Source organism: Rhinatrema bivittatum, chromosome 3 (genome assembly GCF_901001135.1).
Source record: "Rhinatrema bivittatum chromosome 3, aRhiBiv1.1, whole genome shotgun sequence".
NCBI lineage: Eukaryota > Metazoa > Chordata > Amphibia > Gymnophiona > Rhinatrematidae > Rhinatrema > Rhinatrema bivittatum.
In genome coordinates this window covers 111465068-111526015 of record NC_042617.1, presented here as the reverse complement: position 1 = coordinate 111526015, position 60948 = coordinate 111465068, and the positions used below count along the sequence as shown (strand labels likewise).

General features: G+C 44.0%; 1 long non-coding RNA gene across 1 annotated transcript; it reads left to right on the top strand.

Moving 5' to 3' along the window:
• The first annotated feature begins 486 nt into the window (after window positions 1-486).
• On the top strand, window positions 487-41308 carry LOC115088653. The gene is made up of 3 exons (XR_003855813.1): window positions 487-596; window positions 37184-39164; window positions 40193-41308. It is a non-coding gene; the product is annotated as an uncharacterized LOC115088653 (long non-coding RNA).
• The last annotated feature ends 19640 nt before the right edge of the window (window positions 41309-60948 follow it).

The window sequence follows — 60948 nt, the reverse complement described above, 5'->3', positions numbered from 1 at the left end:
AAACCTCCTCCACTTCAGTCCATATGATTTTCTAGTGAAATCTTTCCTTGAAGCAAAAGGAACATGAGATACATCCTTAAACAGTGCAAGGGTTTGCAGAATCTACCACCCAACATCTAAGCAGTGAGCAACAGGGACTTGAGGGTGGGATAGTGTAAACTGCCTGTGACAGGGTCACTATGCTGGCCCGGGGAGGAAGGTTAAAACCCCAGGAACCAGAAAACTCCCCGGAACTAAAAACCCCAGGGAAGGGGGAAGAAATACCAAGGGACAGTCAGAGTCACGCTGGTTCCTTCCCCTGTAGCATCAGAGAAAATAGACACAGGTGAGAGAGGCAAAGCCTGGGGACTCAAGAACCAATCCCTGGCCACTAGGGGAAGGGAAGGAAAAGGGTGGAGCCCCAGGAACCAATCCCCAGCCACCAGGGGAGGAGTCTCCATCCTATAAAAAGGAGCCAAAGCCAGAGCACTCTCAGTTTCCCTCCAGGGACTGAGGAGGATGGATCAGGACCTTGCTACCTGTGGCTTTGGAGGACTTTGTTACTGGAAGCTGTCTCTGCTGGGGAGAGACGGACAGTAACCATGGTGCCAGGGAAGGTGAGTGTGTGGATTCAAAACCTTCCCTTCATTTTGGAATTTGTTTTGTTATCTTTTTGCTGAGAACTCATTGATAACACTGCCAAGAGGGTGGAGGTATCTCTGGGGAATGTGGCAGAGACCAGAGATACTGAGGGAGGTGGCAGAGAGGCCAGCAGAGCTGGATTCCTACTTGCTGGTCTGTTTTGGGACACTTTTGCTTTGCTGGGACTTGTGGCATGAAGAATAAGAGGACATGGAGGTAGACTCCTGGACGGAGGAATCCTCAGGTTCTGCCATGGAGACTGAGTAAGTGACCTGATTGGGGGGATGGGATAGTACCTGTAGTTTAAAGGAATGCTTTTTACCTTATGTGGGGGAAACCTGCTGTGCATAAGCTGTTTTGGTTTGGGAAAGCCATTAACCGCAGCACAACTGAGGGGAGTTGGGGAGAGTTATGCATTTCCCCAAAAGGAGCGGTAGTGGCTGGCTTGAGAGCCATGTGATTGTTGCTGTGCTGTAAGTATGAGACACAACTCTGAGAAAAGTAAAGAGCAATGTGAGATCCTTGAAAGGAAACTTTCCTCCCACACAGGAAACCCTGGAAAACAAAATCTAATGTTATGGCTACAGTGTCCATCTAAATAGAAATGTGAGATATGGCCTCTGGGACTATTATCTGGGTTCAAGCATCACAGGGTTTACAGAAGGAAGTGCAAAAGTGGCATTGTGAGACACAGATGAAGGGGAGGAATATGTAGAGGCTGATAAGGAAAAAGAAAACTGCTTAACAAATATTTCTGGTCAATGTTCACTGTAGAAGTTCCTGGAGCAGGACCACAAAACAAACACAAATAAGATTGGAATTGAGAACAGTGTTGAGAGGAGGTAACTAAACTTGAAGTACATAATGCAATGGGGTCAGATGGGATACATCCAAGGATATTGAGGGAAGTTAGGGAAGTCCTGGCAGCTCCACTGGCTGACCTTTTCAATGCTTCTTTAGAGCTGGGAGTAGTTCTGGAGGACTGGAGAGGGGCAGATGTGGCTCCCATTCATAAAAGTGAAAGTAAGGAGGAGGCTGGAAACTATAGGCTGGTTAGTCTGATCTGTGTGATGAACAAATTAATGTAATAATTAAAACAGAGGATAGTGCAGTTTCTTGAATCCAATGGATTGCATGATCTAAAGCAGCATGGTTTTACTAGAGCTAAATCTTGTCAGACTAATCTGATCAATGACTTTGAATGGGTGACCAGAGAGTTGGATCAAAGGAAAGCGCTAGATGTAGTGTACTCGGTTTTCACTAAGGCCTTTGATATGGTTCAGCACAGGAGATTTATAAATAAATTGAGCATCCTTGTAAGGAACCTAGAGTGACTGACTGGGTTAGAAACTGGCTGTGTGGGAGGTGATAAATGGAATTTATTCTGAGGAGGGGGCATTACTAGTGAATCAAGTGATGTGCCTTAGGATTCAGTCATAAGAACATGCCATACTTGGTCAGTCCAAGGGTCCATCAAGCCCAGCATCCTGTTTCCAACAGTGGCCAATCCAGGCCATAAGAACCTGGCAAGTACCCAAAAACTAAGTCTAGTTCATGTTACCATTGCTAATAATAGCAGTGGTTATTTTCTAAGTCAACTTAATTAATAGCAGGTAATGGACTTCTCCTCCAAGAACTTATCCAATCCTTTTTTAAACACAGCTCTACTAACTGCACTAACCATATCCTCTGGCAACAAATTCCAGAGCTTAATTGTGCGTTGAGTGAAGAAGAACTTTCTCCGATTAGTTTTAAATGTGCCACATGCTAACTTCATGGAGTGCTCCCTAGTCTTTCTATTATCTGAAAGACTAAATAACCAATTCATATCTACCCGTTCTAGACCTTTCATGATTTTAAACACCTCTATCATATCCCCCCTCAGCCATCTCTTCTCCAAGCTGAAAAGTCCTAACCTCTTTAGTCTTTCCTCATAGGGGAGCTGTTCCATTCCCCTTATCATTTTGGTAGCCCTTCTCTGTACCTTCTCCATCGCAATTATATTTTTTTTGTGATGCGGCGACCAGAATTCTATACAGTATTCAAGGTGCGGTTTCACCATGGAGCGATACAGAGGCATTATGTTATTTTCCGTTTTATTCACCATTCCCTTTCTAATAATTCCCAACATTCTGTTTGCTTTTTTGACTGCCGCAGCACACTGAACCAATGATTTCAATGTGTTATCCACTATGATGCCTAGATCTCTTTCTTGGGTTGTAGCACCTAATATGGAACCCAACATTGTGTAATTATAGCATGGGTTATTTTTCCCTATATGCATCACCTTGCACTTATCCACATTAAATTTCATCTGCCATTTGGATGCCCAATTTTCCAGTCTCACAAGGTCTTCCTGCAATCTATCACAATCTGCTTGTGACTTAACTACTCTGAACAATTTTGTGTCATCTGCAAATTTGATTATCTCACTCGTCGTATTTCTTTCCAGATCATTTATAAATATATTGAAAAGTAAGGGTCTCAATACAGATCCCAGAGGCACTCCACTGCCCACTCCCTTCCACTGAGAAAATTGTCCATTTAATCCTACTCTGTTTCCTGTCTTTTAGCCAGTTTGCAATCCACGAAAGGACATCGCCACCTATCCCATGACTTTTTACTTTTCCTAGAAGCCTCTCATAAGGAACTTTGTCAAACGCCTTCTGAAAATCCAAGTATACTACGTCTACCGGTTCACCTTTATCCACATGTTTATTAACTCCTTCAAAAAAGTGAAGATTTGTGAGGCCTTGGGACAGCCATGCTGATTTTGTTCCATTAAACCATGTCTTTCTATATGTTCTGTGATTTTGATGTTTAAAACACTTTCCACTACTTTTTCTTATCAATGTCTTACATTTTAACTTACCAACGCTTATGCATTATCCTATTTTCTTCTGTAGGATCCTTCTTTCAATTTTTGAATGAAGATCTTTTGGCTAAAATAGCTTCTTTCACCTCCCCTTTTAACCATGCCGGTAATCATTTTGCCTTCTTTCTAGAGATGTGAATCGGTTCGGTTCCGATTCAAATCTTATAATTTTTATCATCCGGCCCGATTGGTTTTTTGTTTATCGGCTGCGCCCGATCCGATAAACAAAAAACCCATCCTGACGCTTTAAAACTGATCCCTTAGCCTCCCCCACCCTCCCGAACCTCCCCCCCCCCCAAAATGTTTTAAAATTACCTGGTGCTCCAGTGGGGGCACGGGGAGCAATGTCCTGCTCTCGGGCCATCTACTGTGCTAATAAAAATGGCGCCGATGGCCCTTTGCCCTTACCATGTGACAGGGTATCTGTGCCATTGGCCGGCCCCTGTCACATGGTAGGAGCACTGGATGGCCGGCGCCATCTTTAAAAATGGCACGGGCATGGCCGTCACCATCTTTAAAGATGGCGCCGGCCATCCAGTGCTCCTACCATGTGACAGGGGCCGGCCAATGGCACAGATACCCTGTCACATGGTAAGGGCAAAGGGCCATCAGCGTCATTTTTATTAGTTGCAGCCAATGGCCCGAGAGCGGGTGATCGGTCCCGGGGCTTCCACTGGACCACCAGGTGATTTTAAAACATTTTGGGGGGGGGGGGGGTTGGGAGGGGGGGGGAAGGTAAGGGATTAGTTTTAAAGGGTTGGGGTGGGTTTAGGGGTTGTTTTGGTGTGCCGGTTTTCCCGCCCTCTCCCCAAATAACTCCCGTTAGTGGACACAAACCCGATTAATGGTTTTTCACGATAAATCGGAGGAATTTCTATTGTATCGCACTCTTTAATGATTTTTGACGATTTAAAAAATATCGGACGATATTTTAAATCGTCAAACGATTCACATCCCTACTTCTTTCCACCTTTCTTAATGTGTGGAATACATCTGGACTGTGCTTCTAGGATGGTATTTTTTAACAATGACCATACCTCTTGCACACTTTTTACCTTTGTAGCTGCTCCTTTCAGTTTTTTCTATTTTTCTCATTTTATCAAAGTTTCCCTTTTGAAAGTTTAGCACGAGAGCTGTAGCTTTGCTTATTGTCCCCCTTCCAGTCATTAATTCAAATTTGATCATATTATGATCACTATTGCCAAGCAGCCCTACCATTATTACCTTTCTCACCAAATCCTGTGTTCCACTGAGAATTAGATCTAAAATTGCTCCCTCTCTTGTCGGTTCCTGAACCAATTGCTCCATAAAAATGTCATTTATTCCATCCAGGAACTTTATATCTCTAGCATGTACCGATGATAAATTTACCCAGTCAATATTGGGGTAATTGAAGTCTCTCATTATTACCGCACTACCAATTTGGTTAGCTTCCCTAATTTCTCTTAGCATTTCATTATCAGTCTCACCATCTTGACCAGGTGGACGGTCGTATATGCCTATCACTATAGTCTTCCCCAACACACAAGGGATTTCTACCCATAAAGATTCAATTGTGCATTTAGTCTCATGCAGTTTTAATAGTCAGTAAGGCAGCAAATAAATAAAAGTTAGACTGTATTTTTAAATAGTCAGTCTGTAAGGCAGCTAGTAAGCAGAAGTTAGAGTGTTTGTATATTGGCTAGGAGCAGTGTATACCTAAGAAAAAAGGTTGAACAGTTCAATTCAGTTACTCACCTTGGAAAGGTGTTGAGGTAGTGTGATTTGGTTTGATTAGGTACCAACATTTGTTAATCAAGAGAGCAGTGAGTCACTCTGGCTGACTAACTGAAGTTAGACTGTATTTCCCAACCCTCCCACCCAGCTCATCCTTTAATTTAAAGACAGGTGCCACTTAAAAAAAAAACACCTTATTGAGTTTGATCATTCCCATGGAGGCCACATATAGTGAATTCACAAATACATTTAAAGGACATTAATTACACACATTCCTACTCCCATAGCAACCTAAAACTTAACTAGGAACTGAACAAATTTGAGATGAAGGCAGCAGTCCAGCAGCAAGAGGGGGGCTCTATGCCATCCCGGACATAAAGTGCCACACCGCCTCCCGGGTGCTCCTCTCTGTCATTGCGATATAATTTGTACCCTGGTATAGCACTGTCCCATTGGTTGTCCTCCTTCCACCATGTCTCTGATATGCCAATTAAGTCTATGTCATCATTCACTGCTATACATTCTAATTCTCCCATCTTACTTCTTAGACTTCTGGCATTAGCATACAAACATTTCAAAGTTTGTTTTTTGTTTGTATTTTCATTCTTCTTTTTAGAATTGTTTAGGTCAGCTGAGTTTTTAGTTACAGGCACTTGGACTACATTACTTATAATTGGAACCTCACTGTCGGGATGCCCTAATTCTATTGCATCATTAGTATCCTTTGAAGATACCTCTCTCCGAACCATGTGCTGCTGAGCGACTGTAGGCTTTCCCCTTTGTTCTAGTTTAAAAGCTGCTCTATCTCCTTTTTAAAAGTTAGCCCCAGCAGTTTGGTTCCACCCTGGTTAAGATGGAGCCCATCCCTTCCGAAGAGACTCCCCCTTCCCCAAAAGGTTCCCCAGTTCCTAACAAAACTGAATCCCTCTTCTTTGCACCATCGTCTCATCCATGCATTGAGACTCCGGAGCTCTGCCTGCCTCTGGTGAACTGCGCATGGACCAGAGAGCATTTCAGAAAATACTACCCTGGAGGTTCTGGATTTAAGCTTTCTACCTAAGAGCCTATGTCATTGGTGCCCACATGTACCACAACATCTGGCTCCTCCCCAGCACTGTCTAAAATCCTATCTAGGTGATGCGTGAGGTCCATCACCTTCGCACCAGGTAGGCATGTTACCAGGAGATCCTCACGCCCACCAGTCACCCAACTGTTTACATTCCTAATAATCGAATCACCAACTATGACGGCCGACCTAACCCTTCCCTCTTGGGCAGTAAGCCTTGGGGAGATATCCTTTGTGCGAAAGGACAATACATCACCTGGAGAGCAGGTCCTTGCTACAGGATCCTTTCCTGCTACATCAGGTTGATGCTCTCCAATCATGAGACCTTCTTCCTCCAAGGCAGCACAAGGGCTGCTAGTCTGATGTTGGGAGTTGGCTACTATGAGGATGAAAGGGGATAGACTCAGAAGTAATCTTAGGAAATATTTCTTTACAGAGAGGGTGGTGGATGCATGGAATGGAATCCCAGTGGAGGTGATAGAAACAAAAATGATATCTAAATTCAAGATAGCATGGGATAAATACAAACACACTAAATAATATTACCAAATAGTTAACTTTGCCCCAATATTTTTAAAAAAGACAATGTCCCAAGCAAAAACTTACTGATTCCTTTCAGCCACCAGCAAGGTGATCCTCTCCTCTCAGTGCTCCAACTGAATTGGGACCAGTTCTTTTCAACATTTTTGTGAACAGCATAGAGAGAATTGTTGGGAAAGTTTTGTCTTTTTGCCGATGATACCAAAATCTGCAACAGTGTAGACAGCTAGGAAGATGAGGAAAGCATGAGGAGGGATCTTGAGAAGCTCATGGAATGGTCTAGAAATTGGGATCTAAGATTTAATGCTAAAAAATGCAGAGTAAAGCATTTAGGATGTAAAAACCCAAGGGAGAGGTACAGTATTGGAGGTGAAATTCTTCTAAGCACAATAGAAGAGTGGAATCTAGGGATGACTGCATCTGATCTTAAGGTGAGCAAACAGGCAGATAAAGCAACAGCAAAACCCAAAAAGATGCTTGACTGCATAGGGAGAGGATTGGTTAGAAGAAAAAAAGAGGTGTATAGGTCCCTTGTGAGACAATACTATGTACAATTCTGGAGAGCGCACCTTCAAAAGGATAGAAACCGATTGGAGTAGGTCCAGAGGATGGTTACTAAAATGATCAGTGATTTTCGTTTTAAAGCATTTGGAAATAAACTAAAAGATGTAAACATGTATACCCTGGAGGAAAGGCGAGATAGCGAGATATGATAGAGACATTTAAATATCTCAAAGATTCCCATGCACAGGAGGCTAGCCTCTTTTAATGGAAAGGAGGCTTTAGAACAAGGGGTCATGGAATGAGGATGAAAGGGGATAGACTCAGAAGTAATCTTAAGAAATATTTCTTTACAGAGAGGGTGGTGGATGCATGGAATGGAATCCCAGTGGAGGTGATAGAGACAAAAATGATATCTAAATTCAAGATAGCAGGGGATAAATACAAGGGATCTCTGAGGAAGTGATTGGAATTGTAAGGCTAGATAAATTTGCATGGATGGGCAGACTGTATGGGCCATATGATGATCTTTTTCTGCTGTCATGTTTGGATATTTCTAGTTTTTATTCTGTTGTAAAGTTTGCAACTATCTACCTCTGTATAAAAGGATATTGTGTGTGAACATCAAGCATCTGTGTGGAGTTTAATTAGAGAGAAAAAAGGGCCTTGGAGACTTCTTTACTATTCCTCCCACCCTCAAAGACAGGAACCCCTGTGTCCATCTCATGTTTAAGCAGCCAGAACTATATTAATATGATCACAGGTCTAATCAGATAGCAGATAAAACACCTTAACTGTTTGATATAGGACCCTTGACAATACCAGTTTAATTTCAGCTCTGTACATTTTTAACACAAGGCAAATTTTTTATTTTATTTTTTTAATCTCTGGACAACATAGAATCAGTTTGAATAGCTACCTTTGAACAATCTTAAGGAATGACATGAACCATAAGTTCAACCATCCATTTAGTTGTCACTGTTGGGGAGTGGATTAAGAAGACCGGGCATGAGGAACAAGGAGCTGAAATGGGAGAAAAGGTTCAGTAACAAAGTCAAGTCTCTATTTCTTAAATAACTTGTAATTTATCGAGATGCTGCAAATGCCATGTGCTCCACAGAAAACCCAACTCTATTACACTATCTTCATTGTCTTGTTTTACTTAATTGCACATGGTGACACATTCCAATGTTGATTATAACGCCAGAAGGAAAATGAACAGTGAAGATACAGTATATGAATCCAGTTGCTCAATATAAGGGGGATCAACAGCGGTAAGGCATATGAAAAGCCATTCTTATAAGATGCTATAAAAATTAAAGAGTTATTTCAACACTGCCTTAGCAGGAGAGATAAAGTAGCTGTAGCTGTGCAACTCAAACAGTATGCAACTATTAGAGAGAAAAGAAAGGAGACATAGAAATACAACCAAAAGACAAAATCGAGCTAGAGCTATCATGAACAATCCAGCTAGTATTTCTGCTTTAAGTCTAAAAGGATTCCAGACTGAGAATTGTAGATCCATTCCCTGATAGGAGAAGGAAGGGATAGATATAGGGGACATTGAGAGGAGCGGGCAATGGGGTACGGAAAAAGAAGAGGCACAAGGGAGGGAGAAAAAAGAGGGCAGCAGGGAGGAAAGGGAGAGTAAACCAGGAGGGCATAGGGAGAAATATGAGGGCATGGGGAGGGAAGAGGCTAGAAACAGGAAGCACAGAAGAGAGAGGCATAAAGAAGGAAGAGGAGACAGAATGAAGGGACATATTGTGAGAAAACTGACAGGCTGGAAAAGAGTAAAGATAAGAGGGAGAAAAAGGAAAGATGACTGGGTTGGAGAGAGCGGAAAAGGAGGGCTGGGATGAGGTGATGGAAGAATAAGATAAATAAAGGAATGAAAGTAAAACAGATTAGATCATACAATAGAATGAGAAGAGTGACATGACAGATGGAAGAAAAGAGAGATGGAGAGAAGTAGCATGAAAGAGAAACCATGTCGGTTGTATGGGGGAGAGCTGGAGAACAAGTCATAGAAAAGAAAAGTAAAATGAAAAGAACAGGGGAAAGGAGTCAAGAAAAGCCAGAAGATGAAAGCAGAGTTGAGAACAATATGATATGGGAAAAAAGGTAAAGGTAAAAGTGTGTGATTTCAAATGATCTAAATATGTGACTTTGGAAAGGTGTTTTTTTTTTTTAATTTTTTTTATTTAAATTCTAACTGTAATAACAAATATCCGACACTGGTGGTGGTTTACTCCTTTTTTCTTTTTTTTTTTTAGCTTTATGTCTTTTCATTTGGATGAGGGGTGTTACGCACACTAATTTTTGCATCTCTCTTTTATTTCTTCCCCCAAACTTAGCCCTGCCTTCCCAAAGTCTATAATGTTGTCTATGGAGGGAAAATTTATGAGGATGAGAGAGGGAGAGAGAGAGACATGCTAGATGACTAGGTGTGGATGAGAAACAAGTCTGTGTTTTGTGGATAAGTGTGCATAGTAGAGGAAGTTGTATATTTGGGACTGTGTAAAGAGGTGGGTGGATGGATGTATTAGAGAGGTTTTAGTTATGATAGAAAGCAAAGCTGCACAAGAGAGGCTGTGTCTGATGTTGGTGAGGATGGATGAAATTTTATAAAATGATGGGATGGGTGGTGCTTGAGCCCATGTGATGACTGTGGTTCTACAACTGACAGTAGCCCTCTCTCCTCACCCTTGCCTCAAGTTTGGCAGGATGTCCTGTTATAGTCAATGGAAAGGTTGGCCATCCTAAGTAGGAGGATTATTGAGTCTGGTTTTTCATCCATATTCTCGCATTGGTGCCTTCACTACCCTGAGGTTGTAGGATAGGGCTGGATAAATGTTTTGGCTCAGGCCACATTACAAGTTCTTGCCTGCAGCAGGGGGGAAAGAGGAGCTCCAAGTTAGAGTTCCTAGAGCAAGAAGAAACTCTAAAAATAAATACACACATGTAGCGGATCCTATGGTCACACTACCAGTAAGTCCTGAGTGTTAAGTGTCAGCTAGTTAGAGTAGGATGGTTTAGTCGGGATGTTCCATTCAAATACAGCCCCTCCTTCTGCAGGGTCTGGAATGGCTGCCCCCCCTGGTGAGCCTTTATTGCAGTGCTCTGGCTAGTGCTTGGGAGGCAGTTAGGAGCTTAGATTTTGTTGTTTCTCAGGCCCAGTCAGAGGAGCCAAGCAAGCCCTGCTTGGTGGTCCTGACCAGGGTCGGGAAGGTTTTCCTTTCAGTCGACTCACTAGCTGGTTGGGATATCCCTCTGGGTTGTTTTTGAGGCTTTTTGAGAATTTTTAATGGTAGGAGCCTTGTGAGACACCTGGGCCTTTCTTGGGCACAGGGATTGGGGAACCCTGTGTCTGGGATACCTAGGGATAGGGAAGACCTGCCCTCGAGGTGGTGACCCACTGCAAGGAACAACTCCGGTGTTAATATGAGTTTTGGAGAAAAGACACTATTTGTTAGAAGTTCCAGCTCTTCCCTCCCCCAGCAGCATTTCAAGCTTACCTTCAGGGCTGAGGTGGGAAGGAAGAAGTCATCAGCGACAGCAGGTGGAAAATACGGCTGTCGATTCTGCATGCTGCAGCTCCTAAGCATGAGGAGGCTCCTGCTGTCTCCAATAGGCTTGCACAGAAAAGACATCAATTGGAAAATCATGTCATCTTTGTGCCCATGACCTGCTTGTCCATGTATCTGACATCATTGTTGAAGGCCTCAACATTTTACTTTTCAGCACATCATCAAGGGTGACTCAGGCCTTCGATGATGACATCAAGGACTCAGGCAGGAAGGTCAGCATCCAAGGCTGCATATAATTCAGCTTTGGCAGAAATAGGCAGGCCAGAAGAAAGATGTTAGTGGGCTGGATATGGCCCATGGGCCTTAGTTTGCTGTTTTAGGATACTTTACTGCATTATTCATTGAGAACTTCAAGCTTCTGTTAATGTGCTGTGGCAGTTCATAACAGTCTTAAATTGATACAGCACCTTTTATGGGCCTGATTTCGCTAAAGCTTTTCCCTCATTCTGTGTCTTTAGGAAGACACCTTGCTGAACCAACCCTATGTGTAATATTACATTTTCTTTCTTTGGCAAGGAAAGTTTCCTCCTACTCTATGGGCTTCCAGCCCATTTGGAACCTGCCCCAACCTAGCCAACCATCATTAACATTTGGAGATCGGAGGCTGAGGAGCTAGCATCATAGATTTGTGGATTCCTGGCTGTTTTCCCTTTTTATAATTCCCTTCCCCTGTAGATCAGTTATCTCAGTGGCAATGCTCCAGCTGAGAGACATGGGCTATGATTGCCTCTCAAATCTGGCATAAGCCCATCATTAAAATACTTTTAAGCAATGAGTGTTTTACTTACAGTTTTTATTTTAAATTACAAAATATATATATGAATGCTCTTAATTCTTTGTACTAAAGGGAGAGGGGGAGTCATGTTAGATGATAGGAGATATATTGGAGTTCACATATGTGAAGATCTCTGTATATCAGCTATAACTAACTACACCTCCAAACAGAATGTTTAGGTATAGCTTTTTTTGTTTAATTCAGCAGTTCCCGTCTATTTCTTTTTTAGATCTGATGCCATGAGCCTTAATTTGCAATTACCTAGGGATTATTTTCCCTATTTTGCATCCCCTCCCACTTCACCTAATCTAGTCATTGATATTATAGTCCTCAGCTGGGGACCATGCATTAGGGCTCATTTCAGAATTCTGCAATCATGGCCCTAAATCCAGTTAATAGGTTGTGCCATTGCACAATGGCTGGGACTCCATCCCACTAGGGGCTGTAAATGCTGCCTCTACATTATTCCCAGCCCCAGCTGGGGGAGCAGAATACCTGGCCCGAGAAATCAACACAGGCCTTCTGTACTACAGTATGCAGCAGCACCACTGAGTTATCAGTTTTAAAGCTCATGCTGCGCAGTTTGGATGCAGCTCTGAGTGCTGTTCAGTATGCGTTCATTCAATACTGACTCAAAAATATCTGTGAAACAAAATCTTTATTATAACAAGAAAGGCAAGTACAGAGTTTCTTGGGAGCAGCAGACTTTGCCAATAAAGCAATATAAGTCTCAAACCTACTCCGTTCTATTTCCATGTAGCCTTTACTTATATGTAATTTATTTTTACAACTTCATTGTTCTTCACTCTCCATGCCTTAGCTGGTTTCAACATTCCTCCAATCACAGGTTGCCAGCTTTCAACTCAGGTTTCTGTATACGTGCAACTTTCCTCACTTCAGCTCAGGTTAATGTTATAGGGTAGCTCTCCTGGTTCCAGCTTGTATCACTCTTTATCACGATCAGCATGCAAAGTCCAACAGTTCAGTGTCTTTCAGGTTTGCAGCATATACAGTTATATACATTCCCCTCTTGATGGATTCTTGCCTAGAGATCCTTCACAAAAAGTATTGGCCTGTATCCAGCTGTCTTAGGTTGTCCCCTGCAAAATATTCTAATAATATTCCCAAGAGATCTTACCCGTCATAGCCTAGCATACTGTTTATAGCAAGTCTTACATGACATAATAGGGGTCTGCATAAATCTCAATATCTTTTCCAGACACAGCTGCATAAGTTGAAGTGATCTGTGTTTCCACAATGTTTGCATACATCACTTTACCAAGTGACACTGATGAAGTTAAACGATGTTGATATTGCAAAATAAATGAACATATGCATGGTGTACACAAACAGCCAAGCACCAAAAGTCCACCTAATCCAATGGCAAAATTTACAAAGCCCTTTAGGCCAGAACCTAAAACTGCAAACCACGAAGTAACTGTGGACCACCAATTAATATCTAAACCACCCTGAAAATCTACCTTCAATCTCGCCAAGTTTTGGATTTTTCCCATGGCATTCTTCACAATCTCTGAACGATTAACCACTACACTGCAACATTCTGTGCTATTAAGCATAGTACATAATCCTCCTTCTTTGGCAAACATATAATCTAGTCCTTGTCTATTATATTTGATAACAATATTAAGCTCATCAATTTGTGACTTAAGAGCTATCATTGCCTTATTCATTTCAAAAGTCATAACATGGAATAATGATTGCAACCTTCGGATTGCCATTCCCAACTCAGCAGCTACTGCAGGAGGCTGAAAAATGGGAATCCAGGCTGTCCAAGATAATCCATCTAATCGGGCTTTAGTAAGAGGGTATGTGGAATTTAGATATGCAATCGCCTCTCCTTCAGGTATTGCTGATGGAATACTCCTACGTACACGATGTTGAAAGTGAGCTGGTGTTTGCAAAGGTATTATCCTAGTGAAATAGTTAAAAGTCACTAAAACACAGAAATAATAATCCTCGGGCAAAGAAAGATACACCAATTCGTCACATAACCAATAGTGTCCTACATATAAATTGGTAAAATTACTAATAAAAGTTGCATTTCCACTATAAGGTCCATATATAAAAGGACTAGCAAGCCCATCTCAGTCTGCACGTTGTATACAAGGGGTCAAAGTCGAATTGATTTCATTACTGTTCCTAAGAACGCTATAGGCTATTTAACTAGATTTAAATCGTACGGTTGCAAAGGTCTCACTTGCTCTTTTAATGGTCTTTACAAGTCTAAGAACACACTGTAAACAACCATCAGGACCACTGGTATCATTTACATTACTAACTACAATAGAGTTGGAACAATTACACTGCTGTTTAAGGTCAGAAATTGGGGGTCTGGGCATAACTGTACCTTCAGTTACCACCCATGAATTATTAGTTCTAAAATATGTATAATTACATGGAATAGGATTAGACTCTGTATGATTATTAGTACAGAGGTATCCTCTAGGTGGCAAACTAGCCGACAATGGTGGGAATTTCGTTCTTCCTACATATTGTGACCATAATTTACCTGCCAAAGGGTCCAGTGACACATTTGCATGACTGCACGCATTAAATCCTATAATCTGGCATAATCCTACAGGTGAGGCAACAGCTGGCAAATGATTCATAGCAATTGGAAAAGGGGTACAAATAATACAATTTGAAATATTCTCAGGTTAAACTTTGGTCAATGTTGCATCCGTTGCTGCTCAACGCCCTCACTCTGCCCTCCTTACCACTGTGGCAACTTCCTCCGGGCCTGATGGATGGCTTGCTGCCGCAGCGTCTTCTTGCCATCTTCCTCCAGTGTCCCTGGAGCGGTACGATGCTGTGGATCCTTCAAGTTCCTGATGACATAGGGCGCGCGCACCGAATGATGTACCAGCAAGGGCGCGAACCTCGGGGGCATCCCCCTGAACTGACGTCATCCGCTTCCAATATAAAAGGTCTCATAAATTGCTAACGGATTGAGTTAGCAAGGTTACGCCAAGAGTTTCGCTACCTATGCTACTCTGCCTCCTTGGACTTACCAGGGGTACCCGCTCCTCGGGGCCTCACTCTCTTTTCTCTCTTTTCTCTATTTTAGATTGCCGATAGGAACCGGTACTTGCTCCTCGAGGGCCCATGTTCCTGAACACTCTGAAGATTCTCTACTGCCTGGAAGCTATCACAGATACAGACAATTGTGAGTTATCATCGCTCTCTCAGAGCTTTCCCTGGAACCAGGTACTCGCTCCTCGAGGGCCTAACCCTTTCCAGCTACTGAGCCTTCTAAAGACCTTAATGGGCGGATTTTAAATGCCCTGCCCACGTAAATCCGGCCGGATTTACGCGAGCAGGGCCCTAGCGCGCCGGCGCGCCTATTTTGCATAGGCCGCCGGCACGCGCAGAGCCCCGGGATGGGCGTAAGTCCCGGGGCTTTTTAAAATGGGCATGTCGGGGCGTGTCAGGGGCGTCGCCAAATGACGCGGCGTTTCGGGGGCATGACGCGGCATTTGGGGGGTGGGCCCGGGGGCGTGGCGCCGGCCCGGAGGCATTCTGGGGGCGTGGCCGCGCCCTCCGGAACAGCCCCCGGGTCGGGTCTTGGCGCGCCAGCAGCCCGCTGGTGCGTGCGGATTTACGTCTGCCTCCGGTAGGCATAAATCCATGGATAAAGGTAGCGGGGGTTAGGTAGGGGAAGGGAGGGGAAGGTGAGGGGCGGGCGAAAGAAAGTTCCCTCTGAGGCCGCTCCACGCGTATCTTATAAAAGCCAGCGTACTTTTGTTTGCGCCTGGTGCGCGAACAAAAGTGTGCGATCGTGCTATTTTTTAAAATCTACACCTAAGTGAGATATGTCATCTAGTTCTGGCTATGAGCACAGTATACCTGTCTTCTCACTATCTATAGTTTCTCTACAGCTCAGCTACCCTAGGATAGTGGTTCCAGTACCTGAGGGACTTCAGCCCTGCCAGGTGTAGCAGCTCACTACTGCCACCTCTGGTGGTTCTTCTACCTGTCTAATAAAAGAATCCTGTGTCTGTCTCCATACCCAATCCTAGCCGGTGGTCCCTCTCAGGATATTCTCCTGGGGGCGCAGTCATCTGCCATCGGCCAAGGATTCACCTATCTACATTCCTCTACAGCTGAGTGTCCTCTCCAAGCACTCCGCTGGTAACAGATGGCTACTCCTTTCCTACCAGGGGTCTTCAGCAACAGATTCATAACAGCTTACTAACTCCACCTCCTTCTGGAGCTAGTACACTTCTGTTTGCTACTCCTAGCTCTAACACAGAGCTTTCCTACAAGATTGCTAACTCCTCCCCTCTCAGGAGTCACTCATATCAGATTGCTAACTCCTAGCAGAACCTTTACAGATTGCAAACTTCTATCTGATATCTCCGCCCATCTGGCATCAGATCCATAACAGATTGCTAACTCCTCCCTCTGGAGGTGTCATTCATAACCAGAGTGCTAGCTCCTCCCTCCAGAGGTGCTCGCACGTAAGTCAATTCCTGGACGGTTTGAACACACATCTTATTCATATATGTTGCACCAATACCTCTCACAGGAAAACATTCACACCTTAAAATGCCCCAAACAAAACTACTAATTATCATTCACATCATGATGCTTGTATCGGATATCAGAATAATAAATGGATAATTTTTCCCTCTTCTTGTCTTTGTCCAAATAATACTACTGACGTATGTCTCTATTATGAGTCCACACTGTCTCTCCCTTCAAACGTACAGCAGTAGATGTAACGGCTTCAACTTGAAAAGGACCCAGATACACTGGGTCTTTCCATGTCTTGTGGGTAAAATGTGTGCGCCAGAGTAGATCGACAATCTTGATAGTAGTCTTCCCCTTCTCCTTAAGTGGGGATTCAGGAGCTGTTAAAACAGAAGAAATATATTTCAAAGCAGATAAGACATTTGGAATGGCCGTGGGATATCATTCCCTGGCAAAGGGGCATTAACATACATCGCATGTTGCAAATCATGCAAATTCCTTCCCTCCAGTAAATCTCGTTTAGCCTTTGTGGCAGGAGACTGTGAAACCCCCATTGTTTGCAATTTGTAAAGAACATAATTTAGTTTGCAATTTAACAAACTCATCTCCTGGTTTTGTAACCCCTTCCTCATACTTCTGCAAATAATGAAGGAAATGACTATTCATAGTGGGCCAATCCATATTCTGCAAACCTACAACATTTAAAAGAGGGGTCCACATTTTCTCTGATAATGATTGCACAAACATATGACTAAAAATTGACAATTGATTAGGAGAGCTGAACGGCTCTCCCATCTCTGCTGATAAATAGTTTGAAACCCATGCAAATGCTCATCAAACGTTTTTAACTTTGGATTCCTGCATGCCGCTGTTAAATGGGCAAAATCATGCTGCTGTGGATATAACTGGCTCAGGCTCTGCCATAGGGCAGCTTGGTGCTGGTTAAACCCATCCCCATCATATAAATTAGAATCTATAACTCTCGACCTCCCAGCGGATGTCTACACAAGTGTGGGATTCAACCCAAGGGTCTGTGCCAAAACTGCCTTTAAATCTCCCACTGCCAATTGATATCCACTTGTATGTTTCTCAAGTTTACTTATCCATGGCCCAGCACCTCACAAAATACTAGGTAACTTACCTATCAATGTCTGCAAATCAGTAAAAGACCACGGGGAATATACATTCATAGGTGGCTGTACTGGAGAAGTTTGTTTTATCAAAATAGGTAAAGCTTTAACAGATTCTGACACACCAATAGGCTAGTGGGCGGATATTTACCCTCATATTTTTCCCAAACAACCAATCCCTTATGCATATATGATTGCAACTTATGCAACCAACCAGGATTAGGCGGGCCTCAAATAGTACTACGGGCAGTATTCATTCCTTCATGTGTTAAATCACCTTCTAAGGGGTACGTGGACATCTGGGGAGACAATTGGGACGTCCACACATTCAGGTAGTAACCCATGGCACAACATAAAAGTTTGATGACTCTTCCCTAGCAACATAATCATGGGGAAGGAGGGGCTCTCTCTGGGCACACGTAAATCCTATGAATTCCTTTTCAGAATCCTGCAAAAGAGGAACTGCAGCAGGTCCTGTCCTATCCCACAGCTCCATAGAATGTGTTTTTAATGGCTTAGATTTGGATTTTTTGGTACAGCACCAGAGGTAACAGGTGCTGCAGGAATATGCATCTGCGTTATAGGGGTATTCATCTGTGACTTTAAACGATGTTCCAGCAATTCTACTTGCTTTACTAACTGCTGGAACTCCAACGCATTACTTAAATGAATCCTTTCTGCAGCAATTTGATCTTCCTTTATCTTATCCCAATCTTCTTTAGTAGGCATATTAATACTGCGACAGGATCTCTCTTGACTATGATTTTCATTAACATTAAATTATTTAGCCCCTTAATCTGCTCATTCAGCCCACAGTCTGGTTCCACAGGCATACATTTCACTTGTCCTGCAATATCAAACCACGCCTGTTCCTCACTCCCCTCTATGCAGGCTCCTGAAACACTCAAGGGGCGGGGAGGGCACTCAGCAGGACAAGGAGTGCTTTTAACTCTGTCCTTGCCAACTTGAGAAACATCTGGATATAAAGATTTATATCCAACTGCCGTAATGGGAGGTTCAGGAGCTACAGAATTAGGTGGTAATGACTGAAACTCGGAACCTGGCTGCAAAACCATAGCAGTCTAAGGCTGAAGAATGTCCTTCCATGGTTCTAAAGTCAAACTGCTAGTATCACATGGTGGAAGTTCATTTTCCACATTAGACTCAATTTTAAAATCCACAGGTACCTTATTCTGCTTTTCTAAATATGTTTTGGTCATAATAAACCAGCTGTGTACCTGTACATGACTGGCAAAACTCTTATCCTTATTTTTATACCTATTCTGTATAAATTATAACATCTGCATTAAGTGAGACATCTGGAATGACCCTTCAGCTGACCAGGCTAAGAAGGCATCCGCATCCACCCACTTAACCCACTTATCATGAATTTTACAAATCAATTTCTCATTTGGCTTATGATAGGTAATAACTTGTTGTACTGGAACTGAGAAGTCTTGCTCTGCAGAGGAACTTTCCCCTATCTTTCCTAAAGTGCTTCATAATAACAGCAAGAAAATAAAACATAGCAACTGGCAAAAGAAACTTAAAATACAAAGCAAGATAGCTAAACACAAACCAGAAATATATGTAGCCTATACAACACTATTACTTACCCCTATCACGGTGGTCTGAGTAGCGCAATCTTAAGCGTATCTTGTGATCACGTCGGGGTCACCAAAAATATTCAGTATGCGTTCATTCAATACTGACTCGTTCATTCAATACTGAAAAAAAATCTTTATTATAACAAGAAAGGCAAGTACAGAGTTTCTTGGGAGCAGCAGACTTTGCCAATAAAGCAATGCAAGTCTCAAACCTACTCAGTTCTATTTCCACGTAGCCTTTACTTATATGTAATTTATTTTTACAACTTCATTGTTCGTCACTCTTCACACCTTAGCTGGTTTCAACATTCTTCCAATCACAGGTTGCCAGCTTTCAACTCAGGTTTCTGTATATGTGCAACTTTCCTCACTTCAGCTCAGGTTAATGTGTATAGGGCAGCTCTCCTGGTTCCAGTTTGTATCATTCTTTATCATGATCAGCGTGCAAAGTCCAACAGTTCAGTGTCTTTCAGGTTTGCAACATATACAGTTATATATAGTGCTCCACTCATCATTGCTGGGAAATAGGATAAAGTATGATAAATACTACTGACAGCTAGCATTTAGCCATAGAGCAGCAGTGGAAAATGCTCTATGGTAAAGCATCCATTATCAGAGCTCAAATAGAGGGGGGGGGTTTGAGAAGAATTTAGTTTCTCTTATTAACAGAAAGAGAAAAAAATGGTTTCTCTTGTTAAGGAGGATGAATTTGGGACATCTATGCCAGCTATATTTATAGGGTCCTTCATTTTCAATTTAAATTCCCAGATTTTTCCCAAGATGAAAATACATTTAAACAGATTAAAGTGAAAACTCTAATTATAGGATGATTTAAGAGCAACTCCAGATTTGTGAATGTAGCATTTCAAAGCCTCCCATCACTGCTAGAAGCCAGTGCAGGCCAAAATGTGTGCTGCATTTTAAGTCCCACCTCCCACCAGTGAAAGTGCTTGCCCTCCACTGCCACCAATGTGGAATTTCAAGTTTTACACTGCCCCCAAGCAGCCAAAATACCTGCGGTTGGTGCTGCCAATATAGTATCCAAAGTAGGCCTCCCCCTCCACCAGAAGCACCTCCTGCAATGCTCCCTGCCCCCGCAAAAAAGCAAGCATGCTACTGAAGAAAGAGGGAGGAAGAGCCTGGAGTCACCACCAGTGACCAGTTCTTGTGAAGGGAGGGAGAGAGGGAGATTCTTACTGGGGATAGGAATAGAGGGGGACATGCTGAGCAGCAGTTGGGGTAGAGAAGGGGATGCTGCTAATTGGAAAGGTGGGAGAATATGCTTAATATGATGTTACTGTCCTGGCTTCTGTCCACCAAAATAAACTCTATTTACCTGGAAAAATAATGTGTAATTTTTTTCCACTGGTTTTCTCTTATTTTTGTCATAATAGTCACTGATAAATTTGCAGGGAACCCCCTCCTCCCACTTGAAAATGAATGTCCATGAATATTTATTAAGGTGGATGTTTTTGGGTCAGAAGGAGCTGCTAGTGTGCAACTGGCCAGAAGAAGCACCAGAGGAGAGAGTCTACAATATACCTGTTAAAAATCACTTCCATCCCCCACCCTGATCCCTTGCTCCATGCATTTCCAGAGCCAGAGTGCCAACCTGTCTTGGTACCTACTTTGAAAAGCTGGCTGTAAACTCCGTAGTCCTGCACACAGAGCAGGTAGGTTAGAGAGAGAAGATAGGAAAGAGCCGAGACACATCAGTGAAGACACAAGGGGCCAATGTAATAAGACCCGGGGTAAAATTGGCACTATTTTTTAGTGTGTATTTTTTTAGAGTATGCATGGCAAAAACAGGCAGCCTCGTGGGATGAAGCCCATGCACATAACCTACGCTAGACAAAAAACATGTGCAAAAAAACAGGCGCAGGTTTCTAAACATCTGTTACCCATATTTCATGGTAAAACCCTCAACGTAATAATATAGCAGAGATGGAAGATGCAGCCTTGTTTCCCAATAGCTAAAAATCACATCAGAGCAGAATTTACATCGAAGACAGCAGGATTGTTGTTACTGCCGAGAAGGATAGAAGCTGGTTTGCAGATATTTGTGTGCTCAAGGGTTAGAGATGCTGTTAGGGAAAACAGCTGTAACTGTTTTGGGTTTTTTTTGTAGTCAGAAAAATGACATTTACAGTACCTGGTGAGAAGTTTATTCCAAACGAGCAATAGCCACAAGAGAGAAAGGGAGAAAGAGAAACCAAAATCTAGTGAGGCTTGAGCCTGGCACTCAAGCCTCATTAGCTGCAGGGAAGCCCTCAGTCATTCCCGTTCACTTTCTTCATAGTGTCATGGCGAAGGGAAGCAGCAATCAGTTCTGATGTGAGTCCTTGCTGCATATTGACATGTGCTCTACCTTTTATGCCTGCCCTGACCCAGGCGCTAAAAAGCCCACACAAAAAAACAGATGCTAACAAGTCTCTCTGCTAACGCGACTCTCTGCATTGCCCATAAATAGCTAATGGCCTCCTTTACATGCCATTTGCATGGGCCCAATGCTAAACCAGCTGCAATTTTTGTGTGGGGTTTTTTTGGTGCTAAATACTTTACTACATACAGGAGTAAGATTAGTGTGGGAAAACCCGCACAAAAAACCGCGGATGCTTTAGCACGGTTTATTACATTGGCCCCTCGGGAACGGAAAGAAGCGAGGCGAAAGTAGAGCAGTGATGCAGGGAGGGGAGAGAGAATGGATATACACTAGAAAAGACACAAGGGGAAGAGAAACAAGACAGTCAGAAAGTACAACTAGTCTAAGACGCAAATATTTTATTTAAGTAGAGTATTTTAAATCCCTATCCTTGTTTATATGCCCTCTACCCCATTTTCCATTCCCTTGCCTGGGAGGATACATAAACAGGTATTGCGATCCCGGGCCATGCCCCGGTCCCTCCACCTACCTCTGAGACGGTCCGGGCTGCTAAAGCATCTGTTTGGCCTATGCAGGCCTGCCTGCCTTGATCTGTGGCACTCCCTCCTCGAGGGAGATGCCGTCGATGCTTCGGAGCTGGCCCTGCCCCCTAGGCGCATGCGCACGCAGGGGCTCGATACTTAAAGGGGCCAGCGCGGGAAAGCACTGCACCGCCCAGGGGTGACATCAGATGCTCTCAGGGTATTTAAACCCTGCACCAACTCCACTCCTGGCCTTGCAATGAGGTTCACTCTTCCTAGAGTAGCTAGTTGCTGTTCCTGGCTTCTGACTTCGGCTTTCATCCACTGGCTTCTGTCTTCGGCTTTCTTCCACTGGTTCCAGACTTCAGCTTTCATCCAGGAGGTCTTGCCTAAGTCCAAGCGGCTCGGGTCCTCACGAGCTCCTCTTGGGGGGACCGCGGGCTTCCAGTTGTGAAGTTCCGGTTGGCCTCCTGGCTCCTGCCAGTGCTGCCTCCCGGCTTCGACATCCACTGAGGGCCTTCCCACAGTGCATTATCATCTGTCCTAGTTGGCTCAAGGGTCCATGAATCCAACTGTTTGCAAGGCCATGGACCCGGCGAACATGGTGGGCTTAAAGGCCATCCCCGAAATTGCCCAGGTCTACATCAACAGCAAATCTGCCTTGATGCCCTGATGGCGACAGTAGAAAGACTGGCCAATCATATGGATGGAGCACCTGCCCTCGTACCTCCTGCGCTAGTTGCCGCGACCGATTCTGGACCGGCAATGCCCACACAACTGCCAGCACCTTCACGGTACTCAGGGGAGGCGAAGCAGTGCCGCGGATTCCTCAACCAGTGCTACATCTGTTTCACTCTGCTGCCTTCCCAGTTTTCGACGGATCTGATAAAAACCAGTTACATTATCTCTTTGCTAGATGGGAAGCCCCTGGCCTGGGCCTCCCTGCTAAGGGAGCATAAAGACCCCATTCTGGGGAACCTGGAACAGTTTGTCTCGGCCTTTCGATGTGTCTTTGAGCCTGCTCGCAGACCCACTGCCGCCGCCGAGTTACTCCAACTACTCAAGGCACTCAGTCCTTTGCCGAGTAAGCGGTGGAATTCCGTACCTTGGCCGCCAAGCTAGACTGGAGGGATGACAGCCTTCACGGCATATTCCTAGAAGGCATTTCTTCGCGTCTCCAAGTTGAGCTCGCTGCGAGGGACCTTCCAGATGACCTGAATAGCCTGATTAATCTGGCTGGGTGGGTTGACCGCCGAATCCAACGCAGCTTTCATGAAGTGACGTCCAGTTGTAGACCCAGTAACTCGGGGTCTACATTTCCCCGACTGGTACCCTCCTCCTCTGCCTCTCTCGGAGCCCAAGGGGTTGAGCCCATGCAATTGGGATGGGGTCCGATCTCACAGGAGGAGAGAAGACGTCACTGCACTCAAGGCCTGTGCTTATATTGCGGCAACAAGGGGCACTTCCTAGCTCAATGTGGTGAGGGGCCGGGAAACGCCAGAACTTAGGGATCACTGGGGAGCTGACCCTAGGTAATACTAAAACTGCCTCCTCATGCACTGTACCGGTTACCCTCGTCTACCCAGGGGGCACTTTTGATATGCTGGCTTTGGTCGACTCTGGAGCAGGAGGGAATTTCATTCTCGTGGATCTTGTTTGGCAGTTACAGCTTGAGGTCCAACCTCGACTCCTTCCACTCCGAGTATCTTCGATCTACGGCACTCCTCTCCTGGGGAGCATCTCTACCTGTACCAAGCTGTTGATTCTACGAACCGGTCTCCTACATACCGAGGAGAGCTCGTTTTGGAGAGATCCATTCACCCTATCATCCTGGGCCTGCCCTGGCTTCAGAAGCACTCCCCAGTTAACCACTGAGATACTCTTCAGATCACATCTTGGAGTCCATCCTGTTTTGACTCTTGCCTAGTGACTATTCCTCGCCCCAGTGTGCTACTTCTGACCACATCCGTGGCACTCCCACCACAATATCTGGATTACTTGGATGTCTTCTCGAAGGAGAAGGCCGAACTCCTTTTGGAACATCGGCCCTTCGATTGTGCAATAAACTTGGTTTCTGGTACTACTCCTCCCAAGGGACGGGTTTACCCCTTGTCGCTGCCTGAGACTCGTGCCATGTCTTCCTACATCCAGGAGAATTTGGACTGAGGCTTCATTCGGCCTTCTAATTCCCCTGCCGGGGCAGGATTCTTCTTTGTTGCAAAGAAGGACGGGTCACTCCGACCCTGTATCGACTACCGTGGGCTCAAAGCCATCACACAAAGTGACAGGTACCCTTTGCCTTTGATTCCTGAGCTCCTAGACCGCCTGCAAGGAGCCAAGGTCTTCACCAAACTGGACCTCCGGGGCGCATACAACCTGGTAAGGATACAACCAGGTGACGAATGGAAGACCGCGTTCAACACGAGGGACAGGCATTATGAGTATCTGGTCATGCCCTTCGGCCTATGCAACGCCCCTGTGGTCTTTCAAAACCTTATGAATGAGGTATTAAGGGACATGTTGCACACCTCTGTTATAGTATATCTTGACGATGTGCTAATTTACTCTAAGGACCTGGCTACACACCTTATACACGTTTGACGAGTCCTGCAGAAGCTTCGAGACAATCGTCTCTTCGCCAAGCTAGAGAAGTGTCAGTTCGAACAAGAATCTCTGCCCTTCCTTGGATATATCATCTCCTCCAAGGGCTGCCTCATGAATCCAGATAAGGTAACGGCCATCAGGGATTGGCCTCAGCCGGTGGGGGTCAAGGCACTGCAACGTTTCCTTCCCATTACTCCCGGATGGTAGCTCCACTGACGGCCCTTACCAGGAAAGGGGCTGATGCTAAGAACTGGTCCTCGGCGGTGCTAAGTGCATTCCAGGAGCTGAAGAAAGCCTTTCTTCAAGAGGTCTGTCTCCATCATCCAGATCCTCAGCATCAATTTATTGTGGAGGTAGACGCATCCGACCTTGCGGTGGGAGCCGTTCTGACCCAAATATCTCCTAAAGGTAAATCCTTGCCATGTTCCTACTTCTCTCGGAAGTTCTCACCCGCTGAGAGGAATTACGGCATAGGGGACAAGGAGTTATTGGCCATTAAACTCGCGTTTGAGGAATGGCACCAGTGGCTGGAGGGGGCCCAACATCCTGTGATTGTTTACACGGACCACAAGAACCTGGTGTTCCTGTGCCGGGCCCAGCGCCTTAATCCTCGACAGGCTCGATGGTCACTATTTTTTAGCAGGTTCAACTTCGTCCTTCGATACAGACCAGCTCCTAAGAACATCCGGGTGGATGCCCTCTCTCGCACTGTGGAAACAGAGGATAACCCCAATCCACCTCAATATATCCTCGATCCAGCCAAAGTCCTTCTTGCAGCATCAGAAGTAGTCCCTATGGGCAAGACGGTGGTACCTGCTCGCCTGCGCAAAAAAGTCCTGTCATGGGCCCACGACTCGCTGACCACAGGTCATTCAGGAGTAGCTCGAACCTTGGGTCTGTTGACCGAATACTATTGGTGGCCTCAGGTCAAGAGAGATGTTCGTACTTATGTCAGTTCCTGTCCTACCTGTGCTCGACAGAAGCTTCTGATTGGCCGTCCCTGGGGACTCCTCCAACTCTCGCCCATTCTCACCGAGCCATGGACCCATTTGTCCACCGACTTCATAGTGGATTTACCTCCTTCTGAGGGGAAGACTGTGATATGGGTCACAGTCGATAGATTTTCGAAGATGGCCCATTTTGTGCCACTCACTAAGTTACCAACAGCACCTAAGCTCGCAAGTCTCTTCACCCAACACATCTTCTGCCTACACGGGCTTCCTCTCCATATTGCCTCAGACCGAGGTCTGCAGTTCACGGCTAAATACTGGAGAGCTCTCTGTAGGAAATTCAGGGACCAACTGGACTTTATGATGGCTTTCCACCCTCAAGGCAATGGCCAAGCAGAGCGCACAAATCGGACCTTAAAGGCTTTCCTCCGTGCCTTTGTGGGAGATCGCCAAGACGACTGGGTAGCCTTATTGCCGTGGGCAGAGTTCTCCTATAACCATCATAGGCATTCTGCTACCAACATGTCTCCCTTCCAATTGGTCTACGGGAAAAGCCTTAGACCTCCCTTGCCCTTGCCTCTGATGGTCCCGTCCCCTGCAGTGCAACTTACAGCATGTCAGTTACGTGATCTTTGGAGATCCACCCAGATGAAGCTTCTTCAGACTGCCGCTACCGAGAAGAAATATGCAGACAGGCTACAACGTCCTGCTCCTGTCTTCCTCCCAGGAGATAAGGTGTAGTTGAGCACCAAGCACATCCGATTGTGCACTCCCTCTATGTTACGGGACCAGGCCGTGCCCCAGTCCCTCCTCCTACCTCGGGGCCGGCCCGGCCCACGCGGACTCTTCCCAGGCTGTCTAGGTCTGTATCATAGCCTGCAGTGGCGTCTCCTCTGCGAGGGAGATGCCGCCGATTCCCCGTCTCTGGCCCCGCCCCCTAGGCGCACGCGTGCGCAGGGACTCCAGATTTAAAGGGGCCAGCGCGGGAACTCAGGAACAGCCTCCAAGGATGATGTCAGATGCTGCAGGGTATATTACCCTGCAGCTGGGACCAAACCCTCGCCTTGCAACGAGGTTCACTCAGTTTCCCTGAGTCTCTAGTTGCTGCATTGATCCCTGGATCGTTCTTGCAGTCTTCTGACCTCTGGCTTCCGACCCGGCTTCGTCTTCTGACTATGTCTCTAGCTTCCGCTCCTGGTTTTGGATTTGACTTCTGATCTCTGGCTTCCGACCCAGCTCCATCCCACGACTCCGTGTTCAGCTTTCACCCCTGGCTTCAGTTTGGACCTCTGAGTCCTGGCTTCTGACTCGGATTCATTTCTGGACCCCGACGTCGGCTCTTCCTCCACCTCAGGTATCCGGTACTCGCTGGCCCAGAGGATTCTCCTAAGTCCCAGCGGCTCGGGCTCTCACGGGCTCCTCCCGGGGGAGCCGCGGGCTTCTGAGGGTGAAGTCTCTTCAGCTTCCTGGGTCCAGCCATCCTCATCTTCCACCTCTTCGGCCGCTGCCCGGATCCTTGGTCACATAGGGTCCCGCCTAAGTCCAAGAGGCCCGGGTTCCTACAGGCTCCTCCTGGGGGGACCTCAGGCTTCCAGTGGTGAAGCCTCTGCCAGAGTCTCTTCAGTGCTGCCTCCCTGCTGTGATGCTTCCTGTGGGTCCCCACAGCATAACATCCACCGTCTCAGCCGGCCCAAGGGTTCACAACCCTAACACTCTATGCATCTGGCTCCCAGGTATATTGGCCCATTCTCCATAGTGGAGTGAGTGGGTACAGTTTCCTACCATCTACGCCTTCCATCCACCCTGAGGATCCACAACATCTTCCATGTGTCTCTCCTCAAACCCTTGATTCTATCTGTTTTCCACGACAAGCCTCCTAAACCCACTACTGCAACAGCTGAACAAGACATCATCTATTAGGTGAAGGACGTCTTGGACGTACTGTTCCACCATCATAGATGGGAATACCTCCTCTCCTGGGAGGGATATGGCCCCGAGGAGAATACGTGGGAGCCGGCCTCTAACATTCTGGACAAGACCCTCCTTCGCCAGTTCCACTTGGACCAACCTGCGAAGCCCAAGCCCCCGGGAAGGGTGTGTAGGAGGGGAGTACTGTTGCAGTCCCGGGCCATGCCCCGGTCCCTCCACCTACCTCGGGGACGGTCAGGGCCGCTACGGCATCTGTTCGGCCTATACCGGCCTGCCAGCCTCGATCTGCAGCGCGCCCTCCTCGAGGGAGACGCCGTCGATGCTTTGGAGCTGGCCCCACCCCCTAGGTGTGCGCGTGCAGGGGCTCGATACTTAAAGGGGCCAGCGTGGGAAAGAACTGCACCTCCCAGGGGTGACATCAGATGCTCTCAGGGTATTTAAACCCTGCACCAACTCCACTCCTGGCCTTGCAACGAGGTTCACTCTTCCTAGAGTTGCTAGTTGCTGTTCCTGGCTTCTGACTTTGGCTTTCATCCACTTGCTTCTGAGTTCGGCTTTCGTCCACTGGTTCCAGACTTCAGCTTTCGTCCAGGAGGTCTTGCCTAAGTCCAAGCGGCTTGGGTCCTCACAAGCTCCTCTCTGGGGGACCGCGGGCTTCCAGTGGTGAAGTTCCGATTGGCCTCTTGGCTCCAGCTCTACTCTTCTCTATCCTCTGGAACTCCTCCTCCGACACCTGCCCACAGAAGACCGCTCATAAGTCCAAGCGGCCCGGGTCCTCACGGGCTCCTCCTGGGGGGATCTCGGGTCTCCAGTGGTGAAAATCCTCCTGGTCTCCTGCCGGTGCCGCCTCCTGGCTTCGACATCCACTGAGGGCCTTCCCACAGTGCGTCATCATCTGTCCTAGTCGGCTCAAGAGTCCATGAATCCAACAACAGGTATATCATTCTGTGCTGCTCCATACACCAGTTGACCAGGATCATTCCAAAAAAGATGTAGGCTGAATGTTGCCCATCCATAGAAACATGCTAACATGCTCTGGCTTTGCCAGCTTTGGAAGTGAAACAGCTGGTCTTTACAATAAGCACCTTCTCTAACCCTACAATAAGACCCTTCCCTAACCCAACTCACCTCTGAACTCAGGTATTTTTCCGACCTCACTCAAACGGACCTCAATTCTCCCCATTCCCAAGAAAAAGACAGCCGATGTTAACTTCTAAAGTAACTACTGACTAATTGCATCTCTCACCATCCCAGCTAAATTACTCGAATCTATTGTCCTACATCAATTAAATGAATACATCAAAGACAATAACATTTTACACCCAAGTCAGCACGGTTTTAGGAAGGGTCACAGTACCAAAACCCTTCTTCTCTCATCTTTTGATACTATAATATGAGGCTTTTATTCCAATATTGATTACATCCTCATCCTCATCCTCTTAACACCCTAAACCACAACATTCTTTGTAACAACTTAGAAAATATTGGAATCACTAGTAAAGTCTTAGACTTGTTTAAATTCTTTTTACATCATCGTTCTCAGAAAATAAATAAAACAGTACTGTTCCAACTGGTACTACACCAACTCTGGGGTACCCCAAGGATCTGCACTTTCTGCCATTTTGTTTAACATATACCTTTTTCTACTATGTCACCTTCTATCAAATCTCAACATAAACTATAAAATTTATTCAGACAACATTCAATTTACATACGGGAGTATGACACATCAAGGAAACATACCTTCTCTCTAGCCACACTACGTCTAAACAATAAACACATGATTAATGCACAATTGTCTCACTCTCAATGCAGCAAAAACTTGAAATCATACACCTGTCCACTATTCCAAACTCTACCTGTGCCCCGCCTACTGAACTTATTTTTGACAATTGCCACATACCAATACGCACCTACGCTCGCAACCTAGGTGTCCTTTTAGATTCCAAATTGTCAATGTCAACAAATATTGCATCTGTCACAAAATCATGTTTCTACAAAATTAATTTACTCAAAAACCTCAAATCATTATTATTTTTCTTTGATTTCCAATCTGTATTACAATCCCTCATCCTAACAAGCCTAGACTACTGCAATTCCCTCTACAGAGGTCTTTCTGATTACATATTACATCCACTCCAATTAATTCAAAACTGTGCAGCAAGACTTCTTACACATACCCCACTTAGAAATCACATAACTCCTATTCTCATACAACTACATTGGTTATCCATTCGACAACGAATTGAATATAAAATCCTAATGTTAATTCACACTTTGTTACACAGTTGTTCATCAATATGGCTATGCTCTACTCTTCAAATCTACCAATCTCCCCATCATTTAAGATCTGCCGACAGAAACTATCTACAAATCCCCACAGTTAAAAATGCTAGACTGAATTTAACATGCAACCGTGCCTTCTCTGTTGCAGGATCCAAACTGTGGAACTCTCTACCCAACCATATTCGTCACCTAACCACAAAGCATGATTTCAAAAAAGCAATAAACCTCTCTCTTTTCACAAGCATTTCCTAATCCACAAATCTAAACTAGCACCGAACCTCTACTACCCATTCCCCTTCTCTTGATCCTGCAACCATTTCTGTATGTTAACCGCTTAACTATTGCATCATTTTATTTGTTTTTATTTGCTATGTATGTTTCTTTTAATTTGTAAACCGCATAGATCTACTTTCGGTGTGTATTTGCGGTATATAAATTTTTTAAAAATAAAATAAATAAATAAAGCACATACTTCTACAGTACTAGTACAGGCACAGCTTAGATAATATACCACATGTTCTGATCCAGAAGCAGCCTGATGCACTCAGCTTGCAGGATTACAACATGTTCAAGAAAAGATCCTCAGAGAGGAGGGTGAGCTGATGTTTTTCTCTGTTTGCAATGTCCCAATAGAGTATTGCCAGAAGGTTCATGAGATTAATGCTCAGGAGGAGAATCATGACATCATCAACGCTGATCCGGGAAACTTCAAAGCATCCCATGCCTGCACTAGTGTAGCAGAGCTCAAGTTGAGAACTGGGGTAGAGTGTAAGAGAAAGGCAATCAATGGCTTTGCCCTTGACACAGCTGTATTTGCTTCACTACTGTAACAGGAGTGTGCATTGTTTGCCATCTAGAGAATTTGAACATCTGCTATTGCTAATCTAGAGATTGCTTGCTACTTTCAGTCTACTGTTTTACAGCAATAGTACAAGGGGAAAACCAATTCAGTTGACAGGGAAAATAGAAGCCACAGTTATAAGTCAGAGTAAATCAGGGTTCTGATATGCTGAGCTTTTCCAAAACTCATATGAGCATCACATTGCAAATTATAAAATGAATGGCTTGTGAGTAGACGGAAGAGAAAAAGAGATTTTTTAAAACCAGAGTGAATGGGCATAAACATGATGGATGCATTTAATTCTACAAAAACGTAATGTAAAAGCCTGTCAAAGCAAGGCATAATACATGTGTAACCTGACTCTCTGCCACGGGAACATATCATCCTTCACCTGCAGAACAAGGACTTCTGGACTGTGCAGCAGAAAACTGCCATCTTTCTGTCCCATGGAAAACTATTTTGTCTTCTGTTTCTTCTACAGTTAAAGTTTATTAAGGCACAATTTTAGGTGGAATACCGAAAGGATATCCTAAAGAAAGAAATTCGATCACAGAATCTCCCAAAAACGCAGTGGAGTGTGATACAGTGACCAACAAACAAACATAGAAAATTATCCATAGATAATATATACTGTATATAGACAGAGTATGAAAATAAAAGACCTAAGATATATTAGGGCAAAAAAGAAAGAAGAGGTAAACTAAAACCTAAAGAAAGATATGACAGAGCACAGAAACAAGAAAATTCATGTTCTGAGGAACATGACTAGTAACTCTACTTTAACTGGTGAATTTTCAAAAGGATCTACGCGCATAAAATCTGCTTTTAAGCACATAAATGGGCTTATAAAAATTGCTCAGGGGGTTGTGTAAATAAAAGAACACACAAGCGATTTTGCATGTATTTTTATATGCACCTGAAAGAGTCATTCCGGGGATTAGAGTTGGGGATGGGGAAACCATTTACCTGCATACTTTTGATTTTTGAAAGTATACTCGTAAATCTACCCGCACACATTTACACTGCCAACAACCAAGTGTAAATGTGTGCATATGTTGGACCGGGTTCTGCATATACCCACTAATTTTCAAAGCAAACGTATGCATATAAGTTCGCTTTGAAAATTCAGACTAACGTTCATGTGTACTTTCTGCATGCAAATTTTAGCCCTATACCAGCTACTGAAAATTATCCTCCTTATGAGGAATATTTTGACCAATGGCTTTCTTCCATTCTGTGCCTATGGGAAAAATCCTTTGATCAGTCAAGCCACTTATACCATAATTCTTTTTAAGAAACAGTTCTTTTAAATTATTATCTGTGTTTAAATAACAAAAAAATTGCTTTAGCAATCAAAAAATATATATGTAGGTATTAGTAAACGACATGCTAATTGATTATCTTTTTTGGCAATATATTTTACAGATAGCATTGCATGCTACTTAGACCACAGCATGTGATGTCATTTGTGATGCTCTTGCCAATATGGCTTCTTGAGGAGAATCCAAGCAATGGATGGAAAACAGCTTAAACCCATACTTCTCAAACTCAGTCCCTGAGGCCTTCTACTATATCTGTTTTTTATGCTATTCACAATGAAAATTCAAGCATTATATATGTATACAGATGATCTAATAATCAGGTTAATTTGTATATATTGATGCCCCTGAAAATTGGGGGGGGGGGGGATCCTGGAGGACCAAATTTGAGAACCATAGCTTATGGAATTTCAAAAACCACATTTCAGAAATTATATATTTCGATCATCCATGATGGATAATATTACCCAGTTTACTGAGAGTTTTGTTTTTTTTACACCATCACTGTGTTTTGAGAGTGAGATTTTGGGAGTCATTTACCAAGCGGATCGCACGCGATAAGGGACGTTTCACACGCGAAAAGTCCCTTATCATGTGCGATACCAAGATGGAGGCAGAGTCAGGGCGGCGCCAGCCCCGGAAAAGGAGGAGTGGGGGCGGCACCGAGGCTGACGCTGCGAAGACTGCGCCGACAGCAAAAGGTAAGCACCTTTATCACTGTCAGTTTCGCACCGAATAACTACACCTTTTATGGTGTTCCTGTTTAAGCCTCAGTTCTAGTCTTACCTGCATGCTGTTCCTGTCCAAGCCTTGTTCCAGCCTCACAAGCCTTACCAAGCCTTGCTCCAGCCTTTACCAGCCTGTTCAAGCCTTGCTCCATTGTCTTGCTGTCCTACACCACTCCGAGCTGTACAAGCTTGACCTTCTACAATGTTCTATCTTTGGCCATCACTCTTAACAATGTTTAATGCACTAAAATTATCTCTTAGCTGTCAGCTGTGCAAACTTGATCACCTTGCAGGGGAGTCACCCCTTATCCTTTATACTCTTAGCTGGGAAATATAGCCAGGTCTCACTCCCATAAAAAACAATTCTAGCATTTAGCTCCTCTCTCCCTCCCTTTCACATTGTATTATATATTATGAATACAGAATACATGTGTGACTGCCAGTGATATTGTCTTTCTGTTCAGAGCTGATGATTCTTAATCCTTACAGCATTTTTCTTGGCCTCTTCAGATGTTGTCTCAGGTCTGGAAGAAAGGTATCCTCCTAGGCAGAAGGTCCTTCTTCATTTGTTTATCAGGAGCCTCTGCTTTGAGAGAACTCCAGGTTCTTGCCTGGTGCATTAGGCTTGGAGACTCCTGTGTCTTCAGGATCTCTGTCTGATCCTTAAAATCATTCTGACCATCTGGATCTTTACCATTCTGAAATGCTTGAACCACACTCCCATCTTCTGCACAGAGGGTGCTGAGAAGAGATACACTGCCCCATCATTCAGCCTTAGACAGAAAGTGTTAGATGTGCTGCTGGAGTCCATCAACCTCTCACACATTGCATCCATGATAGACACAGGGAGAATATTATGTGTTGTATTCTGAGAGGCATCCTTCCTGTTCTTGTAGAATTTCAGAATTTGCCCACTGAGAGTCACATAAATAGGAGTCCCAAGAACTCTTGCTCAACTTCTGTCCTTGTGGAAGGAATTTCTGTTGCCTCTCCAGATAGCATTTCAAGGAGTGAGTAACCATTGAAACAGTGTTATCAAAGGAGAAGGATGGCCTGAGTGACTTTGAAGAAACATCTAAAGAATTCCTGTGGAAATCAGACAAGGGTTTTAGGACAGTCTTTTCTGAGTCATAGGAAGGGCATCATTCTTAGAGGTCAACAAAATGTCACTGGAAGATGGTTCTGTCATACTTCTGGAAGACTGCCTATCAGCTTGGAAGGTAATAGAGATGCCAATGGCAATTGGCTTTCCATGATGTTGCCTGCATATCAATCAACTGTGGTGTATTTGGGGACTGCAGCATAGAGGGAATCCCACCTTCAGTGGGGTTTTCAATCAATGAAAGTTTCAGAGGGTCTCCTCAAAGTGATTCTGGGTGAGGTGAACTTCCTAAGGTTGCAACTGTCTTGTAAATTTGAGGGTGGTGCCTTTCTGTCTGAAGATTTTATTTATAGTGAGGAGACCTTGATGATCTTTGCTTTGTTAAGTTGTTAGTGTAGGCCACCACACACTATTTGGGTAAGAGAGACAGACTTTCAAGTTTTTTTTTTCCTTCTGGATTGCAGCCAAGCAATTGGTGAAAGTGGTACTTCAGAACACTTGATGCTATAGAACTGGCTAACAAGTGTTCTATTTCTTCAGAAAAGATTCAAGAACCAATTCATTGAATCTCCAGAATTTCTGTGTATTTGATGGATTAATTCATAAGTCTTTCACTGCAAATATGGACATCCTTAGCTGCTATCCAGTCCAAAACGTTTCATAAATACTGTTCTTTTTTGGGAAGCTGCCAAGGCAGTTTTGAGGGGGGAAATCATTAGCTATTCAATCAAATGGGAAAAGGAACTTGATAATGATATTTTATCCAACACTCATAAACTGCAGTTTCTCGAAGGTCGTTTGATCACTGATCATTCTCATCAAATCCAATGGGAATTCTTGCAAACCTCCAAACTTAAATGACAAGTTATATCACCGGGCCACTTCTTCGCTTGGTAATCTGCAGCATAAGTTTTTCTTATATGAAAATAAACCTGGGAGAATGCTGGCAAATTTGGTGAGGGCTAAGCATTCCTCTTCTTTTGTTACTAACATTGCTAGTTCTAGGGGTGTTTCCCTTTAGGGATGTGCAATCATTTTTCCCAAATTAGGCAATGTCAACGAAATTTCCTAATTTGGAATGGTTCGGGAGAACTGAAAAACAATCGATTTTTTTTTTCTGAAATTTTGGGAAAAATTCATTTTTGAGTTAGTGCGTGCTAATGGGAGTTAGTGTGCGCTAACTCCTGATAGCACGCACTAACTCTGCACTAACCCAAAAATTGGGGCCCCTGAAAAAAAACAACCCCAAACCATGGGAAAACAAAATTCCTGCGGGGGGGAGGGGCCCGAAATGAAGTCCAACACAAAATTTTTACCCGAAGCACATCTCTATTTCCCTTACTTCTCTCAGGAGATCAGTAAGGCATTTGGGGATTACTACCAGCAATTGTATTCTGCTGAAGATAGTGATTTCAAGACTATGGAAATGTTTTTGGGATGGATAAACTTGCCTCAGTTGTCCCCAGCCCAATTGGATGCCTTGATTAAACCCATACATGTTCAAGAAATTTAACAGGTGATTGCGGAGCTTCTGCTGCTGAAGTCCCCGGACCCTGATGGTGTAAAGGCCAAATTCTATAAAATTCTCAAAAAGAAGGCACCTATGGCCCTTAAAATGCTCTTTGATACTATGGTTTCGTCACGCCACATGCCTTATTCTGTTAAAAGTGCCAACATACGGTAATAGTCATGCCGAAACCAGAGAAGGTACCATCACCTCTCACATCTTATTGGCCCATTTATCTTTTAAACTTAGATATTAAGCTTTATGCTAAACTAATAGCCAATAGGCTTAAGCTGATCATGCCATCCCTGATTAATGAGGTACAGATGGGCTTTGTGCACGGTAGACGAGCAGGGATAAATGTTAGAAGAGTTCTCACACTATTGAAAAACTGGAAATGACTGGAGGTTTTAGACCCTGTTCTAATCAGCTTTGATGCGGAAAAAGCATTTGATCGAGTTTCATGGACTTTGTTTGAATTTGTTTTACCCATGTATGGATTTCAAAGTTTCTTACTTGAAGCTATTCTAACCCGGAGGTGAGAGTATTGGTGAATAATTCCTTTTCTCAAGACTTTCCCTTAACTAGAGGCACCAGACAGGGAAGACTGTTGTCCCCATTATTATTTATTTTGACCTTGAACCATTAGTGTCGACACTTAATGATATGCTCTCCCGGGGATGAGACCTTGAATAAATATCCTTTTCATAAGGTACTATTATTTGCGGATGATATTTTGCTTTTTCTGCCAAAGACTCGAGAATACTTGCCTTGCACCCTAGAAATATTTACTCTTTTTGGTAGCTTCTCTGGGTTGCATCTTAATCTGGACAAATCGGACATCCTGGATCTTTCAGGGGCCCTTCAACCACTTTTATGTCGTATGTATATGAACCTAGCATACTTTGTCGGGATTGTATAGATTTTTACATTCTGTACAATCCTACCGGTTACTGGAATCTTTAGCTACTGCTTGGGGCAAGGAGTTACAAATTACCATAGAAGAGGACAATTTATTTGTTTGTGTTAATTCTTTATATTGTTCCTCTGAAGGGGTAATATTTCAGGAGCTTCAATTTAAACTGTTAAACCGCTTGATATATTCATCCGTCCGTGCCTTAGGGCTGTTATTTCTGCTCATGATAAATGTCTTAAATGTGGGCACATAGCGGCAACGTTGCATCATAGTTTTTGTGAGTGCCCTTACATTCAGAAATTTTGGGAGGATATATTTCACCTTGTGGGACAGTGGTGGGGAACACCTATTATCAGTTCTGCTGAGCTTTGTATCCTGGACTTGCCTTCGGAGAATGGGTGCTTGGGAAAAGTTAGCAACTTTTTTATCTATAAATGTTTTCTTGTGGGAAAGCAGTGTATCCTCATATGGTAGCTAGAGATACTCCCTCCCACAGGTGCCTTGTGGTGTAAAAAGTTGATTGATTTACTGTGTTTGGAATCCTGGTCTGTTAAATTAAAATCTTTTTCTTCCTTGCGGTGCTTTACTATTATTTGGATGCCCTTTATCTCCATTTTGCCCATAGAAATTAAGGCTATAGTTACTCGTGATATGGATATGGTTGGTGGGCGCTAAACTCAACAGCTACCTGTGGAAGGATACACTTTTCACACCTGTATTGTCTGCAGTCTGTGTAGCCATACCTGTTGTACTAGATCCCATGATCGCTTACATATCCACATTCAATAAAAATTATGTGAAAAAAAAAATGTGCATTCAACATGGGCTGAACACAAACACACATGAGTTCACCTGACATCCTCTGCCACTTAGCTGGATAAGTCTGTACTTATCTGACTATCTGGCACAGTTCTGCCTGTGGCCAGTTTTCAGAGCCGGCTTTAGGGCAAATGGCGCCCTCAGCAAAAAGCATTACTAGTGCCCCCCAGCTAAACTTTGGCATGGATTAACAGGGGCAAAGGTTTTTCATGTTTCCCTTTTGAAGCTGCTGGTACTTTCCTGGCAGGTACAAAGACATCCTAGTCCCACGGAGGTGACTTCTGAGATGGACACTGACTTTGAGGTCCAAGAGCTATTAGACTCTTGCAGAAGTCACAACTGAATCAAATATCTCATCTCTTGCAGAAATTTCGGACCCAAAGAGAACTCTTGAGAGCCGGCATCCAATCTTCAGGCCCCTCAGATGTTGAGAGATTTCCATTGACACTTCCTCCAGAAGCCAAAACCAAGTGTCCTGAGGAGGGGGCTCCATGACTGACTGCACTCACCCCCGACAGTTGCTGAAATGGAAAGACACTCCTTCATGGGTGCACGCTGCTGTTCAGCCCCGACATTACCAGGAAATGAGTCATCAGGAAGATCGCCATCACCCCAGCCTCCATGCCATGCTGTATCCTAGAGTGCGTGCATGTGCACCTGCACCATTATTGAGTGTCCCATTGTGGGAAACAGCCTTTGGCACTACCTGATGATGTTAGGACTCTCTCCATATTTAAGATGGTCAGACCCCTCAATCCATGCCTCAGCAACAGGTCCTCCTGTCTTGCAGTGCATCTTGCTCCCTCTCTTGTGCCTTGTCATTTTTCTCCTTGCGTCATTGTCTTGCCTGTCCTGTTTTTTTCTGCCTTGCCTTGTCTGTGGTCTCATGTTTGGTTGTCCTGTCTTGTCCTGGTCTTTTGTGTCCCATCTTCTCTCTATCCTATCTTGACCTGCTTTCTGGATTTGACCCTTGCATTAGACTTAGACTTATCTCTTGGCTGCCGCCTGCCTTTGACCATTGCCTTGGACACTGACCACTCTCTAACCTGCTGCTTGCCATGACCCTTGCCTCAGACATGGACCACACTCTTCTCACTGCCTACCCTGATCTTTGCATGTACCCAGTGAATCCCTGTTAGCTGACTGCCTTGACCTCAGTTTGGCATTGTACTCTCTCTTTGACTTTGCCCTGTTAGAACCTCGCCTAAGCTCTGCTGGCCTCTGGAACCCAAAGACTCAACCTGCAGGGAACGGGGCTGGTACAAGTGAGGTTCCAGTTCTGTCCCAGCCTAGGGCATATCTGCCAGCTATCAGCGTGGGCCTAATAGGTTCACCTACTAGGCTGTGCCAACCACAGCACAGCACAGCACAAGAGTCCACTTGTAGGAACTATGACGTAGACTGTGGACCCTTAGCCTGAGTTGGTGTTGACCCTATCTTAGGAGGAAACTCCCCTGCAGGTCACCAATGTCAGGAAGTGAGGCCAGAGGAAGACAGGGGCCAGCTGGAGCTTCGTCCTTGGGTACCGAGGCCAGCTGGTCTTAGGTGGGCCCCTGTGGAGATACACCGGCATAAGGTCAGAGGGCCCGAGGGTGTAGCCAGAGCAAGATTTGAAAGCAGATGGTTGGCTGGCAAGGTAAGAGCCAGACCAAGGTCCGGGTACCACGGCTCGCAAGTGAGGTGAAGGTCTGACCGAGGTCTGATGGCTGGCGGCTAGCAGGCCAAATGAGGATCAGTCAGAGGGCCAATGGCTGGTGGATAGCAGGCAAGGTGAAGGCCAGACCAAAGGCCAATGGCTGGTAGCTAGCAGGCAAGGTGAAGTCCGATCCGAAGTCCAATGGCAGGCAGCAAACAAGCAAGGAGGTCCAGAAGCCAGAGAGATCTGTCCGAGAGGAAAAGGTACTAGGAGCAAGGAGCAGGAAGCAGGAACTGGAACAGGAGTCAGGTACTGGAACTTGAGTCAGGTACTGGAATCAAAGTCCTTCCAGAAGTAGCGCAGGATCCCGACAAGAAGCAACTCAGGAGACTCTTTACCAAGCCATCTGGGTATGGCCTGGAGGAACCTTAAATAGGCCCGAGATGATAACGTCATCCTCTGGGATGGGTGCAGGTTTCCCCGCCATTGGCTCTTTAAATCATAGCCGGCGCCGCACGTGCACACCTAGGGGAACCCCAGGCGGGGGCTGGAAGCTGGTGGTGCCCATGCACCGGCGAGGCCAAAGAAGCCCCAGCGTCCGAGAGTGTGAGCGGAGTCGAACAGGGAAGGCAGGCCGCTGAAGCCAAAGACCCAGGCACGGCAGGGAGGCATCGCCGGGCAGATGGAGCTGGCCTAGGGGTTCCGCAGATGGTGAGTGCAATACTACTTCCCTTATAATAGCATTCTGGGAGTTCCAGTTCAGTCTTTCCTATTGAATTTCCTTAAAAAATATATAGTATTAGTCACTGCATGGAGTGAGGCAAAACCAGGAATGGATCAACCTGTCCAGAAATTATTGATCTATTCGGCTAGCCTACTCTTCAGTGCTTGTATTATCTGACTTGTGCAACACTTAATTTGTCTAACCATTATATCACAATGTAAGGGGGGGGGGGGGACGGACATTTTCTGGCCCTCACAATATGCACCATCCTCTCACCTACATCTTGTATGTGGCTTTGGCTGGTCAGAGTTCTCTCACTGTGTTATAGGTATTACTAGACTAGCCTTTCAGATGCAGCTTAGTATTAGTATGCAATGATGGTGCACCATTCCCCAACTAGGTGAGCTTTCTTCACTGAATACAAGCATAGGGATTGTATCTTCACAGAGGAGGCCCAGAGGAAAGTTTAGGAGAAGATTTCTATGAAGTCACTTCCATGAAGTATATAGGATTAAAGAAAGAAAGAAGTTCCCACAAGCTGAGGACTAGTGCACAGGGAGATGCTACAGGTAGGGCATCCTGACTGGAAAAGTTCACAACAATCTGAGTCAGAGCCCACTAAAAGTAGCCCTAGACTATAAGGAGAGGGAACATAACCTCAGAGTAAAAGATTTAAGCTAACTCTCACCTACTTGGGGGGGGGGGTGTGAGGGCAGGTTGGAAGTGGCACCTGTTTGTCCCAAAGACCAGACCAGTGTAGTGGGTCTGGAGGTAACACGAAAGTAGATTATTTTGTTTCCTGTGTGAACACAGAGAGTGTTGCAACTTTATACAGAAAAAAATTCCTGATTAGATATTCATTTCCCAGCCATCACTCAATAAATCTTTTCATGTTCTACCATTGCACAGGTGTGCAGAGCAGTTTAATAGACAGATTGCCTCCAGAACAGGAAAAGTCTATGTGATGACAAAGTATAATGGCAAATAAAATACTCTGGTTTTTCCCCCTGTGTAGGAACCCCAGAGGTGTTGAGGCTTTGGGGGATCCAATGGCCCTCCCTATGTGCCCTTACTGGATAGGGAACACTTGTATAAATATATGGTACTATACATATGTATAGTCAATACATACATACAAGAACTTTATATGACTTTCTGGTTGAAAATGCTCATCTGGATGATCTTCAGCTTGAGAGGTGTCCAAGGATCCCAGACCTTCCACAGCTGTATCTGAAATGATGCTGAACACCTTCCATTCTGTTGTGGAGAAGGTGATCTGGCTGGCAAGCCCCTCAGCCCTCATCTTAACTTGCTTCCGCTTCACAAGATGTTGGAGTTCTCACTACTTTTGGCTGAGTTCTTTTACACTGCAGTTGATGTGAAAGACAGTATTGAGCCTGTGGGGGATCTTCTCCCATGTCCTCTCTTTTCTGTATGAGCCCATTTTCCTGGAGCAGGGACCATACAGGACATACTGGACCTTCATGTTCTAACAGATAAGAAAGTCCATCTCCCTAGGTAGGAAATTAGACTTCCACAATAGCGTTCTACTTCTAGTCATGGTGCAAGTAGGAATGCATGTGCTGTGTGCAGATCCTTTATACTTTCATTCACATGTAAATTGCATGAATTTGTGCACATAAATGGGCAGGATTTATGCAAGTAAATATTACAATTAATGCCCATGTTAGGCACCTTACCTTGGCTTTCAATAAAATGTATGTGTCAATTTAAAGTGGCTTTGCTAGTACACAGGATGATTTATGGAGTCTTTGACTACTGGTTGAACTCTATATTGCAGGTTTATAAACCCTCTCGCTTAAGATCAAAGAATAAATGCATACTTGAAATTCCATTGGTAAAAATTTCGTGCCTTGAAATTTCAAGAGAAAGAGCTTTTTCTGTTGCTGGATCTTTACTCTGGAACTCTTTACCAGATCAGATAAGAACTTCAGAGTGTCACAGTTTCTTTAAAAATATGCTGAAGACTTTTTGTTTAAACAGGCATTTAATGACTTGCATAAATAAACCTTTGGTTCAAGTTGCTTCACACCTGCTGGTTGTTACTCTTTCAGAACTCTATACATGTTTCTAGGTGTTTACCACTGTCTTTCTTGGTTTTTGTTTGTAATTTTTATGTATATCACCTTTTTGTAATCCACCTTGAGCTCTTCTTGTAATAAAGCAGACAATAAATTTTACTAAATTCAAATTAACAAAATTCAAAAGGTACAGGGATTACTACCCTTAAACAATTAGCCTTGATTCCTTGATACAACTGCAACTTCATTATCTGCTCTAATGGTGGGGAGAAAATGCTTGTTTGTTATTTGCATATATATAGGTGTAATATTCATGAGTATATTCTCTTCAATGCTGTGGTATATGTCTATTATTTCCCCTTGTGAGTTCAGAGTTATCCAGCTGTTTTCCCTTATATAGACTATATAAGGGATAACAGCTGGATCCATCTCCTCAGGGAGTCTCAGATCCAGTCAAGTGTTTCTCTCTATAGTTTGTAATGTGGGTAAGACCTGGACCAGACTTGCCTATCCATGATGCCATGGAGTCTGTTGCTATTCTATCACCGCAAGCTATATCTTGGATATCAGGAAAGTATGGCATGTGTAGATGAATACCTCATCATCAGAACCGTAGATTATTTATATTTTAGGCTTGGCCTTTTTTTTCCAATAAATTGGTGTTTCTTTCTATGTGGAACATGATCTTAATTTTGAACTATCTATTTCATAGTAATGCATATGTATCTTGTGTCTTACAATATATCTGACCAAAAATTCTAATAAGACTCTATCAACCCTTTGTCTTTTAATTTATGTCTGGATGGGAAAAAGCTAATGAAAATAACAGTTCTGAATTCTAATATTTACACTTAATCATCATTTTAAATGTAAATGTAAAGCACCAGCCATCTCTACTCTACTCCACAGAAACCATTTATATTGTTAATAATTACAATATAGCAAAGTAGTGTTCCCTAGGAGGAAGAGTGAAGGTGAGATAAAAAGAGAATTTGGTGCCATGCAAGAGGACATCCCTTCACTTGTTCTATCCCTGCTGGGTTTACAAAAGGAACACAAGTTTCTGCTATTTCTAGAGATATGTTAAATAAGGATTCCCTCTAAGGGGGGAAATAATCACAGCCCAAAATGGGAAGAAATCTTTAATGTATAAGGCTCAAAAGAAAGGAGAAACAATGGCATCTTAGAAGAAAGGAAAGATCCACTTTGATCTACCAAATGATCACCTTTAGTTGCTCCTGAAAAAAAGAAGAGTTTAGGTTTAAGTGCATTTTGGAGTAAATTTTGACAAAAATATTTCTAGTATTAGGTTTTCTATTTATGAAATAAAGCAACTGAGCTAAAATACAACTGTTTCTGATTATTTTGTTACAGCTGAAGTATGGGCAAATGTCTTTTTTCTACTATTCTTTTTATTGCAGGGTTTTTCTTAAATTTTATAATGCTCCCTCCCCCCCCCCCCCTTATAATCCAGTGCTTCCCAAACTGTGGATTGGAACCCCAATGGGGTCACAAAACTTTCAGCTGGGGTCACACGTGCCTCAAATGGCAGCACTCTTTAGGCAGCAGCAGCATTAATAGTGGAAATCAGGGTGGGGTCTGCAGTGGTTTTGCCTTTGTATGAATTTCTATGGTAACAGAAAGCCCTGCACAAGGGGAGATTGGGCTACTGCAGGGTCTGTGTGCTTGCACTGGCTCACAGGCCCTGGGCTGACTTTCAGGCCCGGCACCACTGGGTATGCAAACTGTGCAATTGCACAGGGTGGCATACCCGGTAGAGTGGGTGTCAGGAATAGGAAGAGGCCTGTGAAAAAGCAGGAGGCACTTTTGTACCAAGGAGGGACGGGGGAAGTTGTTACTTTTATGCTGTGTACCGGCCGTGTACAGCAGGAAGACTGGTGGAGCCATGGTGGAGCTCATGCCACCACTGTCCATAGAAAAAGTCACATCCAGGTGCTCTTCCTACTTCCTATCTGTGCAGCCCTGGAAGAAAAATGCTGCCGGAGCAGCGCGAGCAGGAAGGAGGAGGAGCATCATCCGTATGCCGAAAGGGAACAGCATTTGTAGCAGGGCCGCCACAGATCCCACCTCACAGCGGCCTGAGAAGAGGAGGCCCGGTAGCAGGGCCACTTTGGATCCCACCTCACAACGGCGCGAGACGTTCAGAGTCATCATGAAGTACATCCTGTGGTGACCCATAAAGAGGCGGCCCAGAGGTAAGAGAGAGGCTGAGGCTCAGTGAGTTGAGAGACTGTGTGTGGGAGTGAGAGCCTGTATGATCAAAGAGACAGCATGTGAGAACCTCTGTGTGTGTGTGGGAAAAAAAAGGGACCCTGTAAAAAGAATTGGCAAAAGACCAAGAAAAGGAAAGTGGAAAAAACTAAGATCAGACAGCAAAGGTAAAAAAAAAAAACATTTTTGAATTTTTAGTGATTGGCATATGTTATCTTTGGGCATGTGCAATCTCTATGCCAATCTTGCGATGTATGAGATCAGCATGGAGGAACTGGAAGCCCTGCAAATTTTTAATACTGCGGGGCCTGCACAGAGGAGGCAGCAGAATGGGCTTCAGTGTCAGTAGCAGCGATCGGTGCCTCCCCAATAGCCATGTGGCAGCAGTGAAAGCGGCAGCAGAGGAACGAGAGAGGATCCGAGGTTGCTGGCAAAAGAAAGAGAGGGGTCTGCCTTCAGTGTATGCATGTGTATCAATTGGAGCTCTGTGTTTGTATGTGAGAATGGGGGCTGCAGGTGGATTCCAGTTTTCCAACTTGCCAGCAGCTGAAATGAAGATGAGAACCTGATGCTGCTGGTAGATCCCAACTAAAGAAAAGCTGGAGATGCCTGTGGGTTTGTCTGAGAGGGAGCATATGTGTGTATGAGCTTGTATGTGTGTGTGTATATAAGAAAAAAGAGGAGAAAGTTTGTGCATCCCTCTTCCACTAATCCATGACAATCTCGGGGTGACTGGAATTCAAAGTTCGGAGGTATGGAGAGTGTGAATTTTTAAAATCCATTTTAATTTTATTTTTCAGGTGTTATTTGCTATGCCTGCTGTTTTGAAATATTTTATTGGTGTTTGGGACATTTAAAAAAACATATATAAGTTTTTAATTATTTGATCTTTTATTCATCAGCTTTTTTAAAAATATTATTATTATGCTTTTAGTGTTATGATTATGTATTTATTTTATTTCTTGATTTTATTGTTTGATGTTTGAGGAATGGTGATGGTTCTGTGTTTTCATTGTTGCACTACATAAAGGGGCGGATTTTAAAAGGAGCGCGAATAGCCTACTTTTGTTTGCGCTCCAGGCGCAAACAAAAGTACGCTGGATTTTAGTAGATATGTGCGGAGCCGCGCGTATCTGCTAAAAACCTGGATCGGCGCGCGCAAGACTATGGATTTTGTATAGCCGGCGCGCGCCGAGCCACGCAGCCTACCCCCGTTCCCTCCAAGGCCGCTCTGAAATCGGAGCGGCCTCGGAGGGAACTTTCCTTTGCCCTCCCCTCACCTTCCCCTCCCTTCCCCTACCTAACCCACCCGCCCGGCCCTGTCTAAACCCCCCCTTACCTTTGTTGGGGGATTTACGCCTCCCTCTGGGAGGCGTAAATCCCCGCGCGTCAGCGGGCCTCCTGCGCGCCGGGACGCGACCTGGGGGCGGGTCCGGAGGGCGCGGCCACGCCCCCGGGCCGTCCCCGGGCCGTAACCACGCCTCCGGGCCCGCCCCCAAAACGCTCCCGGCACGCCCCCTAAACGCCGCGCGGTTCGGGCCCGCCCCCGACACGCCCCCCTCGGAGAACCCCGGGACTTACGCGAGTCCCGGGGCTCTGCGCGCGCCGGTAGGCCTATGTAAAATAGGCTTACCGGCGCGCAGGGCCCTGCTCGCCTAAATCCGCCCGGTTTTGGGCGGATTTAGGCGAGCAGGGCTCTGAAAATCCGCCCCAGAGTGTCTGACTTTTTGCAGTTTCCAGTCCAGTTATTGTCTGCACATTTGTATTTCTACTTTATGATTACTCTATTCTGTATTTGGTGAGGGTCTGTTTATGTTCTGACTGAGGTGAGGCATTCTCCTAATAGGAAGTGTATTAGTGTTTTAGGGCTTTCAGAGGGTCAAGTTCACATCCAACACACATCACAATAGGCCTAATACCATATGGGTTCCAAGTGTCTTTTTTGCAGGGATTTCTGGTTGACATTACAGCAGTGCATGCAAATATAATATAAGTGATATTTTTATAAAATCCGGGGTCGGCGCACGCAAGGGGGTGCACACTTGTGCAACTTGTGCGGGCCGAGCCCTAGGGGAGCCCCGATGGCTTTCCCTGTTCCCTCCACCCCCCCCCCCCCACCTTCACCTCCCTTCCCCTACCTAACCCGCCCCCCAGCACTACCTAACCCCCCCACTAACCTTTGTTCCATAAGTTGCGCCTGCCAGCCAAGTGCTTGCACGCGTGATCCCCCGGCATGGCCGCTGTCCCGGAGGCCTCGGTCCCGCCCCGCCCCACCCCTGGACCACCCCTCCCACTCCCCGCCCCTTTTTTCAAGCCCTGGGACATATGCGCGTCCCGGGGCTTGTGCGCGTCGCCGGGCCTATGCAAAATAGGTGCATGCAGGTGCATGCTGGTGCAAAATAGGTTCGGTGCATGCAGGAGTGGGTACACGCGTAACCCTTTTAAAATCCACCCCTAAATGCATAACTCATCTGTGTGTGTGGAATGGGGTGGGGTGGGGGGGCATTGTGCAAGGCTATAAGGTTCGCCTAGGGCACATACTAGCCTTGCGCCAGCCATGGGTTTGAGGGGGGGGGGGTGTCAGTTTTTAAAGTTTGTATCACTGAAGGGAGCTGGCCATTGTTTTTGGTGGTCCCAGGACAGGGAATGAATGAATGCCGGGGAGGGGGGTGGAGGCAGCCCTGCTGACTTTCTTTTTTTTAAAATTTTAAAATTTATACTTTATTGAGTTTTTTCGAATTAAAAGTAAGACAATCTTACAATAGAAAATAGGAACATTCATATCATATTTCCATATATATACAAGAAAACGAAATAGAGAAATCAAAACACTGATATAAGTTCCTCCTTAAAGCAATATCTCAGAAGGGGGCGAATATATGAGAGATTTCTAAATGAAATAGTCGATTTCGCAACTTGCGAAGGAAATAGGCTTTACCTGACTTGACAACCAATACACTATTATGATCCCAACTTAGTACTAACTAGAAGATATAATAGTAATCATCCTAGAGTTTATAAACGATTTAAGCTGTTCAGGAAAATAAAAAATAAAACATTCTTTCTGTGATTTCACAATGCATTTGCATGAGTATCTTAACACAAATGAATAACCCATAGATATTACTTGTACGCTATAAGACAAAAATTCCCTTCTTCTCTGTTGTGTTGCTCGGGTAAAGTCTGGATAAATTCTTACTGGTGCCCCATAAAATGGGGTCGTCATATTCTTAAAGAAATTCTTCCTCACTATACTCATATCTTGTTCAGAGGCAAATGTTACAAGAAGGGTAGCTCTTTCACAAAGTTCCAATGTGGAATCTTCCAGGTATTGAGTAAGATTACCCAGCATCTCGGCCTGGTTTTCTGCCTGTTGTCTGTCCTTGAGTGAGACTGTTAGGCAAAAAAACTTGATGATGCAAGTAAGCCTAGTCTTATCAAGCTTCAAATTCTCTAGAAAAAAATTTTCAAAGTAATTTCCACTGCTTGTCCCATTATTTTTGGAAAGTTCAGAAATCTTAGGTTGAGATGTCGAGAATAATTTTCAAAGTTTTCAATCCTATGTGAAGCATTAGTTATATCTTTAATTAGCTTCACATTACACTCACAGTTAACCTTCAATGTAGCCACCATCGCAGAAATGCTGGGTTCCACATTTTTAACTTTTACTTCCAAATTTTCCACTTTTATGTTAAGAATCTCCACTTTTGCATTGAAATCTTGAAATGAATTGCCTAAACTGGCTACTAAGTCCCAGAGCGCATCTAGAGTCACAATGGCTGGTTTAGGTATTGATTGAACTGCGAGCTTACCCTCGTTCTCCTTTCTTCCTCCTTCTGGAGTAGATGTTCTCTGCACTCCCTCTGACTCTCCTTCCCCCATCTCAGAGGCTCCTTCGGGAGATAGGGGCAGTCCATAGAATCCTCCTCTTTGTTCCTCTCCTGCCGATATCGCAGCCGTTACTTCTCCGAACTGCTTCTCAGCAACAGCTAGGACATCGGTGGGGAGCGTCATCAATGGGCACCGGGAATCAGGAGGGCTGAGTCACTTCCCCCTGCGTCGCTGAGGCTCCCTCCTCTAACGTCGAAGCGGGGATATTCACCTCCTTTCCAGTTGCCAATCCGGGTGAGTATGATGTTGTTAATCACTGTCCCGATATTGGGGGCTGGTCGGAGGGGTATACCCAAATGTTCCCCTTTCTTTTCGCAGGCATATTGGCAAATTTTCAGGAAAATCAGGGACAGTGTTTCCTCACCACCTTCACGCCGCCATCTTGCCCTGGCCCTGCTGACTTTCATTAGTAATTCTGCTACCATTTGCAGATTATTGTCAGACTTAGGACCAGCCATGAGGAGAGGGAAGGGCTGAGTGTGCATGAGCCAGTAGAGATTGCCATGGTTCCTCTCTCCTCACCAACCACTGAACCTACCCAAGAGAAAAATGTTGCCCCTGTCATCAGCTTGACCACTCTTCCCATCAGTTTTCATCCACCTTTTGACCAGGGCCCAGTTAGATATTTAGAGAAGGAGCTGTTTGAACGGAGGGATCAGGTGGAGTTTGAGGGTTAGATCAGCTGAAGAGGGATTGGCTGTGGAGGGGAATGAAAGTAGATTGGCTGGTGATGTAACAGAGAAGCTGGGGTGTGAAAGGGAATCAGAGGGATGTAAAAGAAGGGTTGAAGGGGAAGGGGAGACTGATAGACAATGAGATGAGAGGGAAATGATAACAGGATCAAGTTGGGGGTTACAAGATGGGCATGGAGTGAGAGAGGATTATCTGGGGATAAGAAAAGGGCTGAAGGAGGTGAGAGGAAGTGGGCTGGATAGGTGAGAGGAGCTGGGGAAAATAAGTGGGTATCAACTGGAGGGGCAGAAGTTGAGAGAAGGGGTATGCTGGAGGGGGAGAGTAGAGATTGAAGGAGGATGAGAGAAAGGATTGACTAGAGAGGGTGGATGTTGAGAGAGGAGATCAATGGAGGTATAGTGAGGGTGAGATGGAGTGATTATTGGCAGGGGACCACACCCCTGCTAATCTGGTCATCTTTTGGGGGTCATGTGAATTCTCAAATGCTAAAATGGGGTCACATTAGCTAAAAGTTTAGGAGGCTTTGTTATAATCCAATCACTGTAGCAAATGTCATTTGGATAGGGACATCATATTGTGGTTCCTTTTGAATGTCTTATCATACACAATCATGATTCTTTGTTCTTCCATCCCTCTTCTTTGATAAACCAATCTTAAGACTCTGTGAAATTAAACAGGCCACTGCTTTATTAATACAATATAAGCAATATAATCACAAATGTACCCCATACCAAGCACTAATCTTATATCTGCCTGCCTACCATATTCTAGGTAGGAGCCTGTGCACCCATTGAATCTACCATGAAATAAGTTAGGTCAATTCTCCGGCCATGGTTGCAAGTTAGAAGCACTTACCCAGTATAATTGTACCCAGCATGTGTTGTGTGGTATTTTCTGAGCTTTTCCAGTGTATGACAGGCCACCTGCCTGTTGAACTGCCACAGCACCATCTCAGCCACAAGCAGATGCTTGGTGCAAACTCCCCCTGATAAGGAGGGGGCTTCTGCCTCTTCTGGAATAAGGAGAACCCCAAACCCCCAGTATCCCCGCATTTCAACCCTTTGGCTTGGGTACTCCTTCCACAGGGCTAGGGTAGTCAGTTCTCTCATGCTGTGGCTTGTTCCCCCAAAAATATTGTTCTAAAGCTGCTTTTATTGCTTTATTAAAAAGGTCCTATCCAATGTCTCATACATGTCACTGCTGTGATAAAACCCAGGGCAATTGCTCAAAACCCATTTGTATGAAATCTGATAGCTGACCCTTTGCAGCACCCATAAACTGATCTGCTGGTTCAGCTTTCTCCGTTCTCAGTTCCGGAACATTGTCTGCACCTAACATCATCGAGTTATGATGTCTGACTCAAATATAGCCATTTCTGGGAGAAGAACCATCAAGTCAGCCAAATTTCATTTTACTGTTCTAATCAATTGCCTACATGTCAAAGCTCTGACTGTTTTTTTTCCCTCCATGTGAAGCCCCAAATCATTGGATTAAGCCAGAGTTCTGCTTTATGAAAAACTTCAGCTGACCCCAGCGCATCCAACATTTGCTCATCCATTGTATGTTTATTCCACTTACTAAGAGGCCTTAGCAACTTCAATAGAGTTTTGACCTTTGTCAGTCCAGAGGATAAAGCAATGACCAACAATCCTACATCTCAGAGGCAAGCCTGAAATGAAATGAAAGTCAGAGCTTGTGCGATTATCTAATTCACTGAAACCCTGATGTAAGATGGAAAAGCAACAGATTGCCAGTGCCTGTTTTTCTGTATTATATTGTGAGGCAGACCCAGCTTGTATGGCGCTTGTGATTCCAGTTTAAAAAATGAGTCTCAAACCCTGTTGTATCTAAGCCTATCACTGCAATATTGCGCTAAACTGAAAGCATAATAATGAGGAAAAGGCAGAGTGTACTAGGAACTGCAGACCACCACGTGGCCTTACATCATAAAATGCCTTAGCGTTTTGTACAGTGACGAGTGCTACTGCTTGTTATATTAATGTTTGGTCTCTGCCCTTCCGGTCAGTATTTTTATCTGTGAAACTTTCAGCAGCAACTTATTATTATCCTGAAGATATTTATTTCTTAACAGCAGGCAACTGGAGTTGCTTCTCCCCTTAGAGGGCAAGTGGATATGGCACCCCCAAAGAGTTTCTTTTCAACAAGAAAGTGGCACACATTTCGGGTGTCGGGTCATACATGCCGCAATCACTCAAGTATGCTATGTGCCGCAGGATACCTTTCAACCAGTGTTGGATTGACCACTCTGCCTGACATGGATGGGTTTTGCAGGAAAACCCAGCCAAATGAGAAGCTATGGTTTGCCTCATAATGCTTGTTCCCTTTGCCTTCATAATATAATCCATTATTGTATGGACCAGAATGGGGTTTAGCACCCATCCCATGTTCAACAGGAAATAGTGGAGTTTCTTTTAATCATGCCTGTATGCCTGTATGCCGCTCATGTAGCTGCGTACATGCTTTATATATTTATTTATTTTATTTATTTAAAAGTTTTCTATACCGTCATTAAGTTATTTACCATCATAACGGGTTTCAATAAGGCACATATAGAGGAGATTAGTTCATACTTTACAAAGGGGGTGCCAATAGTATCCAGTAACAAATAAACATTAAAGGCTATTTGGTTTATGACATGGATTTTCCATTGATGTATGTCTCCTAGGAGATAACATGTGGTTCATTCTTTGCATTACGGGTTATTGACTATGATTAAATGTGTGATAAAAAAGAAAAAATAATTTCCAGGTAGGCACTTGAAGATTGTGTTCGGTGCTATATGCCTGCTCTTCCTTACTTATCTGTGCCGTTCTCTTTGTAAAAGGCCTGTTTGAAAAGCCAGGTTGTGAGGTTTGTTTTAAATAGTTTATAATTTCTCTGGAGTCTTAGATCGAGGGGCATAGTGTTCCATATTTAATATGGGACCAGCCAGTGATAGTGCGGAATAGGAATAGGCCTACTTATTCTAGCCCATAACCAGGATACGCAGGGGCTAATAGTGGTTTATGGACTCTTCCTCCAGGATGAGCTTCTTCTGTGTGCTTTTATGAGTGCTCTGCTAATATGTCACCCGAGTGCCGCTGCACAGATGTTGTATGAGCTTCTATGTACCCAGACACCATAGTGCCAGAGTTCCTGCAGTACAGAACGACTATTCCTCTCTGGATGCCAGTTAGAATGAGAGCAATTCTATTCTTTACTGTGCCCATGCCATTATGTTTAGGCATTGTAACATAAATGCTGTTTTTTCTTGGCTTGTCAGTTTCCTTCTACTTCTTTGGTGCTTCCAGCTCAATCAGAACAAGGCCATGAGCCTTCATTTGCAACTATCTGAGATATTTCCCCTATTTTACAACTACTCCCAACTTATTAAGTTCAGTCATTGTAGCAAAAGTACTTGACTGGCGGCCATGCACCAGAGTTCCTTCCGAAGCCCTGAAATAAAGGGCCCTAAATCCAGCCACTAAGTGTCACCATTGTGCAGTGACTATGACTGCTTCCCCCCACCCAGAAGCTGTGAATCATCTGGACATGCCATACTTTGTCCTTCCTGCTTGCTGTAGATTTTGTGCATCTACTGTGCTGCCAGTGCTGCAGACATTATTGCAGCCGATGATCTGTGTGAGCGGCACTCGGATGACATATTAGCAGAGCACTCATAAAAGCACACAGAAGAAAAGACGTTTCCTAAGGTAACCCATGCATCTGCACAGAAAGGATCGTTCACCAAGGCTCCCCTTGCACCACCAGTGCCAAGCCAGGCACAAAAAGGCACCATCCCTCGGTGGCATGATGGAGAATGACCACACAAAGGTTCCCCAGAGGCAGGGGAGAGAGACTGTGGCTTTTGCAGGCCCGCCCCCCAGTTACCGCCGGGATTCACCATTCTCTGTGAGAATGGAAAAATCCCGGCCTAAGTGTAGCTAGGTTTAAAAAGAGTTTGGATAAGTTCCTGGAGGAAAAGTCCATAAACCACTATTAGCCCCTGCATATCCTGGTTATGGGCTAGAATAAGTAGACCTATTCCAGGAGATACTACCGAGTGTTTGTGACTTGGTTTGGCCACTGTTGGAAACAGGATGCTGGGCTTGATGGACCCTTGGTCTGACCCAGCATGGCAATTTCTTATGTTTTTATAAATATTTTTCTGTAGATGGAGAGAATAAATCAACCAGAATAAATCAACATTTAAGTTCTATTGAGGCTCGGGGGGTAAGGGGGGTAAAGAAAAGGCAAGATTGAAATAAGCATATTAAATGTTAGCAATGCAAGAGCATAAGACACAATCAAATTTCACAACATCCACAGTAATAGCAACTTTGACAAACTTTATCATACTCTCATGCCGATGCAGAAACCTGAGCATTAAAACTGTGCACTACAATTCAGCACATAGTTTCCTAACGCATAGGAGAATTTTTTTTTAACTTCCAATGCAGCAAACTAATAGTATGCTAATGAAATGGGAGCTAAACTACACTCCAGTTAAAAAATGCATTCAGTATGGGCTGAACGCACATTTTAACTTGGGGGGGGGGGGGGGGGTTAGGGGAGCCACTAGTGGAAAAGTTCATCTGACATTTGTCCTGCTTAGCAAGATAAGTCTAGATTTATCCGGCTAAGGGGTGGTGGAGTGGGAACTTTTTTTAATTTTATGTGCCAACACAGCAGCACTGGAAACTTTGCAGGACCTCTGACAGCGGCGTAAAGTCTTCAGCCTTAAAAAAATATGTGTGTTCAGCCAGCGCACCGCTCTGCATTTGGAGGGCATTGTAACAGCAATAAACTTTTAATTGCAACTCTACCAGGTTTTCTCCTTTGTAACCTCCTGGTGCTATGCAAGTCCGTTCCAAAACCTGGATCCCTGGTGCGTCCTTCCAGGAGTCTCTCTCTCTCCCCAGAGTCAATGTAATCTCAGATTGAAGCACAATATAATAGTGTCACTCTCAGTAGATAGTATTTTTCTTTTTAATAAGTGTCTTCTTTCTAAATACATCCCTCCTGTTTGTCCCATCAAACCTGTAATTGAGCGCAATTATTAAAGTGCTCTAGCCAGAGTATATGGGTGCCATGAAATAGCCTCACTACTGGATGCCTTGCAGTTCTGCTGTCTGATAAGTCAGCAGGGGATCCAGTAGGGTCTCCAGAGTTGGGTATGGTGGGTGTGGGTGCTCCACGTTGTAGGCTAAAAAGCCCTTTTGTCCCTCATCGCTTCTATCAAAGAAAAATAAAAAACTTCACTGCTGCAGCTGGCAGGCCACCTCGATTCCTGGCCTTCCATACAGTGTGCCTACTCTGGGTGTGTGCACTGCTCTGAACTGTGATGGAACTAGAAATAATAATAAAAAAAAATATCAACACAGTTTTCTAACTGGCTAGCAACTATTTCTCTTACTGCCCTAGCCATACGCTGGTTCAGGAGCAGGTGCTTTTCTCTCTCTCGCTGGATTCAGAAGTTCTTCAGCCACTTATATAACTCACAGTGGCTCTCTCTCTCTCCTGGCACTAAGCTTGCTTGGCTGTGTTTACACACAGCACTTCTATACACCCTGCTTGTCTCTCTCTGGATGCTAGAGCAGATATAAGGTCCCAAAGGCCATATCTCGAACACAGTGTTTACTCCACATTTCCCTGTAGCATTGTAAGATCTGAGGGGTCAGGATTCCCATGAGCGGAGGTAAAGGCAACTTTCAAGGCCCTTAGAATTGCAAAACACTTAAGTCCCAGATCATAGCTCTTATATAGAGCAATGATGATAACAGCACTGATGAGCATTAAAATCACCATGCATAAAAAACCACTCCGGAAGCTGACTTGATTTCCAAGAACACTTTTACTGAATTGTTATGATAAGATGAAAATGTGCTTAACATAACATAACATAACATTTATTTTTTTTTTTTTATTTAGCATTTTTCTATACCGACTTTCCAATAACAAAATTACTGATCAATTCGGTTTACATTTTAAACAATAACAACAATGACAAGTAAATGTCTTACAATGAACAGGTCGAATTAACTTGGATTAAGATATATGGGGGTAATAACATAATTAACATGTACGGAGCCTAATATAGGCTAGAGGTTGGGTTTTGATAATAGACTGCCAAAGATCATGTGATTTCTAGAGAAGATCTATATAGTTCTCTAGCGTGTTACCACTGAGGGGATATTGGCAGGGATATTTCACAGGTTGATGTTATGGGAAGGCTTGGTTGAATAACCAAGTCTTGAGTCTTTTTTTAAATGTAGTGGAGCATTGCACTGATCTGAGCTCTGATGGGAGAGTGTTCCAGAGTTTAGGTCCAGCTGTGGAGAAAGCTCTTTTACTTAATGTTGACTTCATCGGTGGAATTTGAAGGTTGTTTTTGTAGGCTTGTCTCACTGGTCTGGAAGATGTGTGGAGTTGGAGAGGGAATGTGAGCTCGAGTGGTGCCAGGTTGTGTATTGCCTTGTGGGTTACTGAGAGCACTTTGAATAGTATTCTGAATTTGACGGGAAGCCAGTGTAGGCTTTTTAAGATGGGTGAGATGTGGTCTCTTTTGTTGGACTTGGTTAAGATCCTCGCTGCAGCGTTCTGCAGCATCTGTAGCAGTTTTATGGCGTTGGCAGGGAGACCCAGTAGAAGTGAGTTGCAGTAATCTATTTTCGTGAGAATGATTGCTTGTAGAAATAATCGGAAGTCTTTGAAATGTAGGCGTGGTCTCCTAACATAACATAACATAACATATGCCATACTGGGTCTGACCAAGGGTCCATCAAGCCCAGTATCCTGTTTCTAACAGTGGCCAATCCAAGCCACAAGTACCTGGCAAGTACTCAAACATTAAATAAATTTCAAGCTACTATTGCTTATTAATTCTTCTTTGCACTGGCTCCCCATTAAATACAGAACCCAATACAAAATTCTAACAATCATTCACAACTCTTTATATAACAAAAATATCACATGGTTAAATGCTTCCTTACATCTTTACATACCCAATACAACATTAAGATCGGCCAACAAAGGTCTACTACAAATACCATCGATTAAGGGTGCTCACCTGAGTGAAGTCAGGGAGAGATCTATCTCCATTGCGGGTTCCAAACTCTGGAACACCATGCCAGTCGAGTTAAGACTTGAACCAGATATTAAGATCTTTAAAAAGGCTTTAAAAACTTGGCTTTTCGGCATTGCTTTTGCACAGACAGAGATAGGTTAACAGGAAAACAACATTACAGTAAGACATGTTAACCTTGTTATTGGCATCCTGTTCCCGTAGATAGGAAAAAACAGGTCAACATTATAATAGTTTCGTTTATTTTAGTTTTGTATTTTAAGTATGATTTTAATGTAGTTTATGCTTATTGCTTATTGGTTATTATATATCTGTACTTTTAAACCATTGTGATCCACCAGGATTGTTTTACCAGATTGACGGTATACAAATAATAATAATAATAATAGCAGTTTATGTATTTTTCCTTTAGGAACTTATCCAAACCTTTTTTAAACTCAGTTATACTAACTGGTGTAACCACATTCTCTGGCAATGAATTCCAGAGCTTAACTATGCGCTGAGTGAAAAAAAATTTTCTTTGATTCATTTTAAATGTGCTACTTGCTAACTTCATGGAGTGCCCCCTAGACCTTCTATTATCTGAGAGAGTAAATAACCGATTAACATTAACTTGTTCAAGTCCTTTCATGATTTTGTAGACCTCTATCATATCCCCCCTCAGCCATCTCTTCTCCAAGTTGAACAGCCCTAACTTCCTTAGCTTTTCCTTTACAGCTTTATCTTCATTTATAGATATTACAATCAAGGCCTTAGAATAAATTTGTGACTTCTTTGATACTTTAATTTATTAGAAGATGTAAAAGCCAATTATCCAAACTAATAAATGTTGTTTCCTTCTTCCTTCATCATGGATTAGGGTCACTGGTAAACTTTCCTCCCATGTAGATAATAACTAGAATGTTAGTTTCATGTATATTCAAAGCTCATCTCCTACCTCTCCACGTACTTTTTCCTTATGAACTCACATTCTTCTCATAGTATCAGATTGATACTGGGTGTACTCCTCTTTTACGAAGATCTTCAGTAGATATTCATGGGCCCTATTGAAGGTCCATCCCAACTCCTTTGTCCCCATTCTCCTTCTCCTCTGGATGGCTGAAAGTCAAAAATGGCTGAAAGTCAAAAATGGCTGAAAGTCAAAATTAAAAACATGGAATCACCTCATACTAATGCTCCTTTTGGCGTCCCCCAGGGCTCCTCCCTATCACCCACCCTGTTTAATATCTACATTCTCCCCCTCTGCCACCTACTTTCAAACCTCAAACTCAAATTTTATATTTACGCAGATGACCTTCAAATTTTAATCCCTATATCCAAATCATTGGACTCAACACTCAAGTTATGGAACGCTCATCTACAAACTATAAACCACTACTTATCCAGCCTCAACCTTGTGCTCAACACTTCTAAAACCGAACTCTTACTAATTACTCCAGAAGGTAGTCCCATACTTCTCCAATCACAAAATATTCCACATATATCACACGCCAGAGATCTTGGAGTCTTAATCGACAGTCACCTTAACCTAAAGCATTTATAAAACACACTACTAAGGAGTGCTTTTACAAGTTACAAGTACTCAAAAAACTCAAACCGCTCCTATTCCACTACGATTTCAGATCCGTCCTCCAAGCCATTCTGTTCTCCAAGATCGATTATTGTAACTCCATTCTGCATGGTCTTCCAGCCTCTACCATTAAACCGCTCCAGCTGCTACAAAATGCAGCGGCAAGGATTTTGACAAATACCAATCGGAGAGAGCATATTTCTCCTATTCTAAAAGATCTCCACTGGCTCCCAGTAAACTTCCGGATCCTCCATAAATCTCTCACAATCATTCATAAAAATATCCACCATCAAACCCCGCTTGATCTGTCTCATCCTCTCAGACTGCACTCGACAGCCAGGCCTTTAAGGGATGCTTACAAGGGATCTTTACACGTTCCTACAATCAAATTAGTGCACCACGCAAACATCAGAGACCGGTCATTTTCTACCGCAGGCCCTTCCATGTGGAACGCCATGCCTCCGGACCTCAGACTGGAGACTTGTCTAACAACTTTTAAAAAGAAACTAAAGACATGGCTGTTCAGCCAAGCCTTCCCCACCACAAACTCCATTGCCTGATCTAGAATTGTTCACCACACATCTCTGTAAACAAAACTTTTCCAAATTTTTCATGCCTAATATCCATTAAAGAGAGGTTGGCTCCTAGCCCCCTCCACTGTATATAGTATTTATTCTATTTTATTGCACTTTATATATTTATTGCTCCGTTTACCCCTTCTTTATTTTCCTACTCCAAGTTAAGGCTTCCTTGTTATAATGTAACTGTATGCTCTGTATCTCTTGTTGATTGGTTAATTGTATATTCTACTTAGTTCATTGTAAACCGAATTGATTTGATTTGTATCAAGAAATTCGGTATATAAAAGCCTTAATAAAATAAATAAATAAATAAATAAATCCCTCTTCACAGATCCCAATGAAATCAGATTCCTCTTTGGTAAAAGGAACCTCTCCCATGGTTGTTAAAGCAGAAAAAGAAAGTAACTGATGGATTCTCAGAAATTAAATAATGGGTTAATGGGTTCTCAGAACTTAAATAAATCAGCATAAAAAATATAAAAGGGATAGGGAGGGTGGAAAGAAACTACCTTCCCAAACCAAAAGTCCTCATGGAGGCATTTAACTAAATCAACTGAAAATTCAGGGAACAGCTGTGGTATGCTGCCCCTTTAAAGAAAAATAGAAAATCCACAACATAAAATGGTGGTCAGAGTATTTATATCAAAGGAACACACCATGTACACTCTCCCAGATGGGAAAGCTACCTACCCATATGTTTACTATATTTCCTGTCTTCAATTGGTCCAAAACACTTTCACACGCCTTGTCACTAACTCAAAGCGTAAAGATCATATCACCCCAATACTTCAAACTCTTCACTGGCTTCTGATTCTTTGACACATTCAATTCAAAGTCCTGACAATAATTCATAACCTAATTTACAGTCCATCCACAGTATGGCTCTGTTCCTCGCTAAGACTCTATCAACCATCACGTCACTTACGTTCACTCGAAAAATGCCTTCTTCAAGTCCCTACTGTTAAGATGGTTAGACTGGATCTTACAAGAAAACGTGCCTTCTCAGTGGCAGGCCCCATGCTATGGAATTCACGTCCTGACTCCATCAGACTAACAGCAAATACCAAAGAGTTAAAAAAAAAGCTTAAAACATATCTATACTCCACTGTCGTTAACAAACTTCATTCAGCACTATGAGTCTTATTCCTCCCCCCTTTCTGACTCATTTCGTATGATACATATTTTAATTGTTTTTTACTTTTTTATGCTCTGTATTTGTTACCTTCCTGACTTTTCCTCATCCCTCATTTCAGTTTTATAAATCTTTGTATTCACCTTTTTTATTTATAAACGTTTAGATCTCACAAAACGTTTGTATAGGTGGTATATAAACAATTTAAAATAAGTAAATGAATGAATTCTCTATTGTTCCTGGTAGAGATCTAACAGGATCTCAACATATAGTAGCTGTGGGTCACACTGACAAGCTGTGACCTCTTCACAGGTTGACTTCCATGCTTTTGCAGCTCCTCCCTGGCCTGGGTCTCTTTCCAAAATTCACCTCTAGTCACAACCCCTCATGCTACTTTACTTCAGCCTTGTGTTCAGCTCAGATTTCACTGCACTTCTCAGCTTGGTAGCACAGCTCCCTACTGCAGATTTCTCTCACAGCTCCCATTCTCTTTGGGGCCGATGCAAAAACGTTGCGCTGAAAGCGGGCATTGTGTGTACAGTGCCCGTTTTCCTAATGCGTCCCCAGGCACCTCTCCTGGGGAAGCGATGCAATATTTAAATTAGGGCTTGTGCTGTCGAGGAGGCGCTAGGGGTGATTGCGCGCTCCTAGCGCCTCCTTGACAGCGTGCACCGGAGACAGGTCCACTGTCAGTGGCTGTCTGCCGGTTAAGAAAACGGATGCTGAATTTATCAGCGTCGCGTTTTCCTAACCAGAGACATGCAGGGGTTAGGAAATTGGACGCTGATAAATGCAGCGTCGATTCTCCCAACCTGACTACCGGCACCAGAAGGAGTGTATAAATCAATATTAAAGTGTCCGGCACTTAATCTTAATTTATTCACTCCTTCACTTATTGCCGATTGGTCCCTTTACTGTCACATGTCATTGAAAGGACCAATCACCTTTCAGAAGGCTGTCCTGAAAGGGGATTGGTCCTTTTACTGACATGTGACAGTGAAGGGACCAATTGCCGATTGGTCCCGACACTTTAATATTGATTTATACACTCCTTCTGATGCCGGTAGTCAGGTTCAGAGAATGGACGCTGAATTTATCTGCATCCATTTTCCTAACCCGACTGCCAGTGCTTTTTTTAAACTTTTTTTTAAAATTATTTTTTGATAGAGTTGTTCCTCCTACTTAATATCCCAATGATATTAAGTAGGAGGCAGTACAGAAAAGCAGTTTTTTTCTGCTTTTCTGTACTAGTTGTAGTAGCGCTCAGCAATTAACGCCTGCTCTGGGCAGGCATTAATTTCTGATCGCTAAAATGTGTGTCTTAGATGCATATTTTTTTTTTTTTTGCATTGGGAGTGAATAGCTAATAGCCTCATTCACATGCATTTGCATGTGATGAGCGCTATTAGTTTCACTCCGCATTGGACGTGCATTGTAGAGGTGCTAATCCCCTTATTGTGTCCAACTGCGGGTTATACAGTGCGCTCGGCTGAGCGCACTGTATTGCATCGCCCCCCCCTGTCCGTTTTCTTCTTCTGCTCCTTGCTTTTAGGTCACTCCTAGCTGAGTTCTTTGGGTGGGGGAGGGAGGGATCTCTTTATGTTATTTGCCCAGCTCCTCCTTTTCTCTTCATGCTCCTATTCTTCCAGGGGCTGCCTTTGGTCTTCCTAGCACCCTATTCCTCTCCTATAGCAAGCACTGGGCTCTGCATGCTTTCTGATATTCTTTGTTTCTTATTCTTTGTTCTTCCTTATTTGGTGGTGATGGTGGTGGTGGGGGGAGTGTTGAATTTTGCTCTCCTGTCACTTCCTCTTGCAGCTGGATAGCAGAGCTCTGCTTGGGGGAGGGGAGCTCTTTATTTTTTCTACTGTTTACACTAGTGAGCTAGCCAATTTGAGCAACTTGGGAGTGTGATCCACGGAAAGAGGCCACTGACTGCTTCTGTGTCCTCTCTTAGAGATGATGCTGCCCTACCCCTTTCCTACACACAGTGCATCCTGGAGATTTTCCTCCTCTCCCTTATAGAGAGCTAGGCTAGAAGAGGGGGCGGAGTGGAGATGGAGCCAGACTTGGCACTCTGGTGCTTCCAGCTGCCATGCACAGGACCGAGGGCCTTTTAGGTATGTGTGCGTTCTGATCCTGGTCAGTAGGTCTTGCTGTTGTGTGATAACTGGGGCTCCTTCTTCCTGAAGGCTGACAGTACTATCTCTGTAGCTCCACAAGCAGAGCCAAGTCAACCCCAAATCTCTTGCTTGCATGGCTGCTCCAAAACAAATGCTTTCTATCAAAGTGCAAACATAAGTTAGCAGTTTAATAGCAAGCATATTTTAAAACCCTTGTGACCAAAACACAGTTTTTCTTTAGACTTTCTCTTATCAATTCTTTCTGGAGGATAAATGGCATACATACACATTGTATTAAGAATTGTACCATACTATTACATGATTTTGACTTATTTTGGAATGCATAAACGTAGAAAATCACAGGAATGGGTTCTGAATTTTGAAATAAGAAAACTGGACGATGACAATCAGTCTCGCAGTACA